Below are 63,701 nucleotides of genomic sequence, written 5' to 3' on the forward strand. Positions count from 1 at the left end.
AGATTTGTTTATTTTGTCCTAAAAGTTCCAAAGTCAATTTACTATTTAATGACTAATCTCACAAGTGTTTCATTATGCCTAACATCTTGTGAAAAACGCTGTAATGGGGTTGAGGTCATTTCTCATTCGTCAGTCTTTCAACATCTGAAGACCTAACATTCTTACCTCTTTACAACATTCTCTAAGAAAGAAACTGCTTACATGCTTATTTATAACTAGTTCCAAGACTCAAGAACAGATGAAGGACATGGAGAAAATCTATCAGCAATTTTGCTTTCATTCATGCACAGTGTTCCGGTCAATCGTTCCAGCCCAGCTAATGTTAAAGAAGGCTATAACGGTGCCCTTCCTCCCGGTCTAGACAAACAATAACCAGCACCAATACAAAATTAATACAGAGAATACAAATTTGTAAATCTGCACCCACATCTTCTCTCTGTCCTGAACTATTCTTTTTTCTATTGGCAATATTGGCTTTTTTTCTTTGTACTGCTGTATCAAGAATTAATTCATGTTGTGTGCAACGTATTTCTCTGAATATTATTGAAGCAAAGCCTTGATGTTAATAAGGCTTAATATTGCGTCAAGGTCCTTTTGTGAAGGGCTTGCTGTTAAAGTAACTTTCCTTGTGTTAGAACAATTTTGTAAAAGTAATGGTATTTAACTCATTCTGCATTCAAGTCTGCGGTTTTACATATTTAACTAAGATATCACAGTTCACATATCCAGTTCAAAATAAATCCTTTTTGCTCAAAATAAATCCTATGGGATTATATGAATGTGTCCATATGACATACATCCACAGGTGGTCTATCAAAACCTCTTGGATACAACAAGCAGAACAGAGATGACCAAAGTTAAGTATCGATATAAGATGTATTACCATATAAATGTACCGGTAGTAAAAAGCTTACAGTTAACTTGTAGGTGGTAATCCAAGTTTTGAACCTCCTAAATATGGACACAAACACACGTGTCAAGGCCACTTTTTTGACTGACAGATGCACACCCTCATTGACACATGCACTGACATACATTCACTGACTGATACAACATAAAATGATTATTTATATAAATAAAGTGCTTGTGCCGTTTAAATTATCAATTCACATAGCAGAAATAAACCTCAATAGGTAAATGGATATGTATGTATGTTCACAAGGTGAAGTACACATGCTCAAGATTAAGCCTTTTTTACCGGCAAGCTGTGGGTGCTATGGTGACAACCTACAAGTGGCAAATCCTGTTTTAGTCCCTATATTTTCCCAAAAGACTTAATCACTATCCCTGTCCCTCATCACCTATTCCTCCATGTTAAAACCTAAAGAGCGCCTCTCCCCATGGCAAGCCAATGTACCCAGAGAGCCGTGAGGACTGTAGCGGGACCCGGTCACCATTCTCTGGAACTCTTGCTCGGGCGTGCCTATTTGCGTTGTCCGGTCAACTTCCACCTCTGTTTTCCCCCACTTCTCAACCAGCCAAGACAGGGATATTTGGAGGGTAGGTATAAGAGACTAAGAGGAACAATTGCTCTCTGAGAGCCAGGGGGAGCGCTCCCTATTCAGTCTGCAGAAGCTCCCAATATTTGACTGGCGAAAGTCATATTCGCTAATCGCTATGGAATTCCTTTTGGCTTAAACTTTGCTAGCAGCAAGTCAAAGCTTTAACCCGGTTTTAATTTGTCAATGCTTTATGGATTCAAGTGATATTTTGTCAACATGGGCACTCAGATCAGCGCTAACCAGGGATATATCATGTATTGGGGTTCCTGTCGGTTTTATTATGCTTTTTGTGTTGTGCTCTCTGTTTCCGGGAGATAATTAGTTTAAGTGAGGGACAACTCAATTATCCCCCAGACACGGAGGCACCAGGGCAGATTCACTTACTGCTGAATAGAAACCCATGCTTGGGAGGTCCGCGTAAAAAGACTGTGTTTGTGACAATAAAAAACAATTGTACTCCTCCCAGAATCATGTGTCGTCTGATTACTGGGGGAAAGAGCTATATTCACTAGCTAGTGTTTCTTCCAGCTATGAGAGGAATTTAGCGGAGATATCCCGTCAGGATATAGGAGCTCTGCTATACTACACAATGTGTGTTGTGTTGCTTCACCAGCAAATGGCTATTCTGCGAGTGATTGGACAATATTGGTGGTCAGCAAGGAAAGTTAATGACAAGGTTCCGATCCAGTCAGTAACTAGTAGATGCTATTAGCTACTGTTGTACTGTTGTTAATAGTGACAGCTTACAACAGCTATTTATTGACAAGATTATAAAATTAGTCCATTGTGTATTTCATTTAAATATACATGGCAACCCTAATAGAATGTCAATATTCACTTGCATAGTTGAAAAAAGTTGTGGGTTGTGGTCCAGGCACTCAAGGGTTCATTCTGCAGCAGATTTTTTTTTTTAAAGTGCAACATTGCGCTCTCCAAGAGATCTTTCTCAAGCGCTTGGAGATCAAAACGTTGTACTTTTTCCAATAAAATCTGCTGCAGAATTAACCCTTGCATGCTTGGACCATAACTTTTTTAAACTATTACTGTGAGGGGTAGCCAGCCCCAGGTCTGGTACCCCAGGATTTCAGTAAGAGTATGGTATTCCCTTTCTTTTTTATACACTTGCATGACATAAGAACTGTCATTCACTGCAGTTTCCTATTTATAATTTATATTTCTATATCAGTATCCCTATGGTATAAACTTCAATGTAAGAAATTTAAGAAATAAAAGTTTTATCAGATAAGTCCACATATAATTACCTGCATTAGTATGATTGATGTACTGTGTATATTTTAAGTTATTTTGCTGACTTAACAGCACATGCCAATCAACTAGATTCTAATAGATAAATTAATTTCCCACAAAGCTGGCAGAAGAGTTATATTAAGGTATGAACATTTACACCGGAGGAAATCGAGTTGCAGGTCTTTCAATCAGCTTTCATTTATTGGTACTACTCTACTCAACATTTTGAAGATGTGACATTTTAAAAAGGAAAATCAACCCCTGTTTTAATAAGAGATAATTGAAGCATACAGAAAAAATAAAGGCTGAAAAATAAAATGCAACCTAAACAAAAAACAAAGCAAAAAACTAAAAAAAGTATTGTGAGATTCCCCAAAACAGAAAAACAATCTACTGTAAATATGTTGAAGGGTATTTGAAGTTGTTAAAAGTTAATTCAAATAAAGAAAAATTGTGTAGTCACTAATAAATCAGTAACTTAAAGGGAAACTCCAGTGCCAGGAAAACGATCCGTTTTACTGGCACTGGAGGTCCCCTCTCCCTCCCACCCCCCAATCCCCAGTTACTGAAGGGGCTGGCAGAGTGTTGCCACGGGTTACCATGGCAACGCTCTGCGCGGCACGCAGGCACAGCTCGCAAGAATTACAGACACAGGAGAGGCTGGAAAGTTAACATGGTGCTGACTGACCCTCTTTTACATTGTACAGCGGCTGGCACCCTCCACCATACCACCGGACCACCAGGGATGCAATCTCCCCCCCCCTCCTTTACCAGGTAAGAAGCAGGGAGAGGAGAATAAAATAAAGTGTGTTCAAATAAATGTAAATACCCCAAAAATGCTCCCCTTACACAATTATACACACTAAAACCACAACACAAACACACACTGAATTCACCATACACACACTACATCCACTACACAAACACACAATGAATTCACCATACACACAATACATCCACAACACAAACACACACTGCATTCACCATAAACACACTACATCCACTACACAAACACACACTCCATTCATCATACTCACACTACATCCACTACATAAACACGCTGCATTCACCATACACACAATACATCCACTACATAAACACGCTGCATTCACCATACACACAATACATCCACTAGACAAACACACACTCTGCATTCACTACACAAACACACACTGTATCTAAAACACAAAAACACTACATCCATTATACAAATGTGCAATATGTATCCACTATACACAACACATCCACTGCACACACACAGGGCATCCTGGTGGGCAGACTCAGAATGGCTCCTGTGGGCGGACTCGGGGGCAGGCCCAGGGGGCCCAGACCTGGAACTGTGTCAGTTCTGATGGCAGCCCTGCCCCACACACCCTGTCACTCCCCCCACACATGCACCCTGTCACCCCCCCATGCACCCTGTCATCCCCATACACACACTTACAGAATCTCCATACACTATCACCATCCACAAGCGCTTTAAGTGCCAACACACTGTCACCCCTTCACTTTCATTAACTCCTCTCTCTCCCACCCTCGCTTTGCCACATTTACATTATCATATTAATCCCCCAATCCTGCTAGACCCACCTTCTCACTTTTTGCCCACTGGTTGTTATTGTTGCCAGTGGGGAAATAGCTCAGATTTGTGAAATGCAGGCATTGATTTGAAGCATCTAGGCCCGGATTTTAACTATCTGGGCCAAGATTTCAGCCGTACGCTAGCGTTTGGTCTTACTTAAATCCAGACGAAATTCGGACTCGTTCTGAACAAACTCCAGGTTTTGCAATCCGTATTGAACTTGGATTTTAGTGAATTTCACTGTGAGTCTCGTGAGTTCCACAAGAAGCATTTCAACCTAGAGTGCCTTTATCTTTACAGTTTCTAATGGTGCTGTTTTTTTACTTTAGTTTCTTGATAAACGGGATTTTTTATTTAACCAATCAAGCTCTTTATGGGAGGTTTATAGGTGCTCACAATTAGCTGTTTTTTCATAGCTCCCAGGGTAATAACTGGGCTAATAGCCATTTACAAGCTTTCCTAAAAATATTAGACAGAATTAAATTCAACAGTGGACATTATTATTAAATTATACCAGGAGCAGACACAGATTAGAATGGTGATATTGCATATTAGACTCTCTCTATTTTATGGAGGTACCAGGGCTCTAGGGAAAAGAAGTTTGTACCTATATTTTAAGCAACAACGCAGACACTTCCCACAGTTTTTAATAACTCACACACAGAAGAAACAATATAAACACACTATCATAAAAGATATGATAGCAGACAGATGTGCACAGTTTATAAAAATTGCAAGCATAATTGTCGACTAATTATGCAATCACAATATTTCATGTTTGTTTAATTTATAATTAAATAATGTGCTATTAAATAATGATATATATGATTGTATATGTGTTTATATATATATATATATATATATATATATATATATAAAATAAACAATGCACAAGATCCTTTTAAAAACTAATAAAATCTGTCAACATTGAAGTTGCTGTTTAGTAGATAGGAGAGTGCGCTGGATCTTGTGTATTGTTTATTGTATAATATGGCCCCCAGCAGCACCCCATTTAAGCATGTTCAGGTGAGTGCAACCACCCCCCCCCCATGTTCCATATATATATATATATATATATATATATATATATACATATATGTGTGTGTGTGTTTTTATGTGTGTGGTGTACTGTGTGTTTCTGTCTATCAATTTAATATTTAATATGTACATTTAACTTAATGTATCAAGGCATGCAGACTTGTTTGTTCCCAGTATCTTAGTAAAGTATAATAATAATACTTGTTCTCAGTTTTCTGGATTTTATTATGTAATTTTAACTACATTGCATTTTTTGCTGCTCTCTCCTGAATTACTGTTATTATATATTATCTTTTTTATATGACTTTTGTGTTTCTGTGTTTGTCTTTATCTGTATTTTTTTTGCAAAGTATGTTATACTGTGTGCCAGCAACAGATGAAGATGGATGTATGATCTCTCTGCCATAAGCTTTTCATGAGCAGTCATTTTGCATAACTTAAATCACTTTAAAATCACACTAAGAGCCAGATGGCTTGTAAACTCCCTTGCATTCTCTGGTGAATTGACACCCCATGTTCTGTAATTGGTTAATTAGTGGCACTTAGGACCCATAGCTTTGCATTTACATTGTTGCCTTCTTAGTGAGCATCAGGGCCCCATCCCTGATCATTCACTGTTTTCTATCTCATCAAATGTGACCAAGAATGGATGGAAATATTTAGCATCCTTGTCTATAGGTACAAAAAATGTACCTATTTTGTTGTTCCTTTGGTGTGGGAGACAATTCAGTGATCTAGTGTCCCATTGATATTCATTTTTTACAGGCTGTTGAAAAGGGTTTATCAATTGATAGTCGAGGTTGGTGCTGCCACTTGGTATTTAAATTACCTTGACTTCTGATCACTCCAGTTCATATCCTGTGTACCCACGCTTTGTTATGCCAGCAGTAACAAAATTGTACTGTCAACTGTTGGTGTCATGTTCCTGAGCAGGTCAGAGAGGAGTCTTATGCCAGGGTTATTGTTTGAAACTTTGTCATTTTTAGACATAACAATTTACTTGAAAGAAAGAATTAAGGCAATAAGCCACAAAAAGGATACTTTGAAAGCTAAAACAGAATAAAGGCGCTATGCCCCAAACAGGATATCTTGAACGTAAATTAATAAAGTATTTTATATACAAGTAGGTTTGATGTTATTCCTGTAGATGAGTAGTTTGTGGAGTGTCACACTGCAGCCAGGTTCAGGATGATACAGGGTTGAAATGGTTAAAGCTGGTAAGTACTTTCAGTATAATATAGTACAGGTTGCTTAAATGATTATGCAGAGTTGCAGCAGTTTGAGACAGGTAAGTATATTCCAATATAATGTAATACAGGTTGCTTACAGGATCTTGCAGAGTTACAGTAGTTGAAGATAAGAGTTTCAGGAGGATTCCGGCGACTGGACACATGGAGTCTCAATAGAGGATCAGGAGGTTTTCAGGAGCCAGGATCAGGAGTTCTATGTCAGAACACTGACTTCAATGTGAAGAGTTGGGTGTGGCCTTTTATAGCAGACTTGGAAGATCATATGAGGCAGGTGAGAGTAACTGAGGATTGACTAGTGGTTAGGGAGGCCACTAGAGGCGAGAAAATGTTTTTCTACATAGTTGGGCGTTAAAATCTGTTTAACATTTTTTGCCCCTCTAAAGATGAACTTTGGGTTATTACCAATACAATTATGGATATCATGATCTTGTTTTAAAATATTCCAATTTTTATTTATAATTCTTTTTAATGTCCCAATATTACAAATCCCATTGATTTTTAACTATTGTAGTAATATTGGGACATTAAAAAGAATTATAAATACAAATTGGAATATTTAAAACAAGATCATGATATTGGTAATAACCCAAAGTTCATCTTTAGAGGGGCAAAACATTTAAACAGATTTTAACGTCCAACTATGTAGAAAAACAAAAAGAGAGTAACGACTTTTTTTTTATTTTTATTTTTTTACATTCTTTATTTTTGATGTGCGAGCGATAACATGCATACTTGTAATGCCACAACAGCAGTTACAGGTTATTTGAATACAAGCATAGTTAAACAGTTGTGTGGCATTTAAGGAGAGAGCACAATTTTTTAGAGTTTTATAATTCAAGCTAAGTAAGTATGTCCAATGTGGTGGGTCGCGTTAAGGACCGCAAGCTTGAGACAATAAATGTATGTTGCTTCTTGGATATGTAAGAGTTGGCTTTACAAGGAGGTCAGGTTCGCTTAATTATACAAGAATTAAAACATGCTAGTGTAATTTGCGCGTGTACGTTAGAAAATTAACAAACAAGTAACAAACAGGTGAATTGTGCGACTAGCATGTGTGTTGTTGTAATAGTTGCTGCCTAGTAGTTGCTGTACATGCTAGTGATCAAGCTATAGGGAGAAACTGTAGAGGCAGGCTAACACATTTTGCCCAATAATCCGCTTTGGTGCAGATAAATTAGCAAAAAGCGTGCGTCATGGAAAGATAGGTGGAGGAGAGACAAAGGAGAATACATGGCTTATGCATAGATTATAGGAACAAGATTAGACTATTAGACTATTCCACTCTTGCTAGACTGGTTACATCTCCCCTGTTTGTGTGTGGTTAAATGGTTACACGTTATTCTAGCTGTAAGCTAAGGTGTGGGTGGCTTGGAGACTGAAGCGGAAAAAAAAAAGCATATAAGAAGCGGTAACAAAAAAGATTGCGTTTCAAAGCTTAAAATAACCACCCCATGGTGGCCCCATGCCAGCCAGGCGAGAGTCCGTGATGGCATGCTAGGCGTTCCGTCTGTATGCAGTGTAGGTTACTTTAATAAGGCGATATGCTTGGTGACTGCAGCAATACTCAGAGTCCCGTATGGTGTCACTATAATGGTGCAAGGTTCCCTTCTTGGGTCAGTTGCCGTCCAGCCTAGTGCCTGTTGTGGGCGGGAGGAGAGTCCCTGTATGGTGGCTATAGATGGGCAGACCTGTTATGGCCCCCTTGCGGGAAGCTGAGCGCTGCGGCAGGTAAGTCCCAGGCCTTGTATCATTGTACCTCCTCGGGGTCTGTATCCACCGGCACTTTGGGTTTTGGTTCTGCTCCTCCTTGGCTTGTGGGGACTCGGCTCTTATTTGCCGGTTCTCTCTCCTTCGTGGTCGGTAGTCCGGCTGTGTGGTATCAGGAGAGGAGAGTGCGTCCGGCATCTCTCGCGCCTTAGTTGCCATGCGGTCGCCGCCATTTTGGGAGCGGGCTCTCGCCGGCGCCGCGGCACTCCGATGGGTCATAGGATGGGGACCGGGATCACCCCCACCGGCCCAGAGGGGGGAGAACAGGGCCAGACCCACCTAGCTTTGCGGTTTTGCCTTACCGCTGGTGGGCAGGATAGCTGGGCAGCGGCCGTCCACCCCGCTCACTGCCCGAGCGGTCTTCATCGCTTACAGCTAAGATCGCCTCCCCGAGGGACTAGAACCTCGCGGCAAGCCTCTCCCCGGGACCAGGGTTGCCTCTTGCACTGGGGTGCTGTTATTGGTCGGTTAGTGAGTATTTAGCCGGTGTTTAGGGCCGAAAACTGGAGGAGTTTTCCGGAGCTACTCCACTGTGCGTCCGCTCAGCATGGCGGTCCGGCCCCGCCCCCGAGTAACGACTTTTTAACAAACTGGACGAAAACAGTGAAGGGTTTCCATCATTGTGGTAATTGCTATGCTTGCAAAAATACCAATGTAAGCACTAAAAAGAAGGATGACTTTGTATCTAACATAACAAAAAAAAAAGGTTTAACATTACTAGTTTTATTACATGTGACTCTAGTAATGTTGTATACTTGCTACAATGTACATGTGGATTGCAAAATATAGGGAAAACGTCTAGACCCCTGAAAACTAGAATATATGAACATGTTAGAAACATAAAGAATGGTTTTATAAATCACAGTGTGTCCAATCACTTTTTAGTTAAGCATAATTCTAATCCTAGAGATTTAGAATTTATAGCAATCCAACAAGTTCAAACCCACTGGAGAGGGGGGAATACAGCACTTAATTTGAGTAAAAAAGAATCTAGTTGGATTTTTGATTTGCAAACATTATGCCCCAAAGGGATGAACATTGATTTTGAGATAGGTCCTATATTATAATATGTCTTTTTATTAAAATTGTATAGTGTGTCTTACCCTAATATTATGTTTTTTATAAAATGAATACATCTGTTACCTTTTATTGACCAATATAGTATTTTAATATTTAAATCTTTTTAGTCCAGATAAAATATTAATTCTTTATCTTTCATTGTGTTATTTATTATTTTTTTACTGCCCTTATGTTTCCCTTTTCCAATATGGCTCCCACATGGACTTAATTCTATCATTGAGTTGCTCGGACTTGCCCCTCCTTTTTTGATGAGTTATAGACATGAAAAAACACGCCCCCGTTCGGCCGCCGAAAATGGCGCCCATATGACGAAACCGGAAATGACGATTTTCTGCAGTGACGAAAAACCGGAAATGACGTATCGGAATTAGATGGTATGCGCGACCATGTTGAAAAGGTCGAGATGAATACACAGCAATGAGGGACAACAACGGACATATTGGAGGAGGCGGAAATAAGCCGGAAACACTCCATATAAGGAGTATAAGGAGGGATTAGTGTTACACACCTGTAATTGTTTGTTAAATTGTTTGCCATATATAAATGCCCACTGATGCAGTTGTAACTATACATGCACCTGAGGAAGACCCATTGCATTGGGTCGAAAAGTATTTTACTTTCATTTTATCTGGTTAACTGGTTCTGGTTATCTGGTTACTCCACAGAGGACTGCAAACACCTCCTGAGGGGACCGAGTACAGATACCTGCACATCTGATTGATATACCCTGCCTTCATAGTTTAGAGCAAACTCAGAAATGCTCTAAAGATTGTGAGTTTTTCTAAGTCTCTCACTTACATTACTTATACCTAGTGTTAAAACGTATTACCCTATGTTGGTTTTCTGTATTTACAGAGCCTAGAGATTATCTACAAAATCTGGGTATTATACAAAAATTGCGCAATCACCTTTCCTTCCATTTTCTTGTGCCTTTAACAGTCAGACAATGGACATCCTAAAAGGCAGGTCTACATATTGTTTCTAGGACTGCCATTGTTGAACATCATCGGGGGTGGGGTTTGACCTCTTTAAAGTGGATGCTGTTTCCTAAATATGTGCATTTACAGTTTAAAAGTACATCACTTCTTATTGAATAATAGATTGTGTATATGAGGTAAAGTGGGTAGATCCCCAAAAGTCAGGTGTCAGAGTCAAATTCCAGCACCCCACTATCTTTAAACTTTACCAGCTGCCACTGATTATGTGATCGGCCATGTAACTTCACTTAAAAAAAAAGCAAAACAATCAAAGTGATAGATCTATTTTAATATTTGCATGTCAGTACTGAAAATAAAAGTACATTGTTGCACAACTATTTATTTCACATATATGTACACAAGTACTCACAAAAAAACTATATCTTACATACACATCTTTCAATAATATATATAATATTCACATAGATCATATGTTTGAAATGATGAAAACAAAAACTATAGTGTGAATCACTAAATTAAAACTGTGCCCCTCTCTCCCACCTCGCCCATTTATCTACCATCATAGGGAAATATGAGTGAGTGAGATGGGAGACACCACATTGAATGCAGAAAAAAAATCCCTGCACTTTGAATTTTTTCTTCTCTTCATGTATAACCGTTTAAAATGAGTAACAAGATAAGATGCAGAAAGTGCTCGAGAAAATAGACACACGTTGAAAAAAAGGATGACCTTATGGGAATATGTATGTCCCTAAATGTACTCCATTTAATAACCAAAAAAAATAAAAAATAACCTTAATTTAGTAAAAGAATGACACTTTTGTAAATAGTCTATCAAATGCTAAATATAGCAAATGTAAGAGTAACATTTTTCTGCAAATGGACTATAATCTCACCTTCAACTGTGTCTCTGGCTGGAAAATAAAGCCTGCCTCCCAACTTTCCTGCTTTCGGCGTGATAGTCCCTATTTTGAGGTGCTATCCTGCTGTCCCACTTTAGTTCCCTGGTGTTCGGCATCTGAGGACACCAGGAAACTGTCTTGCACGGTGCAGCGGGTACTATGCAGGGAGCACTTTAGCAGTACTCCCTGCATGGTCCTGATAGCTAGGGGCCAGCCAAGCTGCCTGTCATATAGTGTCCCCCCCCTCCTTTTTTTTTTGGCACGACATGTCCACTTTATGGTCAAGCCACCCCTTTTCCAGATAGCCCTGTCCATTGTGGGCATCACCAGTGACATGGCTCACGTTTGCTGGCAACGCTCCCTCAGGACTCTGCCTACTCGTCCTGACTTGACCGAGGTCCCATGTTGGGAAGTTTGATACAGTGATGAGCCAACCACATTCCTACAGCGTGTTCTCTCATCAAAACTGAAAAGGATCTATTTAAAAATTCCCAGTGCATCCAACAGTAAAAAAAAATTTTGAACAATTGTCACACTAGAAAGGAGTCACTGGCCATAAAGTTTGAAATGGGCTGCTGATGTTTTCAAACCACATGTTTTAGTCTTTGAAAGTCCTTGTGTCTTCATAAAGTGGGACAATAGGAAGTGCCATATGCAAATGCAGCTCTGCTGTTAGACAGCAGGACTATAGCTACCATATTAAATCCTTAGAGTGGTCTCCAAGAGGGTTAGTCTCACAGAGGTCTTTGGTAGGGAACCTGAACATCTGAAGAGTCTAATCAGGTTAGGAATTCATATCACCAACAGAAAAGCTGGTTTTGTTATTGCAAAAGTACTAGTCTTTGTCAGTGTTGGACTTGTGAATTGACAAGTGCATAATATGCTCCTTGTTTTGACAGAAGTTGGAAGTGTGTTCCTTGTTCAATTACTCTTCCATTCTGTATCACTGCAATGATGTCTGCATTCTGTACTGTCGAGAGTCGATGCGCAATAACTACACAAGTTCTACCCTGTCTAGCATCATCCAGTGCTTGTTGCACAATCTGTGAAGGAAACACAGGGGGGAAAAAAAACCAGTTAAGCCATTAACAATATATACAAAAGTCATATCCTCATGGGAGAAAACGTAAACAGAGCTGGCTGCAAAGACTTATGGGAAGAGAGAAAAAAATATATACCAATATTGTATTTTAAGAAAATTGTTGAGACTGCCTGTGATTACATATTATAATCTCCTTGTCTGACATTTAAAAATGAAAGAATTTCTATTTTTTCCTCTTTATTTTCATAGTCACTCTTTTATTTTCAGAAAGTCAACATATACTACAGAGCTTCACTTTGCTAGAATATACATTAAAGGAGTATTTTTTCTAGGAGTATTTTTTTATAAAGGAGTATTTTTTGTATATTTTCCTGATCACATAGATAATACAGGACCTTGCTCTGAATAACTTTATCTACTAATTTAATTGCGCTGTGATTAGTGTCTTAAAATATTTACTTACGTGACTTTTTCATTATTGGTTCCTTTGCACAATTATTACATATACTCAAGATTTGAATTTGCTATGATCATCTTATTAATCATAATACTTCAGAAGTTTTGCTGTTTTCTATTCTACGGCTCAGTATCAGGCTACATCAAATTTATTCTATAAACTAAAGAGATAGGTCTACATACCTTTTCACTTTCGGTGTCTAGGGCGGAAGTAGCTTCATCTAAAAGGAGTACTTTTGGCTTTCGAATTAGCGCACGTGCAATTGCAATACGTTGCTTCTGTCCTCCTGAAAGCTGAGCACCTTTATCACCAACACGTGTGTTGTATCCCTAAGTAAACAAAATACAACTTTAAAATATTAAAAATAATTCACATTCATTTGTTGATTTTTTTTATTTTTATTTACAGCAATATATCGGTATGGTATTTAAATATTACAGTATGCTTGATCAAAATGTACATTACTTTTTTTTTCTATATAGGTAATCTAGTTTTTTTTTTTAATTCAATTACACCTCCATCACAATTTATGTTTATCCATGAGTTCTTATTTTTATCTATAGAAATGACAATTGATGAATGTTTGAACCACATACATTTCAGAGCCGCAGATCACTAGTCATAAAAACTACCACAACAAGAGGACATAAATTTAGTCTTAAATTAAAGGGACAAAGGTTTAAAAATAATATCAGGAAGTATTACTTTATTGAGAGGGTTAGTGGATGCATGGAATAGCCTTCCAGCTGAAGTGGTAGATGTTAACACAGTGAGTGTAATCATGTGTGGGATAGGCATAAGGTTATACTAGCTGTAAGATAAGGCCAGGGACTAATGAAAGTATTTAGAAAATTGGGCAGACTAGATGGGACGAATGGTTCTTATCTGCCGCCACATTCTATGTTTCTATGTTTCTACTCAATGTTATAAGAAAAAAAATGTTAGTAAATTAATCTACAAGACAATGCTCATCTATAGTTTGAAAACCTGTGTTCTCCTGGATGTAGTTGATAGAGATCAGTTGACTAATTAAGATCCTGCCTTTCTAATGTGGTCATACATAAACATACCTGACTGACCATCACTGCAATCAATAGTATTATATGTTGTGTAAATATATACAACAGACGCAGAGGCGTAAATTGCCCTGGGGCCCCCCCATACATCTACCCCTCACCACACATGTCCCCACACATGCAGACACACACATAGACACACACATGACACACACACTGTCATGTAGACACACACATACACACAGATGCACATACACACACTTACAGACACACACACATACACACAGAGACCCATACATACATAAAGACAGAAACACACACACACACACACACATACAAACAGACACACATGCATACACACAGACATGTAGAAACACATCCACAGACACACATAGACAAATACACACAAACATACAGACAGACACCCACAGACACACACACATACAAACAGACACACATACACTAACACACATGCAAAATGTTTGTCACCCTCCTGTTTCTAACCTTTTAGATGCAGGAGGGTGACTTCCCTGGGGTCCAGCGTGGCTTCCGGTGGTTTCTGGGAGGGGGCAGTCACTTTCTCCCAGCCTCTGATGTCATCTCAGGGGGCCCGGTCGCGCTGTTAAAGCGCCACAGCACTGACCTAGATATTCATTGCCATCGGGTGGGCCTAACAGCATGGGCCCCTTAACGTGCGGCCCCAACGGATCTACAGCGTGGCCGCGGCCGCAACAAATGGCATGGTGGCCGACCCCCCTGGAGTGACAGGCCCGGTTACCTCTGCAACCGCGGTAGTTCCGCCACTGGACAGATGAAACATAGTATCTACACTTGATCCAGGAGGCAACAAACACATATATTGTGCTATATATAACAATTTAAAGGTATAATAAACTCAATTTGTTTTTTCTTGTGCTCAGTGAAGCAAACCTTGATTTTCTACACTACCCAAACTTTCTGAGTATTTAATTTCTACAATGCCAATCTTTCAGAGTTCTGCACAGCATTTTTCCACAGAAAGATCACCAATCTTCATTCCTTCTCTGGTTCAGCGAGCACCTTAGCATGATCTTGTGCAATCCCTGTAACTATGGAAAATCAGTCCCATAATTACTCTAGACCTCATCCTTGTCAGCAAGAGAAGGAGAAGAGATAGGGACTCCGTGGAGCTTTTCTAAAAAATGTCATATATAACATTTAAAATAATAGGTATGATTACTATGGCATTTTGATTCATGTATTATTAAAAATAAAAATGCATCCATTCTTTTAAGATAGATTAAGAATCTGTGAGCAAACTTAAATTAATATTAGGATATCATTTACTTATGTAGACATTCAATTAATAAAAAAAATACAAATATATTTACATCAGGTAAATTTTCAATGAAAGTATGGATGTTTGCAGCTCTTGCGGCTTCTTCAATTTCCTCCTGGGTCGCGTCTTTTCCAAGGATACCATATTGAATATTTTCTGCGATACTACAGTCAAAGAGCATGGGCTCCTGTGACACAATTCCCATCTGAGACCTCAGCCACTTCAAATTTAAAGATTTAGTATCAAAGCCATCTGCAATCTAAAACCAAAAATTAAAAATTAAATATTATTTTATTACATTGAAATATATTAATTAAACATTTGTGCATGGGTAAAATATTTATAGTTATAATTTGCTTAAATTGTGTATGATTAGTGCAGAAAAGGTTGATGGATTATACAAATGAAGAGAGATAAAAAACTAAGACGTATGTTATCCCAACAGGTCATTAAAATTCTTGTGTAGCATACAAAGGTGGCTCTTCCCATAGTAGTTATATATATACATATATATATTAATCTCAGCAAATCCCATTCCTTATCTGATTTAAACCTCAACAAATGAACTATTTAAACATTTCCTTCTCAACTCATCTATAGATGCACACTATTGTGAAGAACGAAATTCCATTTTCATATCTTACCACTTGTCCATCTATTGGGTCGTAAAATCTCTCAAGTAACTGAACAGAAGTGCTTTTTCCACAACCACTGCTTCCAACCAAAGCGAGCGTCTGCCCTTTAGAAACTTTAACATTCAGACCCTGAAGCACCATAACTTTCGGTCTTGTTGGATATATAAATTTGACATCCTTGAATTCGATGTTTCCTTCAAATGAACTCTGTGATAAAAGAGAACATATTAATGCAAGCCTGTGAATTCCCTTTGTAACATTTAAAGTGTTACATGAATTTTAATAGCCATGGCTATTCATAGTGTTAATTGTGTCAGTTCATTTTTGTGCACATATAAGAGCAGAAACGTCAAAACACGTTACACATGGAAGCCAAAAAAGTAAAAAAAAAAAAAGTGTGTGTCCCTATCATTAACCATTTAATATTACCTAAAATAATAACCCTCCTTGAAGGGTTATTCCATGCATCATAACCACTACAGTCAGTTGTAATGGATATGATGATGCCAAGAGTACGCTAGTCCAGTTCTCCAGTAATGGGGCAAACTATTTAGCAATGGTTTGCCCAATTGCAGGGGTCTCCGCCAGGGTCTGAGACTCCCAGGTAGTCCAGTGACACTGGCAAATGAGCCAGCTGACTGCTCTCAGCCAATGACTTTCATTTGCAATAAATGACTCCCCTACGATGCTGCTGGAGGTGGAGTTATGCCACCGATAGCAAGGGTGTTAATCTCTGAAGGTGCAGCATTTCAAAGCAAAACGCTGCACATACAGATTCACAGTACCATGACCACTTCAAATCACTGCCATGGTGCTTGAGTAACCCTTTAGAAATACTACTAATGGTCATTGTAATGACCTATTAGCTCAATTGATAATTGACAGCTGGAGATCCCATTGTGCTACTTAGTTAGCCCAGCCTAGAACCCAAAAAATAGATAAATACATAAGACCAAGTATAGACCAATAGAAAAATAATTAGACAAAGAAAGGAAGTGCAATACATAAAGGAAGGAAAATACATTGTTGGCTAAAAAAAATCCCAACCCTCATATTGCATCAAGCCCTTCAAGGGGAACCTGAATAACCCTTGAAAGAATAGATATATCTTAAGTAGGGTTGACCAAGCAAAATGTAATAATAATAATAATATTTCTTTACCAGGCTATCCCCTTCCTCGCTGTAGCTGTCAATAAGTGGTTTTCTGTCTAACAGCTTCATGATGCGTTGGGAGCTCACTCTTGCTTTTCCAAAATCCGGTGCCAGAGAAGAAGACTGTCCAACATTCATAGCCGCAAAAATAATTGTCGAGAATACTCTGGAATTAGCAAATACAATAAAATGATAAATAAGACAGAATTTGTGCACACTCACACACTACAAACTATAGATATTTAAATTCAGAGAAGAAAAAGGACAGTAATACCATGATTTTATACAACTATTTTAGGCCTCAACAACCAAATTAAATGTCGATAAGTCTTATCTAATTCTACTGCTTACATTGGAGATGAACTCTCAAAACAATATTCCTACAGGTAAATTAGATAGATTCTTTAAATTTATAGCCCTCGTTATGAATCATTAAGAGGGTATATGTGGTGGGAAGAAGTACTACTCTAAGAAGCCGGGTCACAAAATACATATATACAAACAATAGAGAAGGTAAGTCACAAATAAAAGTGCTGATAAACGGGAACTCTTTTTAGTAAGCATCCCTCCAGTTACTCCATGCTTACTTAGGTGCATGATAAAATTCTCACAAAATAGAGGTACCTCACTCAAAAGAACTGAATGAAAAAAAGTGATATCTGGAGAACAGTGATGAGAATTGTAGCAAACACATCTCTGCACCAGGCATTAAGAAATGGGGGGGGGGGAAGGGGGAGGAGAACGAAAACAACAAAACAAAAAATCAGAAATGAAACTATAAACAACGCGTTTCGTGTCACTACTGGAAACTTTCTCAACATGTTTAGGTTAATGTTACCCTATTCTGCCTTGTTAATATGATAAAATGACCACTGGCAGATTATTAATTACTTGCAGAATTATTCACGAAAATGAGAATTCAAAATAAATTCAAAATGTAAGGTCTAAATGGCTAAATTGGAAAACTTCTCTTCAGTTCAGCTGCTCTGGCCTTATACTTGAAATTCACATTGAATTCTTTTCTTAGTGAATAACCCGGTTAACGTTGTTGAATAACTGTTGGCAACTGAACAAATTTTAAGTGAGTTGATATGATACTTATAATTCGTAGTATAATTTTTTATAGATATTATGGAGTCAAAACTAGTTTTATTTTTTTAAGCCAAAAATTATGCAATTATCTTTTTTTCTAGTTTTGGTGAAATTATTTATCCTTTAAAAAAAAAAAAAAAAAATTATCCTTTTATTTTCATTAACAGTTTCAATTATTAAAATTATTTAACATTATTTTGTCGCTATTGGAAAAAAAATAATTTTGGAAATCTATGCATTTCATGGAAAATGTAAACCTATCTTTAGATCTCTCTGGAATATTTACTAGTGCTTTGAAAAGAATTACCAGTTGGATAGAAGGAACAAGACAAATAGACAAGTAGTATAGCTGATTCAATATAGTACTTACATGAACACATTCTCAAACTGCATGTAGCAATGAGCAATCAACCAAGCACCGAACCGGAAGACAGCCGCATTGACAAAGTAGTTCATTGACTGAGAAACTGCGTATGTTAGTCCGTAAATGACAGCTTTGTTAATGGAATCTCTAATGTAGAAAAAAAAGACAAAGATTACAAAATAAAGTCAGAAGTAACACAATGAACTAGTTTCCAGTGTCTATAAACTTGTGTCCATAATATGACATTAAATATGTCCATATATAATATAAAATGATGACATCATAAAATTATGAGTTGTGAAACTATTTGACACATTAGACAAAAGAATAGCATAAACTAAATAAATCAGAGTGATTAAAAATGGACAAGAGGTAATTTAATATCAGGCTATCAGGCTGTTGGGCAAAGAATATCATTAAGATTATGTAATATTGATGGCAAACTGCCACCCTTGAAATACGGTACAGTAATGGGGATTTAGAGCTGTGCTTTATAAGAACATAATTAATAGTGCTTGGTTTAAACACACAGAGGAATAGGTTCCTGTGTTTATGGACTATATAAATCCATACATAGATAGTCAAGTGTTGAAATGCAACTCTCAAATCAAAAACATGAAAATAAAAGTTTATCAATAAGAAGATCCAACAAGAGGCCAGAGTATAGCCGCTTTGAAGAAATGTAAAAAAATAAAAATAAACGTAGAATACGTTTGTGTTTTATGAGAAGTAATACAAATTAAACTAGTATTTTCAATGAAAGCTGGAGTTGTGAGAAATTTGAACAATTGGTACTATCTTCCCAATTACCTAATGAACTTTTTCCAAACGTTTGTTACCGTAATCATAAAACTTGTGCACAAATCTCATTGCTTTTGCAAGCACTATCCCTTAGACATATTTCCACTTTGCACAAAGCAACGTTTCTATCTAATGCACTCTGGGTATGTACTTCACTCAGCCAATGAGAGATCAATGCGAGCTGGTTGCCGACATCACTCTGCCCCATAGCAAATCACTGACCTCTTATGCATGGCTTGAAATAGCATACAGATAATGAAAACACAGTTATTGGCTGTGGGGACAGAGTCAAAAAAGCAGCTCAGCTCACTAATCTATTATCGACTGAGTTACATTGTGTCTTCTGGTCAGGAAAATGTTTTGTCTAAAGGGGAGACGTGGCAAAGAGTCTGGAGTTATGCTACAGAAAGCTGCAAACCATTTTTCTTTTTAGAAGCAGAAATAAAGACTCTTGAAAAAATGAGAAAATCACAGCATGAATTTGAGGCCAAAACCAAGCAAAACCTGTCAAATGTATTTACGTAATCTTGGAGCACAAAGTGTTCCTTTAATTAATACTTAATAATCTTACTGCCAATTCATGGTAATGCTATTTTAATATTTTTTATGCTAGAAAAGTCCTCTTTTATGGAGGGGAAAAAAACATGTATATTTCACTTTCCCGCTATATGAACACTCAGTTATTTTTTTAAATTAGTTATTATGAATATGCATGCATTTATTATGCTTTTTTATTGGGAGTATAGTTAAAAACAGCTTGAAAAAGCTTCATATCTTTTTTTTTTGCAGCCTCTGCAAACCCTCACCTTTTTCCCCAAGACAGACTGAAAGCCTGTGCTGCCAAATACTCCAATCAGAGGCTTCTCGCTGAGAAGGTTCTGTGTTGGAGTGCCTAGTGTGCATTTGCACACGCACATATTCACAGATCTCCAATGCTTGTCAATGAGCTGTAATACAGTAGGGGGGGAAGGCAGGCACATGCTAGCACAGCACGCCTGCCACTTATGTTAGCTAATTGAAGGTAGACATACAAAGAAAAACGTGCGATACACCTGATGTACCTAATAAAATATAAATAAATACAACATAGTGTGATATCGTAAGATATATAATAATCACACATTTGCCACGGTTCTCGCTATGCCATCCAGACGGCCAGGCAAGGCCACCCCACAGGTGCCAGAAAGGGGATTTTAACCTATATCCTTCTGCATCTTAAGTCTGTGTTCCTGCCTCTGAGCCACCTCAGTACTTATGGATCTAGCCTTGTTTATCCGATATTGCCTGCAGCACTAGGGGGCTGGACGTCACCAGTGGCTCCTACCTGTCAATCTAAGTCCACCTGAGGCAGATGAATCATTGTCCCGGGTAGGGCAGTGTCAGTTCGTTGCTTCAGGTTTCCTGTTGCCTAAGACCGACTTGGCGTGTGACCCCTGCTTGCGGAATCTACGTTATTACCTGTTTGACGCCTGCCCTGACCTTTTTGATACCTTGCCTGACTACGCTTCTGGATTTGCCTTTGTCTGTTTCCTCGTATCTGGTTACTGTTCCTTCTTACCTGGTTACCGTGGGCTGTGTTTATCTGCAAGGGTGAGCATACATCTCTGCACTTCCGACGCCAAACAAGGTAAGACCGTGACAACAGTATAAAAGTTGCACTCGCAAATGTATGTAAATTCACATGTTTCTCAAGGTGCCTCCCCCGAAGTTGTTTGGGGGGCTATACCCTCCTGGAGGTCACACTTTAAATCAGGCACCAGACAGGGATCCGGACTTAGGCATTAACAGCAGATTTAATGGCAAAGTTATATTAAAAATCTTTATAAAAAGCTTCAGGTCCTACGTGTTTCGTTCCTAACAAAGGAGCTTCCTCAGAGACCGCAAAGAATAAAAAATAGTTCTACAAAATATCCAGTATACAACCGAACATATCTAGCCTACCTCCCATAACAAGCTGTGTGGAGGTAACGGAAAAAGCCATTTTCTGATTGACAGCCAGGAAGGTGTTTCTGCACTTTTAGAAACTGTCACAAATGACAGGCTCCCTACACATAGAACACTTCAGCAAACGGAAGTGATTTATGTGTGTGGAGTGTTCCTTTAAGTTTTAAGATTGTTATATGAGCCATAATTTTTTTTTTAAGAAATATAAATGTGACCTGTTATGTATAGCTGCTTCACTCCCATAGAACTTTGACATTCATAACTAAAATCACTATTCATACCTTTGCAAAAAATGTAAAGTTTGACACACAATTAGAAAAGAAAAATAACAACTTACTTGTAGGGTCCTTCCAGACTTGAATTGTATTTTTCATAAAAGGTTGGCTCTCTTGTGAGTGAGACAACTGTTCTTATATTTTCAACAGCCTCAGTTGAAATCTACAACACAAGAAAGAGTTTTGTTAATTAATGCTATTTGCAAAGTCACCACCAACTAATACTTTCATCCACAGAAAGTAATAGGAAAAGAAAAAAAGGTTTGATAACTAAATGCTGTATTTAACCCTTACTAATTTAAGTGTAAGTTGCCTAGCGGTCACAACTCTGTAAAGGGATACTACGGGCATTAAAACAACTTTAGCTTAATGTTGCAGTTTAGGTGCATAGATGATGCCCATGCAATCTCACTGCTCAAGTCTCTACAATTTAGGAGTTAAATCAGCTTGGTTTCTGTTTATGCAGCCCTAGCCACACATCATATGGCTGTGACACACACAGCCTGCATAAAAAAAGTTTCATTTTCAATCAGATGTTAACTGACTTTAGAATTTGATATCTTCTACTCTGTAAATTGAACTTTAATCACACACAGAAGATTCCTGCAGGGTCTATAGGCATATTAAAAGAGCAGGAGATAATATATTCTAAATTAGAATGTGCAATAAAGTAAGTTTAAACATTAGATCCCTCTATACAGGAAGAGTTTAGGCTGCAAAAACAGCGTGAATTAACTCCCAAATGGCAGAGAATGTTGGTGCCTATAGAGTCCCTTTAAGTGCAACAAAAAAGATGAAAAGTGCAGAATAAAATGCATATAAATCGCTCTTCCTAGCAGGTCTAGACAACTTGCTTAATTAACTTATCCAATTAAATTAATGTTTATATAGTTAGTCATTTGAGGAATTTGTTGAGAACATTCTGTTCTACATCAGTTAGGAAGGAGCCTGCTGTCCAGCCTGCAAAGTCCAGCTAGGGCTCAGTCTCATTTCTCTGACAGCCTTGTAAACAGCACCTGTGCAGAGGTACTGTAACCCTTTTAGAGACCAGTTCTGCTAGTAAACATTTCCTGTATAATATAGATGCTAGTCATGGTAAGGTCAATATGAAACCTAATGGCTATACTTCATGAGAAGTCTGCCTGTGTAATACAGCCCCAAGGACTGAGAAGAGGACGAACCCAGAGCAAACGACCGACTAATTAAATCCTACACCTGTGTATACAACATATGGCTAGAATATATTTGGCGATTCTGTACACACTTTGTAAATATTTGGGGGAAATAGTAAACCGGGTTTCTTAAACATCTATTTCAATGTACTCATTAATCTATCTTGAGGTTCTAATAGTTTTTTCTTTTTTGCTTTTTGACAAATTTAACACACTTACTCTTCCAGCTTCCTCTAAGGCTTTTTGATCCTTTGATGCGTGACCAGCCATAGATTTCATCCTAATAAAATTTGCACCAATGAGAAAAGGTATGCAGGCCAAAATAAGAAGTGTTAATTGCCAACCATAAACGAATGCAATTATGATGGCGGCCAGCAGAGTGCAAATTGTCATCGTGATCAATCCCATGCGGCTGCCGGTAGCCTAGAGACAAAAATTAAAGGTTTATTATACAAGAAATAGAATCTTAACATCTTGAAACTTAAACGTCTCTGCTTCTCTTGCTCTTTCTTTAGACGTAGGAAGGGATATTTAATGTATCTGAATATCTCTGTCTTCGTCGGTCTTAACAGAACGCAAACCTCACTAGTTTAACACTCAATAAGACAAGTGGGACTTTAGGATGTCTAAAGAATATGTAAGAACAATATTCACAAATCATATCCATTGTAGGAGGTTGTAACTAAAACAAATGTGTTGGAGTTTTGTTTAATATTTTGCATTTTGGTAGCTTTACTTCTTTCTTTTCAGTCACATTCCAACAATGTCACTAGCTGTAGACTGTGAAGGTCTGTGTTTAATAAGAACGGTTAAATCCAATGACATGGCAACGATGGTTCCCCATAATTGTCCTGTACGGGTCACTAGATAATTCAGATTGAAAAAAGATTGTAATTCAACAAAAGATAATCATTACATCTTTTAATACATACCCCTTTGACCTGAGAGGCATCTGTGGCAAGCCTTGTGAGTAAGACACCAACTGCATTTGAATGATCATCAAAGAACCCAATTTCCTATTAAAATATAGATATTGAAGAATTTGCATATATGAAACCGTTACCACCATTGTTGCATATTCATATCTTGAATTCTACCCTTGTATCAGTCTTACATTTGAGATCTAGAACAATTCCACGTATCACATAATTAGTTTATCCCTATATGTAAGCTAACATGAAATATTTAATTCTGCGTGAGTGATGTCATGTGTGGATGATTCATGGGGGAGAAGACAATGTAATAATAGTCACCAAGTTGAGACAGATTTGCTAAAATAAAATGTATTTTTTTTTTTTTAAATTACAACCAGTTATAAGCTACTACTAATTAAAGGACCACTATAGGCACCCAGACAACTTCAGCTCAATGAAGTGGTCTGAGTGCCAGGTGCCCCTAGTTTTAACCCTGCAGCTGCAAAAACTATGTTTAAATTGCAGGGTTAATCCAGCCTCTAGTGGCTGTCTCCCTGACAGCCACTAGAGCCGCTTCTGTGATTTTCAGTGAGAAAATCGCACTGAAATGACGCTGGTCGTCTCAGGAGCTGACAAGGGTAGGGGGAGGAGAGGTCACTGCGCCGAAGGAGTCTGTCACTGGATTAAGGTAAGTGGTTGAAGGGGTTTTAACCCCTTCAGCCCAGCTGGAGAGGGGCACCAAGGGAGGGGGGCCTATTAATCCTATGGTGCCAAGAAAATGGGGTTATTTTCCTGGCATTATAGGATCCCTTTAAACACATGAGAAGTAAACTTTTCTTAAATTTATATTTCTATGAGAACAAAACAAGGCTTCGTTAAGATAGCAATAAAAAGTTTAAGTCTTTATTGTTTAAAAGTTTGTGTTCCCAACAAAAAAATCTTCAATCAGAATATGTAAATGCAAAAGTAAGTTTAGAAACAGTATAACTAGTTAATAGATGTTAAATGCTTTATCATTAAATGGTTTGTACCTGTCGTAGAAGTGCCTTAAATGATAGATTTCTCAATCTCATGGTCAGATTTTCTCCAGAAATACCAAAAGTAAAGCCCTAATAAGGTAAAAATAGTTAAATATTACAATTCTTTCCAACCTTAATACAGATTTGATTTATAGAAACATATATATATATATATATATATATATATATATATATTGCATGATCTGGCACTTATTTTAAATAACATATTACATACTGTGATGTCACACTGTGTACTGCAGACTGATCATATCACAAACTGTAATGAGTCACTATAAATCGTAGCATTCATATCTCAGTGCAATACTGAGACTCTGAGGTCAATGAGGGTCACACTCATCGCTCCCTGACCTGACTGACGGACTCAGGTCTCTCTTATCCACATGCTAGGTGAGGAGTTTGGAGAGAGAGAAACTCAGACATAGTGTATTTGGTTTCTACAGATATTCATAAACTGCTGAACCTCCAGTCTTATGGTTTATGACCTCCAATACTCCTATATGGCATTATGTTTCTATAATAAACATTTTACTATATGTAGATAGATAGATAGATAGATAGATAGATAGATAGAGATATTACGAATGCCATCGCTTTGAAGTGCCATTTGATTGAGTTTGGTAGATATAAACTGAACGTTTAATGCTTAGAATGCTGTATTTAAAACAATGAAACAAATTAACACATACCATTACGATGTGCACAATAAGACTTATAACTCCCAGGGCAAGAAACATCAGAGATAGTAATATGGTTTGTTGACTCTTTTTATTCAAGTCTTGTTCACTAAAAGCCTTAAAAAGGAAAAAAAAAACAAACAGTTTTTATAATGTTTGTTCTTATCAGAAGAAAGAAAGAAAGTGAAAGGACATTACACAGGTGTCAATAATGAGAATGTGAACGCCGTTATTTCATATTAATTAATATTAGAGTACAGAGGGGCTCTTTCTGTTATAGGTAAGCTTTCTACAGAATAATAAAGTGAATTACAGACATACTGTACTTGGAAGTGGACGTGATGGCAAAGTTCACCCAAAGCAACGCTGTCACAAAAACTAATATATTAATATAATGTTTATGTTATACTATCTGTTTTGTTTAATTCATGCATATTGAAATTTTTGAAGACATCCCTTGCCTACCTTACCCTCTCCCCATTTCTGAGTGCCAATGTTACACACCTTCATTTCATACATGCACCTATTCACTAATGGAAAACCACTTATACAAAATAGTTCATGTTAATAGTGCATGTAAATAGTTCATGTAAATAGTTCATGTTAATACACCTTTTGATAGTTATCAATGTCTCTTTGTTCAGTAATGGAATTTTTGAAAGTGTAATGTTCCCTTTGATAACCAAGTATTATTTTATAATCCGAATGCATCAGTAAAAAAAAAAAAATAGAATCTTACCCCAATAACTTTTCCAAAGATCACTGCGAATGTTGGATATATTCCCCCAGATATTGCAGAGGCTATAATGCCAAAGACGATGTAAGGTAACTCGGGAGAATTCAAGGCCAAAATTCGACCCAAAGAAACATTAGGGAGATCTTCTTCCACCTGGACCGATTAAAAAGGAACACTAAATTAAAACCAGTGCAGAAACTTTATTTCTATTTTTCCTCAGTGCAGAAACTTCCATTGCTTCATAGTGCTACAAAAAAAAAATTACAAGAAACAAGCACAAAAACAAAATCTCCCTATGCACAAAAACCAGAATCTTTAAAAGTGCTGTTGCAGTTACTCTGACAAATATGACACGTATAAACAAACAGCACCTGAAACATTATCCCTTTGACCTATTAATGATATTCTACAATCAAGTAACATGGGATAAAAACATCAAGCTAGACCGATGGATTTTACTGCTTGACTCGGTAAACAACTAGGCATCCCACTATCACAGTTGGCTGTTTTACTAGAATAAGGAATTATCATTATCTACAATCTATTCAATGCAAGCCACGTCACTGTCATATGGTTTTAGTGCAATTCCAGAAGAGTTCTTTTTATTTTCACTCTGTTTGTGTTTCATGATAAATCTAAGCTTATTGGCTTTAGACTATGACATAAATTGGGCTTATTGTCACCTGCCTAAACTATTTATGATGCCTCGTAGCCAAGCATAATTTGCCCTTAGAATTAAATGACAAATCTCCTCAATAAATTATTTTGTCTGACTGTTCCTACAGAATGATTGTTATTTATCAGTGCACCAGTTATTTATAACAAATGACATTTGGTTGACTTATATTGATGCTGTGAGGATTGGATTCTTGGAATTGTATGTTATATCTGTTAGTGCCATTGATTTTTTTTTTTGTATTGTTTCAAACAGTTGCAGTAGCTTTAGCAGTTATGTTTAAAATGTTATACTTCTGTGAACTATGCTACTCAATCAATTGGAACTTTATCAATGTACATTATATTTTTAGACATTATTGTAATGTTCTGCATTTTAGTATTGTCTTTGTGTTGTTTTATTAAATTTTGGAGATGATAAATATGAATTATTTGCCTTGTTATATATTTTTTTTCTTGTTTAATAAATATCAACAGTGCTTTCAGAGTTATAATTTGAAATTTATTTGAATGTAATTGTGTATGCTTTTATATATGTAAATACAGCACTGATAATTACCTCTTTTGGTTTTCCATCGCTGGGTTTTGATTTAGATTTCCGTTTTGAAGAAGTTCTGCTTTTTCTTTTGCTTGATCTACGTAAGCTTTCTCTTCGTACTATCTCATTTCCAGGAGAATCTGGTGAGATGACTTCCTGTAGATTATCATTGTTATCATCTTCATCATCATACTCAAACTCTTGTCCATCTGTATCCTCCTCCGATTCCTCCTCTTCCACTTCTTCTGCTTTTTTTTCCCCGTGATTCTAAGAAATAAATGTTTTTTTAATAAAGTGGTTTATGAAGTATATGTTTAAAGAGGAATTTTGTTTCAACTTGATCATAGTTATTGACTATCATGAAATGTACATGCAATTTTCTTTGTGTTGTTAATGTAATTGCATAAGATTATACTGAACAATTATTATTTATTGTAAGCTTGTTTGATCAGGGCCCTCTTCACCTCTTGTGTCTGTTGATATTACTTTGTATTTCAATTATCTTGTTGTTATATATCCAGGTGTCTAGATGAAAGTTTTTAGAAGAGAACACACATCTATCTAGCCTAAGTGCACTATTGCAGCAAATTATGTTTCGTAACTATACTAATAGAGACAAAATAAGGAAGATATGCATTATGGAAATACATAGAGATTATAGAAAACAAAACTGAAATCCAGTTATAAAGGGCATAGCTAATAACATGTATTGAGTAGGAGTGAAGATGATGGCATTCAGTTCCATTATAGATGTATGTACAGAAATGTGGATGCCTCATTTATTTATTTATTTTATTTATTTCAGACTTTAAAAACACATATCTGTTAAATATAGGGGATAATAATACAGGGCTGTCTCATAAGGGGTCCAGGTGGGTTCATAGGAATAAGGTGACACGTTTAGGGGAACAACACTTCGGGTATTAAGAGGGCAGCAGATTCAGCTAGACTAAGAAATAAGACCATCTATGTATGTGAGTATTGCAACAAATAAATAGAAATTCAATAGCTTGTACAAGTGTAATGGCACAAGTGAGCAAAAACATTTTGAGATCTGAGTGAGGTCTAACCAATGGGCAAGCTACTAATTTCTATAATCTTTTGCCCGTTCATCTGCTAAATAGGTGTGTCTGTGAGTAATTAGTTTTGTGCGTGTGTGTGTTTAATTATGAATTTTTATATGCGCCATGTGAGTTTGTTATGTGTGAGAAGCAAAATATCTAGGGCCATCCCAGTAAGTAAATATATCATTAAAGCTTCTGGGAAATAATCATTCACCTTTGACTGTAAGCTGAGTTTTTCTTTTATTTTCACGAATGTGAATTGGGCAGACTAGATGGGCCGAATGGTTCTTATCTGCCGTCACATTCTATGTTTCTATGTCCTGGGATATAAACATTATTTCTCAAATTAATGTTACTTATTTTATTGAAGAAAACAGAATGAAAGGCTGAATTCTTCGATAATGGAGCAGGTAAAGGATTTGGTGAAGACTAATTACCTGCAACATCACAAGGGAATAGTAAACTCCTTGTTTATTCATGAGATCTTCATGTGATCCTTGTTCTACCACAACACCATTGTGGAAACCAGCAATGACATCTGCTGTTCTGATGGTCGACAGCCGATGAGCTATTACAATTGTGGTGCGGCCAGCTCTTGCCTGGGAAGAAAAATAATGTTAAAATTAGACCATGTTCAAAAAGTGGCAAATGGATGTCCCTATAATAGTTTTCAGAACTAGGCAACATTAAATATCTTGTTATTGGAGTCTTAAACTGTCTGTAGTGGCCGTGTTAGATAATATTACTTAATGAGAAATACATGTACCTTATCAAGAGCAGACTGAACAACAGATTCACTTTGTGTATCCAGAGCAGATGTTGCTTCATCTAGTAGAAGGATTTTTGGGTTCCGTACAAGGGCACGTGCAATGGCTATTCTCTGTTTTTGGCCTCCACTAAGTTGGGCTCCTCTTTCACCTACCATTGTGTCAAACGTCTGAAGGAAAAAAAAAAAAAGAAAACTCATATAATAATTAAACAGGGCAAAAGTCAATACTATTGAGTAATTATCTAATAAATATATTTATGACTACACAGGAGTCCTTACAACTATTGTTAAGCAGACTAATACATTCATGTCTGGAATTTCCTCTGCAACCTCTTCTCACAATGAATGATGTGCTACAAATTTAATACAATTAAATTGGCAAGAGAAACATTAATTGTGCCCAGTAGTATAATTATGGACAGCTGCCTTACATTACTCTATAACGAATACTACTAAAACATGCTTGTCTTTAAAGATCATACATTGGCTTCTCAGAAAGAATTTGATAGACTTTAAAGGACATAGGATATATATATTTTAAAGTTTATCCATGATTTTCCATAACTGGTGATATCAAAAGAGGTCAATGTTTGTGGATGTAGTGCACTTAGTACTGGCCCCTGTAACAGTAATAACTAAGTATGTACTATATATTACATACTTTAGTTATTACTGTTAAAGGGGCCAGTACTAAGTGCACTACATCCACAAACATTGACCTCTTTTGATATCAGAAGTTATGGAAAATCATGGGCAAAAAAAACCCCAAAAAATGATTTAGTGTAATATGTGAAAGCTAACAGGTGTTATTAACAAACTAGGAAAAAGCACCAAGAATAATTTATAGTATTGATGTCTGCAGTAGAACAAGTATGGTCGTCAGCCATGAAGGTATTTGTTCAGAGCTTTAAGTGGTTTTTAAAAGTATTTCCTATAATTCTGTCAACATCTATATTAAAGGTGTATTTTAAAAAGAAGTAATTTGATATTGACCTGGTGGTCATTTATGGTACTACTTATCAACCCACATTAAATTAGCTATCACTCATTCAGTAAAGTTTATTTTGCATCATTACTAATACTTTATGATTCTAGATCTACTGAAAGAGTCTTACATCTGGAAGTTTTGATATAAAGTCATAGGCGTTTGCTTCTTTCGTTGCTTGTATAATTTCTTCGTCTGTAACACATTCTCTTCCATAGCGAATATTTTCTTTGATAGTTGTTCCAAACAGGATGGGCTCCTGACTCACCACACCTATATTTTCTCGTAACCATTTCACGTTGAGCGTTCTGATGTCATGTCCATCCACAGTGACCTAAAAATAATAAACAAGCTTAAGTGTTTTGTTATCCTTGTAATCACTCCAAACCATCTCAAATGTAGAAAATGTTAAATGCAGAAAGCATTTACATGACAGTGAACTTAAAGGGACACTATAGTCACCTGAACAACTTTAGCTTAATGAAGCAGTTTTTGTGTATAGAACATGCCCCTGCAGCCTCACTGCTCAATCCTCTGCCATTTAGGAGTTAAATCCCTTTGTTTATGAACCCTAGTCACACCTCCCTGCATGTGACTTGCACAGCCTTCCATAAACACTTCCTATAAACAGAGCCCTATTTAGGCTTTCTTTATTGCAAGTTCTGTTTAATTAAGATTTTCTTATCCCCTGCTATGTTAATAGCTTGCTAGACCCTGCAAGAGCCTCCTGTATGTGATTAAAGTTCAGTTTAGAGATTGAGATACAATTATTTAAGGTAAATTACATCTGTTTGAAAGTGAAACCAGTTTTATTTTTCATGCAGGCTCTGTCAATCATAGCCAGGGGAGGTGTGGCTAGGGCTGCATAAACAGAAACAAAGTGATTTAACTCCTAAATGGCAGTGATTTGAGCAGTGAAATTGCAGGGGAATGATCTATACACTAAAACTGCTTTATTTAGCTAAAGTAATTTAGGTGACTATAGTGTTCCTTTAAGGCACGGACATACTATACTTGAGCTGAGATAGTGTTAGGACCACTTGATGGATGCCAGCGAAATTTAGTAAAAAATTATTTAATCAATTATTAATTCCAGGAATATCTAAACCCTGTAAATGATATAGAGACAGAGACCTTGTGACAATACAGACATAAAATGCAGTATCTGGTGGCAAATATTTTATTGAGAAAGACTGGAGATGTAATTTTAAATGTAAACCAAACACTAATATCAAACAGAGTATAAAACCATGATAATTCAATGGAAAACAAATTTAAAAAAATAAAATGAAAAATATTTTAAGACTCTTCCATGGGCTGTAGAGAAATATACACTATGTTATTTCCAGTTTGCTTGTGTTAGATACAAATGCATAACACATTTTTTAGAAGAATGACAATTACTGTAACATGCTTGTACAAGAAATGCTTCAGTTTCTTTTTTGTTCCCATTAAGTTACAGAACATTGCAGCGTTCTTCTGAAACAAATAGAAGATCTTTGCGGAAAAAGTAGACAAAATCCTTTTTAACCACATCTCTACCAACAGACACTGCAAAGCATGTCTCTTTGTTAGCTCGATTTCTAACAAAGTGGATAAAAATAATTTTTGTAGGTTTCTTAAAATTTAGTGCATACCTCCCCAACTTGTGGATCATAGAATCTCTGCAGTAACTGAATTGTAGTGCTCTTTCCGCATCCACTGGATCCAACAAGAGCAATAGTCTTTCCAGCTTCCACTTTAAGATTAAGTCCTTTCAGAATCTAAAATTGAAGAGTTCCATATTATTATAATCATTCTTCAGTTCTTCGTAAGATTTTATTTATTTTTTTTAACATCAAACATATCAGTGTTTGCCCTTACTTGTGATTCTGGTCTGCTAGGGTAGGTAAAATGTATATTTTTAAATTCAATCTGTCCAATTAGCCGGTCCGGTTTGTGGCCATCTTCAGAGCTACTGTCAATTGGACGATACTGAAAGGAAAGAGAATCATGTATGAAAAAAAAAAAAGAAATATACAGTTTCAAAGAAGGTATTATGAAAAAGAGTGTTTTAGTTTTTTTTTTATTATTTATTCAACTTTCAACAAAATATAATGTGTTTAAGCAAATATTTAATAGAAACTATAGGCACCAACACAACGTTATCTTAATGGAGCGTTTTGATGTATGGATCATGCCCCTGCAGTCATTTTGGAGTAAAATCACACAGCCTTCCTGTGAAGAGAAATTAAATCCTTAAACTTCCTTTATCGCACAGTCTGTGTTGTTTAAAATGCATTATCTTTTGCTCTGTTAATAGATTGCTAGACCTTACAGGAGCCTCCTGTGTGGGAGTAAAGTTCCATTTACAGAGCAGATGCTAAAAAGTTCTAAAGTAAGTTAACATCTGATTGGAAATTAATTTATTTATTTCAGTTACAGCCAGGGGAGGTATGGCTTAGGCTGCAAAAACAGAAACAAACGTGATTTAACGCCTAAATGGCAGAGAGACTGTAAGGGCATCTATACACTAAAACTGGTTCATTAAACTAAAATTGTTTTGATGCCTATAGTATCCCTTTATACTAGTTTTTTCCTATGCAGATGTTGCATAATAGCTTGCAATTATTCGAATTCCCATTTGCCAATGGGAAGTTCATTCCTCAGTAAAACAAAGTGTACCTGGTTTATGATTTTGTATACTTCGTAGGCAGCGCCCCTAGCATTTGAAATGCTCTCAACATTTGGAGCAGCTTGTCCGAGGGAAAAAGTTCCAATAAGAACAGAGAAAAATACCTGTAACATTAGAAATAGCAGAAACAATTAATCACACACTATACAGACTGTGTGTCTTATATGTAAAAGCCAACAAGCACAGACATTTTAGCTATGATTCTCTAAATTTTGTCAGAGTTATTCTATAACAAAAATGGAGTCTAATGCAAAGGCATTCCTAGGGTATAATGACTGGCATAATAATGAAAATGAAAACTAAATGGGCAGAACTTTGAGTGTCAGGGAGAGCCCAGTGTTTGGACTTTTTGCACTTCATAAATATTTGTACAGAATTATTTTCATCTTAAAATGGACAATAGTATTAAATGCATTAAATATAGCCCCAAAACAAGAATACTTACAATTAAAACTGTGCCAATTGAGTAGTTCTCCGGCTCTTCTATGGTCAGTTTTGTTCCATACCAAAAAGCCAGTGCATACGCTCCAAATATGAAAAACTGTGTGAGTCCCATCGAAGTATTTGTTGTTATTGACTTTCTTATACCAACTTTTTTAGCATCTACTAGGTTAGTATTGTATCTGCAAGAGGACACATTATTATTAATGGTTAACGAGTGAATGGAACACCATACTTTATTCACCAAGCAATTCTACTCCTCACCATTACTCATTGGAAAAAATATAACTCTGCTTACAATGATGAGAAACAATAGTTATCAACCAAAACGTCCTACTACTATTATTATTATTATTATTATTATGTTCAATGCATTGTATGTATGAATGTATGATTTTAGACATGTGTAAATGTATCTGTAATAAGGTAACAAACAGTATCCCTTGTAAGCACATGTATATGAGTAGCCAGCACAGTAAATAAATTGTAAAAAAAAAAAAAAGGAGTTTTACCTGGACAATGCTTTTTCTTGTCCATTGAAAGCCACAACAGTTCTTATGGCTGTAAGGATTTCTTCAGCCACAGCACCAGCTTTTGCGTAAGCCGCTAATTCTTTTATTGTATAAGAGGTAAGTAACTGTAAAATAATAAACATATTTGGTCAGGGATTTACATATAAAAATAAAGTGTAATTAAACAATATTAATAATTATTTTTAATTGCTGATCTAAAATGTTTAACATTAAGCCCCATCAGCTCAATTCGAAATGCGTTGGACCTATTTTAATGTATTTACTTTTTTATATATTTGTTTGTTTTATACTGATTTGCACACAATAAATCACTTTCAAACATTGTGAACAACGTTTTCATCGAATTGCCAACATTGGACCATACAAATGGTGGAAAGGAGGCAAATAAGGTGACAGCCCCCAAGCCTTAACCAGGGGTTGCACCCCAGGGCGCAAAAACTTGAACATAGAATTAGTTTTATTATGATATACTTTGCTATGTGCCGAGTATTTGTGCTTGACTTTCACCCAGTTAGACGTTTTGTGAATGTGAACATGGTGCTTTACTAGACATGCATGTAAAACAAGCATGCATGTTTAACCAGTTCACTACCACATGTTTAATTGTTTAAATGTTTAAAGTTTTGTTTAAAAAAAAACAAAAAACAAGCAGAAAAAAAAATCACAAAATGCAAGATTTTTGTTAAAGGCAACTCAAACTAGGTCGTTCTCATGAAGTTTGTCCCAGCACAAAATTAACATACTGTGTTTTTTCCTAGTTTGAATGACAAATAATATTAGTACACTTCAAATTTTGAACCAAAACCCTCAGGGAATATCATTCTATTATGTTTAAGGGAAATGTATGGCTTATCATAAATAATCTTGGCTTACCTTAGTCCACACCATTGCAGATATTCCGAGAAGAGGACTTACTGATAAGATCACCAGTGTAAGTTTCCAGCCTTTCACAAACCCTATTATAATTCCAGCTAAAAAAGTTGCTAAGAATTGCACAAATATGCAAATCTTGTCGCCAAGCCCCTCGTGTATAGTATTAATATCCCTAAAGAAAAAGAGATATTATTTATAAAACTTTATATTCATACTGTACATATATGAACATTGCGTGAAACCATTAAGAAATGAGTAGTTAGGATGGAATCCCCAACTGAAAGTGTATTGTTGTGGCAATCTATTTAGTTTGGTTAACTCTTGTTTGCTAAATCCTAGGGGTTGAGAATAATGGGGCAGTATTTTTGCTATATTAACAACCAAGATACAATAGAAAACAGCTGAAATAATGTTGTTTATTTGCAGGGGTTGCATGTCTATATTACATAGGTACATATCTGCAAAGAGACTTGCGTCCATCAAGTTCAGCCTTCCTCACATATGTTTTTGCTGTTGATCCAAAAGAAGGCAAAAAAACAAATTCCTACTTGACCTCAAAATGAGGGTCAGATATCGCCTTGGATCACGCAGCTATTACCCCACTAATTAGAAATGATATCTCTGTATGTAATGTTTTTGGAAGTATTTATCCAATTGATGTTTAAACATCTGTATGGACTCTGATAAAACCGCCTCTTCAGGCAGAGAATTCCGTATCCTTATAGTTCTTACTGTATAAAAACCTTTTCTTTGCCTTAGATGAAATCTCCTTTCTTCCAGCCTAAATGTGTGACCTTGTGTCCTATGTATAGCCCTGTTTATGAATAGATTTTCAGATAATGGTTTGTACTGGCTCAGAATATATTTGCATAATGTTATAGAATCAAGAAAAAGTGTCTTGCCACCTATCTGTACCTCTTCCACAGTAACAATCCCTCTCTAAATCCCAAAGATGTCTATCTCCGTTTTCTACATTGATGTACGTTTGGTAGTCTGCTTGACCAATCAGGAAGTGACTCATGTATTAGTACTAGACAACTTGTTTAAAATGGCGGGGATGTTTTTAAATTTGTATTCCAGGCAAGTCACTTCACTGATTTCTTCACTCTTAGCCTTTTTGTATTGCTTTCATATTTGTTTTCCCGTTGTTATCACAGCTGTGGAATAGTAGCCCAGCCAGTGTTTACAAATGGATTACTCTGCATATATTTTAAGCTTTTGGGTAGCACTGCATGCATATCTCAGTAGTAGTATACATTCTTACTCTGTCAGTCTGTTGTTTAATGTTCCAATCTGGTTAGCGTCGAACCATGACATCTCCTGGTGAAGCACAGCCTTGAAAAACTTTTGTCGGATTCTATGAGACTGTCTTGTGGCCGATAACAAGAATGTCCAGATTTGACCAACGGACAAGACAAACACAGCAGCACCAATGCCAATGTAATAATATGAATACCTGATGAAGCATAAATAATTTTATTAGGAAACTATTTAAATTAAAATGTAAAAGCAACAAACTCTTTAAACGAATTAAAAAAACAAAAAAACAGTGTAATTGTCAGATAGAACATGATTATGGCAAGAGGGCTGACTCACTATTATACCTTTTGCTTTGATTTTGTTTGCTTTATGCATTTTCTATGGTATGGTTTTTCCAAAGTAAGTTATGTGTTAGCATTTTATTACTTAGCATTATCATATCGATGCTGTATATTTCAGCTTATAGATGGTGATCTTTTTACTGACCATCAGTACCTCTACTGGTATATGGGTTTATAACTCTGGTTTATGGTTGCCAACGGTATTATGTAATGACATGAGTCATATGCATGAATGCCCATTTGCCCAGATGTGTAAGAAGTCCCTTATCAATAATGTTTGCCTAATTAACAAGCTTTTCCTCAATCAATTTTTGTGTTTTGAGTTTTCATTTCTGAGATGTTCAAACTAAAAAATGGACTTCCTGTGGCAGAAGGCAAAGACACTCCCAATTCTTCGTTAATGATAACGCCTCTATAACAGATCACTTATATTATCACTTTATCATCCTAAATGATAAATAAAATACCATTACATTATAGAAGCAAAAAAGCATAAGAAGTAAAAAAAGAACATAAGTATAAAACATGGGTGTCTTGCTGCAAGATAACACCCCAGAATTCATTTTTTTTATATAGAATATTAATGTATGTTGCTACACACAAAATAGAAAATAAATTTCTTTGCTAGTGTGTGAATTAAAAAATATGCATGAATTATTTTGTTTTAATACTACTTTACAGATTATGTGTTTACTAATGCAAAGACCAGATTTTTATTTTGTAGTCTGCTCCTCTAGTTCTAAGTCACCAATCACAGTTAGGGATTTCTTAATTTGTATTGCTTACATTAAGGGACACTGAGGGCACACAGACCACTTCATCTCAATGAAGTGGTATGGATACAGTCTCTGTGATTTTGGCACTGCAGTCTAAAACATTGTCTTTAAGCAGATATGGTAAAGTTTTGGACGGCAGGGCTAAACACACTTCTAGTGACTGTCTTCTTGACAGCCACTAAAGACACTTTCACACTCATAACTGTGTTTGACTCGAAAGTGGTCAGATACTGATCATTGGATTTAATGCTTCCCTATGAGATGCACCATGATAGGACAGCATAGAGGCATGCACTTCACATCCACAATGCTTCTCTATGAGAAGCACTGGATTGGACAAGACGCCAAGCAAGTGCAGCCTGCAGGATGACGTTGTGGAGGCGGAGAATACGGCAGCACCGAGTAAGTCTAGATGCTGGAAAAAAGTTAAGTAAAAAAAATATTTTTCCTTTCAGTTTAATTTAAGGGGACCATACATGTAACTAATGAGGAAAATACTATAGTGTCAGGAATATGTTTGCATTTCTAATGTTTTAGTTATCCTTTAATAAAATAAGGATCGTTGTTGGTCCTTAAAAAATAGTTTGAGAATCACTACACCATTCTTTTACAAGTGTAAAGGAGTGGACCTCGTTGGAGGAAACACCAATAGAGTAAATATTATCTATAGTTATTTGTTTTCCTCATGGTATGGGGTTACAAGACACTGCTTTTTAAGTATACAAATCAAATTCAACAACTCTGCCATATATACAGTAACTTAAATTATAACAATCTCACTACTATCCTGTTTTCACTAGACATACACCCCAGCTCCTGAGCATTGCCACTGTCCTGCATGAGATTCACAAAATAAATCCCCTGTGTATGTGTAGATGTGTCACTTTTAAGCTCCAGAAACTTTTACAGCATGTTTTAATTAGCCACATGCAGCACTGGGCTGACAGTCTCCTGCAAATGAACCCATTCCTCAGGGAACCTACACACCTTTACAACAAGGTAAACACTGTTTGTGTAAAACTAATTAGAAATTCTAGCTTTTTTTTCTCTATTTTCCTGGGATGTTTGGGAGTTTTCAGAATGTCCATATAGTATAACCAAAATGATTAAGGTCACTTATTAGGAAACTGTAAAAAAAAAACCAAAAAAAACAACATTGATACTCTTTCTTACTTTGTCATCTCTGCCTCAATGTCAATGTCTCCTGCTTTAGAACAGTCAGTAGAAGTAGCCATAGTCATATTAAGCTGAGAAACTGAATAAGAAAGAAAAATATATATATTTAAAATCTTATATACTTAACAGGAACACTCCACAAACCAAATAAAAATAATAATAATCATATTCGTAGATATACACCAATGAAAACACGCATGTACATCTCTTGTCTGCTGCCTTTCCAAGTCCTCCCTTTCTTCTCCAGCCCAGACTTTCTCTGGTTGGCCAATCACAGACTTCCCAATGCAGATCAATGAGAAGTTGATAAGAGGTGCTCTAGACAATTGCCTGCATCTTCAGTATAATTTAACTTATCTAAACAACCAGGAAGTTACAGGTCAGTCTGATTGATAGCAAGGGGGTGTAACACGGTCAATTTATAAAAGTGGCAATATTCTATTTGAACCTGCACTTTTTGTAAAATCAATAAAAGAGGACACACTCTTCTCTCATAAAGAATTTCAGCAAGCAGACGTGCTTTAGGGGTCTAGAGTTCCCCTTTAAGTATAGAGACACTCCTAATGTCAAATATATTTTCTGAAATTGTGGAGTTTTAAACATCAAGCAATCACTGGGAAAGAAATATATGTTTTCTGAAGATAGCTCCCCCTTTTGAACTTTGCTCCAGAATTCGATTTACACTAAACCCCCTTTACGCACTGGATGTAATATTTACGAATCTCGCCATGGAATGAATAGACCACCCAACTGGATAGAGAACCACATTTGCCCAAATGACATTGCTTCAGCTTTGTCTCAACTCAAATTGCTAAACCTTTAGTGTTTAACAGGAAATTCTAAGGTTGCTTGCATGATCCTTACCATTTGCAGGAATGCCACTTTTAACAAAGGCATCTGTCATCTCTCCAAACACTATAATCATGATGGGGAGTCCAGTTCCAGAGGCCAATGCACATAAAAGGCCAAGAACCATTAAGAGAATATCCCACTTGTCAGCAAAGCAGAACTATGAAGATAAATGAAAAAACTGATGGTTATCAAAATGTACAGTTAAAATACATATAAAAATAAATATTAAATGAGAAACATAATATTCACATCAAGATTGTCAAACATTTTTTCTATGTTGTTAGTCCTTACTTATTAGAGTTCCACTCATTGCTTAATTGGGTAACTGCCCTATGATAAATAACTTAACTACTTATGGCTTCTAGAAATAGCTTTCTGAAGGGGTAGCAGAGAGGACAAGAAAGTAGGATAAGTGGGCTTTGAAGGGGTGGATACCAGCTCATTAAATCCAACTACTTATATTCAAACTAGAAGAGGCAGAAGTGTCAGTAAAAATGGCTTCTTATTGGCTTATTATCAATTTTGGTGACAGAGTTACCTGGCGCACGAATAAAAATCTGGCATACGTGGGTAATGTCACCAGTTTGCTTGTAAATCCACCGTTTCAAAATATATATGATTCATGAAGAATCATGTCTATACCCAGAAAACTATTCTTTACAAATATTAAATAAAGGCATACTCTCTGAAAACCTTTTAACTTATATTTTCTATCAATATTTAATTTATCATGAATACCTACCAGCTCAAAATACCCAACCACGGCTGTGTTTCCTTTATCCTTCGTGACCTTTCTGAAATAAAATAAATCAACATTTCTATCAATTATACTTTGATTTCTTTCATTTTATAATTTGACCTGACATTTTAAGTACCTTTTACCTGCACTCTTTAGCTGCAGTTCTACAATGAAATAAAATGTATGATGTCATCCTTCAGAGTTTAAGTAAGCCAAATGTAAGCTGTTACATCATATCCTGCTAGCATCACAATTTTCATCAAGACGCAATACCCTAACCCGATGAACCAAATTTTTTAAAATGTGAGATGAAATGTGAAAGAAACAAGTGATATTAATATGGATATTGACTGCTAGAGCCATGGTATGAACAATAGGGGAAAAAATTATTGTAGAGGAAAAATAGACAATTTTTTGATATTGATCCAATTACATTTGTTTTATGGAAACTAGTAAAAAGATTTATTGGGATGCATGCTGTTTGATCCATCCCTGACTTTGTACTTTTTCTGGTTTTACTGACTCATCCTGACCCCACTATAATTATTCTATATAGAACGACTTATCTGTGGTACGAAGGATAGCCTGTGATATTTATAATCAATATGGCAGCACTGTAATAAGTGTCAAAGAAAAAAAATACTTGTGCACGTTCCCAAATCCCTATGCACATTTAAAGAACTGGAGGTCTTTTAGTATCACTCCAATGGCCATTCGAGGGTAAGCTCACCTGCCATGTCAAGGCAAAACCCTTTTTCTTATTTTTTTTTATTTTTTTATGTGCTCTGGCTGGGGTTTGCTATAGTCATTGCTGCTGCCCAGGAGTAGTGGGAGTTTGAGCATAGGGCTTAATTTTGTATGACTGTCAGAATTATGAAGATTGATTTAACCCCTCAAGGACCAAACTTATGGAATAAAAGGGAATCATGACATGTCACACATGCCATGTGTCCTTAAGGGGTTAAACACAATTCACAAGGTGCAATCACCACTTGCACTGAACTAGAATTTCTACATTCTTAACCAACACATGGCAATTTCTTTTTTTATGTTCTGTGAATTGTGGAGATTTGGCAATAGAACATCAAATTATAGTGATTTAACAATGTCATCAAATAGCCTAAGTGGAAAACAATCTCCAACAAAACATTTTTTTTTTTTAACTTGGCAGTTAAATTTTTTTACTAATTTACTAATTTTCCAAGCAGATATGTTTATGTTCCTTCTGTCTTAAAACAACTGTTGTAGCCTGTAGGCGTGCTGTACTATGTATGTACTGTTGGAGCTTTTTGTACTTAGCAGCCCAGCTTATTATGGAGAAAACATATTTGTATTGTACATTGAGAATTAGAGAATGGCAGCTATATGCAAAAATAGTGGAGGATGTTACCTCAACAGAAAAAAATTGAAATATCTTTATGACGTTCAAATGAACGCTAATCAGCTAAATATTTCTTATCTGTTTGCATGATTTCCTCTTATTGTTACTATTGCAAAGAACAATAGTATGTCATGGTGTGCTTTGGTGTGCTTTGGTGTACAATAGTTTCTCGCTCCAAAGATTAAAGTCAGCTCTCTCCCTGTTGCTCAAAATCTGTGTTTTTGCATCTTTGTTATGTCTTGCTATTTCCCTCATCTCAGAATTCAGATTCACTATTTTATATCACCTGGGTCGGCAACCTTCGGCACTCCATATGTAGTGTACTACATCTCCCTTGATGCTTTGCCGGCTGTAAGGGCATTATGGGAGATGTAGTCCAAAACATCTGAAGTGCCGAATCTTGCCTACCCCTGCCCTAGGATATTATTCAGAGTAATGGGCAGAAATGTAACATTTACTGCAAATTACACACCTCCCAAGTATCTCGGTTGTGCAGGGACAGTCCTGATTTTGCATCCCAATCCCACTATCCCTCTTTTCTAGCTTAATAGTGCTGTGTATCTGAGTGTTTAACTTAACTCCTTAGCAATAATACTCACAGCGATGTGTCTTACAATAAAACATTTTAGAAACCTATCTGTGCAAATAAGATACATTGCTTTAATTTACATTTTAGTTGCTATTATTGATCATAGTAAGACACCTAAACTTTCTCAGAACAACTCTGCCCCTGTTCACACACCTCTAAAAATAAGGTGTCCCTCTTTGTCCATTTGAAATATTGTGACGTATGAAACTAGGGAATTTCTAGAAAATATCCAAAAAAGACTAGACAAACCTCAAACCAGGTTATTTTACCATCAGATTATTGCATGTCATTTGTCACTTTATCAAAATTTCAATCAATAAAGACCTGGGAGTTTACTTCTGTTAATCATAAGTGTATTTCCCCCACTGCAATCTAGCAGTGTAAATAGACCTTTCATGGCTACAGACAGGAGGGGTGTTTATTTCATGGGAATCGCAAATCAAAAATTAAATGAAGTAAATACATTATTAAATAGGTCAGATATTTTATTAAAATAATATACTTTTTAAAGAGAGACATCTGCTTGGTGATGAGTGAATGATCAGCTTTGTGATGAGTGAAGATTTTGATGGTTCCGTACTAGTGAAAGCTCAGAACTAATTCACTATTCTGCCTGACCATCAGAAATCTTCATAGCGCATGCTGGACTTGCATGGGCCAGCAAATAAAACTATATAGTCACATGGCAACTCTATTGTTTTTATCTTAAAGTGGGCATTTGTTTCCCTTTCCTTTTTGGGTTGGGGGCTTGAGGAATGGAGGAATGGATAGATGCATTACTCACCACCATTTTCTTTTCCAAATCATTTTATTATTTTAAATACAACAGAAGAAGAAGAATGTATGTTTATTTGTTTATTTTTCTCCTACCTCTGTTCATTAAAAATTATGAGAGCAGGACACAGATCTTGATACAACGGGTGCATATTGTCTCAATAATAGACACAGGAAGGAAAAAAGAATATGTTTGATATTTAAAGTATTCTAGACTCAACGGCAGAATAAATCATATATATTTTATTATTAGCATAATATTTAATTACTGTACTCTCTTCCTTATGATATATAGTTAATTTAACATGTTATGTGTCTAATCTTAGACTGATGCTTATTCTGTCGAATTTGTACACTGTATTTCTGCCTTTTTTATAGGGACACTCCAGGCACCCAGACCACTTCTGCCCATTGGAGTGGTCTGGGTGCCAACTCCCACTACCCTTAACCCTGCAACTGTAATTATTGCAGTTTTCATAAACTGCAATAATTACCTTGCAGGGTTAAGTCCTCCCCTAGTGGCTGTCTACGCGCATGCACATTAGGTATCCCCCGCCGGCGGGTGGGATCAGTCTCCCCCGCCGGCTGACGTAATGAAGGGGAGGAGCGGCGGTGGAGGAAGAAGCAGCGACGTAGGACATGTCGCTGCCTCTGGTAAGTGACTGAAGGGGTTTTCACCCCTTTAGCAACCGGGGATGAGAGGTGGGAGGGAGAGAGGACCTGCAGTGCCAGGAAAACAGATTGTTTTCCTGGCACTGGAGAGTCCCTCTAAATAAGGATTTTTTTTTTTTTTTTTTATTAAAATTAAATCTAAATCGAAATTACTCAACCTCATTTTGCGGACATTTAAATTTAGTACAAGTAAAAAATAATTCCACAGTGTATTACGGTCATCTGCTCTTTCTTTCGTTTGTGGAAATGTACACAACATATCTGAAGACGCCATATGCATGAGATGAAAAAAATAAATGCTAACTTGCTTTGTTTGCATGCCAGAAAAAAGCCACAATGTCCTTGTATACATGCCAGCAGAATGATACAGTAGACTTTTTCACACATGGACAATGCCATCATGATACTGCCATGCAAATCAATAAGTATTACTAATGAATATTACTTTTTTTTCTAAGGACAAATGTTTCAAAACATAATGCATATATCCAAAGCTTCTATTGTTTGATAACCAAATATGCATTTAGAATAAAATACTTCTACATTTTGCTGATCCAATACAGTAACATTTTGAAGTACAGTAAAATAAACAAACTTGCAAATAATTGTTTATACGTGAGAAATTTTACATGTATATGTTCTTGCCAAAAATTGAAAAAGAGAGAAGGAAGATTGGATGAGATACAGTATCTCACAAAAGTGAGTACACCCCTGACATTTTTTTTATTATATCTTTTCATGTGACAACACTGAAGAAATGACACTCTGCTACAATGTAAAGTAGTAAGTATACAGCCTGTATAACAGTGTAAATTTGCACTCCCCTCAAAATAACTCAACAATAACTTAGTTGCCATTAATGTCTAAACCATTGGCAACAAAAGTGAGTACACCCATAAGAGGAAATGTCCAAATTGGACCCAATTAGCCATTTTCCCTCCCCGATGCCATGTGACTCGTTAGTGTTACAAGGTCTCAGGTGTGAATGGGGAGCAGGTGTGTTAAATGTGGTGTTATTGCTCTCACACTCTCTCATACTGGTCACTGGAAGTTTAACAAGGTACCTCATGGCAAAAAACTATCTGAGGATCTGAAAAAAAGAATTGTTGCTCTACATAAAGATGGTCTAGGCTATAAGAAGATTGCCAAGACCCTGAAACTGAGCTGCAGCACACTGGGCAAGACCATCAACAGCGGTTTCACGGGACAGGTTCCACTCAGAACAGGCCTCGCCATGGTCGACCAAAGAAGTTAAGTGCACGTGCTCAGCGTGACATAATTTGCATATAAAGAATAGCATGTTCAAATAAACTTTAGCTCGAGCAAAAAAAAAAAAAGATAAAGCAATTGTTTTTTTTCCTTTGTTACTCAATTACTCAATTGTATAAGACTTTTCTTAACAAGTCTGTTTCAGGGCTTCACTGTTTGTCTAACATGCTCACTGCATTCTTCACAAATTGTTTTAATATATTAGCCAAATTACAAAAATAAACAAAAACATAAAATTAACACAAACAAAACAGAAATTTGAGTAGTGATTGCGAGAAGCAAAAGCCTAGTTTTGTTAACCTTGAAAAAAATGGATACTCTACCTAATATATGTTACAATATAAAAATACCCACTATCCACATCTAAAAAAAAAAAAGATCGTGATTTATGGTGGTATTGTCCAATTAATATTTAAATACAGAGGGCTATTTAGAAGTTATCTTCTAGTAAGTAAGGATGTGATGCGATATAAACTGTGTTTTTGTATAGACAGGACAAAGCATCTTGAGAACCAAAGCTTTCATTAGGTTTGAAACTAGCCTAGAGCAATCTTGAATCGAAATGTCTTCAATTAAAAATGTTCTCAAGTAAATTATAGATTTCTCTATGAGTGTATCTCAGGTAGTGCCAAACAGACAAAACCATATTTTATAACAACGCACTACAACAATCGGAACAGCCTATTTAATTGTAAAGTTAAATTTCATGTCTCACAATAAAATCCGATAACCAACGCTAAATTTGGTTACAGGTTAACAAATCAGAGGTTTAGAAGGATTAGCTCTCTGCTGTCTCTGAGAACAAATCTAGCTGACGAACTATAAAATCAATCATTTCCAAAAACGCTAATCTTTAATGATCTTTGTAATGGATTTTGCTTAATGTGTCCATAAAATATTAGATCATATCAATTCTCTGTTATGTAATCAAATAACACGTTAAAGCTGCTTAACATCTTAATACAGAAGTCTGGCTTCATTTTTATATTCTGTATATTGTATTTATTGTATACATATATGCACAACCAATTCACATTAAATATCATACTCTAAGATTTCATCCGCTATGGCACGGGAGGTATTGGCAATATGTTACATGCTTACTCATTCTGAAGTGTGCCATTTTTGTCATCGTGTTCAAAAGCTGGATTATTGTGTCCATTTTGCTGTACCTCTGAAACAAGAAAGTGTTATAAAGTTATTAATTATAATTATAGAATATTTCACTTTGCATTTTATTTTCTTAATTATATTTTACTCCAAGCAAATATGCCTTACCTTGTTATAACATGCCTAAAAGCACCACTGTTTTTTGGGGGGATTAAATAATGTACATTCAGAAATTAATTTTTAGAGATTAGTTATACTGAATGACAAATGATATCGATGTCAAAATATTTCAATAAACGTAATGATTAGTTTGTTCAAATAAGCCATTTCATTATTATTATTTTTTTTATATTTATCATGTACAGCAGTGTATGTGAAAAAAAAAAAAAAGAATTCAAATGGAATAAAAGTAGCATATGTAATACAAACTGTCTATGCTAAAGAACACTTTAGTTAGTGTTGTATGATAATACCATCATGGTATAACTTGGCTCATTGTTAGCAGCTGTGTGGTGGTAAACTCGGCTAGAGAAAGACCCAAACTGAGACCAGTGTTAGTGTTTATGTTGATGTAAGTTCCGTTAAGGTGTAGAGTCATGAGGCAGCATTGAAAATGTTCCTCCAATAATGTACACCTTTTGAATGCATAGCTAACTAAGTAGAACTATTTGTTTGCTAACGTGAAATTCAGATAACGATTTTTAAAACCTATTCTTAATTGTTAAAAGCTTAAATTGTTACCCTCCAAATGATAGGACTCTGATGAAACAATGAACATAGAAACAGAACAGTTTCGCAATCCTGCCACTGTTTAATGAGGACAGGTGAGTCATGTGATAGTTCGCTATGTATGTTTAGGTTTTTGGGTCTTGCGTGACCGGGCATACTTCCCTGCAAGTCTCACTGTGTATATTAACGTCATCTTTTGCAATATGAAAACGCCAATACAAATCCTATTTATGAAGAAAAGAACACTAAAGTACATCAGTGAAATAAAGTGCATTTAGACTAAAAAAAACAAACAAAAAAAAAGCAACTACATTTTAAAATAAAAATCAATGCACAAAGATTATATATCCAATCCTCTGATTCCCATTCGTTGTCCTTTTTTAAATGTTTATATAATTTATATATTAAATAAGAACAAAAAATTAATAAGTATATATTTATTATGAAATATGTTGACCATAACAGTTATGGTGAGCCAGAAATTGGAAAAAAAATAATGATTTAAAAAAGGGATGTGAATACAATTGGAAAAAAAAAAAGATAGAATTCATTAAGAAATTAAAATATGTACGTACTTGAACAAAAAATAATTGAAACATGGAGATGAGGACACAAACACAAAATATATTTTAAAGTGAGTATAGATAAGAATCAGAATATATTGTACTCCAGCACAACAAATCTTCATTAGCAAATACAGAGTGAATGTAATTGGATACATGAGAAAAGGAAGACAGCACTTAAGATTGTTATCATTAGTACAGTTCCCATTTGAAGGGATTAGGTTTTCATGCCCCCAGCATGACTAGAATAAGTGATGTTTCTTTTTCTTTTACTATACAATGCTCTAAAATGTACCTTGTGAATTCCTAAAGATGGAACTGTCATTCCCAGTAACAATATTGTACAATTGTTCTAAATTATAAATTTCATAAACATAGTATTTTCAATCATCAAACATCATTGGATATAATATTAATATGAATATTATCATCATTGAATATAATATTGAAATCAAATGTATACTTGTCTATTTAGATCATGTGTCTGGTTTTATAATGTACACAATGCTGGGCAGTTCTAGACTGTAGAACACAAACACATTGCTGGACATTCAACAGACAGGTATCTGACATTACATATAACAGCTTTGAATGTAGGAGATGTAGTTCTAAAAGTGTAAGGGGTTTATTTATGACTTTCTATCTCAGAAGCCTTCACCCTGTTGTAATTATTTTTTTTTTTTTTAAAGAATATTAAATCAGTATGTAAAGACATGCTTATAATCTTCTGATTTGGGAACATTCAAGGGATATTCATTTTATTAGAAGACTGGTAAAAAAAAAAAAACAGACACACAAGATAGATGGATTAGCTAAATTATCTAGATATATGCAATAGATTTGGTTAGAGTAGATGAGATAGATAGATAGATAGCTAGATAATATAAAACAGATATAATTAATAGGATAAATGACAAACAGATAGATAGAGAAGGGCAGGTGTTAAACATCAAGCAAGTTTGATTACATATTTTAAAACACACTACCTTCTATGTATTTCAATTTTTTGGGGTCGTCAAACTCTTCCATCGTGTTATGTTATGGTCTCCAGTCTCCTGTTTTAAAAGAAGTGAAACACAATAAGAATTCGATACATTTTAGCAAGCCAAATGCAGGCTAATAAAAGGTTTTCACAGTATTAATAACCATGAACAATGCAACCCGATGAATTCTAAGAACCGGACTATGAACAGGAAACACGCACATTCCCCCATACTGTTTTTATATCTCTGCTCGGCATAACTTTGTACACCTATTTCCTTTGCATATTTCTGATTGATCTATTTTTATTATATAATGTTACTGTATTTAACCACCAAACCTCAGAATGTAATTTTAGCAAGGGTTAAAACAAGCAACCAGAGCACATTTAATCTGCTTTATTTAATTCATTTACACATATGAAAAAATATTGTTTTAATCAGTTAACCATTATACCGGCAGGAGGGTATTCAAAGCATCGTTCAGGACTAGTTTATTTTTATCGCTTCCAAAAGTTTATGGAATGTTTTATTCATTTTTCAGGAATATCTCTCTAGTTATCTTTTATTTAGGATCACTTTATTAGTACATATATTCTAACTGGCATTCCTTGGAGCACAAATGGCTATATCCAGATTAATTATTCTTAAAGTGAACTTGCTAGCGACAAATTGTGTTGATGTTGTGTTCACATCCAGGTAAGTGAAATTGCCAGGAATTTTATAGATTAATAGACATGCGTACCTAAAATCGCTCCCCGCAGACTTCCTCCACACACAGCATGGCACCCTGGGCTGGATGGTATGGCTGCGCACGCAGTTTTCCTGCCCCTAAATTACGTGATCTATATCCCACAATTCCTAGCATGCAACTGTGACTCCATTATTTGAGAACAGAATGCTAACAGCATAGCATTAAAGCCAAGAAAGGTCAAAGTACAAAATAACTTTTTATCTATACATTTGTTAGCATTTTTATCTTAACGTGACATTTTATACTCTTATGAGGTATCAAGTCGTATTGGGCATGACAGTTAAATTTTGAAGCTCACCATGTTCTCAAGTGATTCTTGATGAACAGTAAAAAATGTTTTAAAAGTTACAAATGTCTTTATTTCCCTAAAGATATATGCACGAATCATAAGTTGCTAATAAAAGTAGCAAAGTTGAAAACATACCATCTTTTGCCGAAAATAAGACCAGGTTTTTTATAAATTTTCCCCCCGAAAAATGCACTAGGACTTATTTTTGGGGCATGTCTTAGTTTGGGGAAAAATGGTAGCAAGCATGTGCTAGCTAGAAAGCAGGTGTACGTTCGGGGGAATTCCACTGAATATAGACCAGTTCACTAGGGCATGGAATCCCACGAATCTATGTTCGGGGAAACTTTGTCGAACATAGATTAGCTTACTCGCCAATGGAATCCTGCAAATCTATGTTCTGCTAAACTTCCCTGAACATAGATTAGCGAACTAGGGACTAGGGCTTATTTTTCAGGGTAGGGCTTATATTATGAGCATCCCCCGAAAATAAGCTAGGGCTTATTATCGGGGGATGTCTTATTTTCTAAGAAACATGGTATATATAATTTGATTTGTAGAATAAAACCCAAACTGTACTAATCAGTAAATTATGGTAAATTCTAAATTGAAAGCTGCTTTTCTAGGAACTCTTAGTGTTTGCAAATGAATTGTCAATTCCCAACAATACACTCTTTAGTAAATTACCCCTAAATATTTTAATAAAACTTTAATAGATTTATTGTACCAATTAAACACAGCTAGCAAACTGTAACATAAGAATAATTTGAGATGCTGTTTGGAATTTAATATGGTTTACTCATACATTTCCTACTTTTGTTTTCTCCTAGCTATGTAAAATTACTTGTACCATATATTTTTGGCTAATTTATAAATCAAAATGAATATTAAGTAGATGATAAGAAGGAATCTGTTATTTAACGTCTGTTGAACAAAAATAATAAACAGGTTAATATCCTGCATATATTTAGTCCCAGAGCAAACGTCTAGTCTAACTTTATGTTTTGACTATACACCAGTATTGCATTAAATATCTTGTCTAACCCATACCCCCCCCTCCCCCCCCATCTCCACCACCTTTGATTAGAGATGTTTATAAAATATGGAGAATGGTTTCCTATGAGTATTGTAGCTTCTGTTCTGCAACTCAATTGTCAACTCCCCACAACTTGCTGTTTAAGGAATTAAATTCTATATTGTTAGAGATGACATGTGTTGGACAGCATGTGTGCGCACAGCAGGATCAGGACTGCAAGTTTTAGGCAGGGGTGGGGGTAGGAAATCAGCACAATGACCGGGGATCGTGGTGTTCCAATAAATAAATACTTTTTTTTTTTACATTAATAAAATAAATATAGGCATTTAGCATTTGTTAGAACACAAGGGAATGAGGATATGACATGTCAATCCCAGCCACAAACCCACACATGCAAGATCCAGTTCTGGTAATAAAAAATATAGCATATTTAATAGGGACATTACACCAGGTATATTGAAGGAGCATTTACATGGCATCTTTTAAAATTAGGACATTATGTAGAGAAACCTCTAGTGGCCATTTGTGTTATTGCAGAAAAATTATTGGAACTTAACAGCAATGGCAATGAGTTTTTCTAGTCCCCTTTCCAATTCACCACACCCCATTACACAACCAAGAATTAATGTAGCCTTTGGGTCCATATAAATCGGCACTAGCACTATATTAGACAGCATTGTACGAATTATCTCAAGGAGAATGATACTACTTTCTTTTTCTTATTCTCTTCCGCAAACACAAACACACAAAATGTTTGAGTGAAACACAAAGATACTCACCTAGAAATTGACTTTATTATGCAGATACATACGCATAATGGAGAATAGATATTCGTACTAATTAGCTGGGAAATGTAGTAGATTTTTCATTTGTTATTTTACTAGCTGTATGTAAAAAAGCATGTTTTCAATATACTATCAACCTAACACCTTTAGAATAAACCTGTTTTTTTTTCTTGTTTTTTTATAAAAGCAGACACTTTACGTACATTTTCTCCCCTAAATCTGCACGTTGTGTTTTTAAAAGGTATTTCCAACATAAATGTAATTCTTCCTTAATTTTTACTCCAAATAAACTTAAAGTACCTTAATGTTCATTTAAAGTTTAATCATGATTTCTTTATATTGAGTCAACAGAGCATTTTAGCACTCACAAAGCTGACCCACTGGAATCCTTAGTGAGATTAGTAATCCTATGTCAGTGAGCAAATAATAATTAATTAATTAATTCATTAATAAGTATGTGCTACATTTGTTCCTTCAGTTGTCAATGATATTGGAATATGTAGACAAACTATTTGTCTCTTGGTAAGTTAGAATGGAGACTACTTGAAAATCTTCTGGTAAATTGAATAGAATACATTATTTGTATATGTGATCGTAACAGTTGCTAACATAAAATGTTGCTAACTCTAACTAGACAAAGGCTGTGCTGGAACATTCCACGTAACACAGCAAGATAGTACGCGTTAGTGAGAGTCATTTTTTTTTTTCAAGAGTGATCATAATAATCGCGTGTATGTAAATACTCAGCTGCCAATTCCACACCCAAAGGGAAATGACATTTTTACATGGAATCTCGTTGGGATTCTCTCTATATTTGTTGCAGTTATAATTAGAAAGCGCAACTTGTGTTATCAAGAAAATGATACTATAATAAAGTTTAAGTATGTTCCCTAAACAATTCTAAGTCCATTGCACGTTCAGTGCGACTCATTAGGGGAGATGTCCCAAATAGCCGCACTATTGGCAAATAATGCATGATGTATTGAGGCAACATTCTATGACTAGCAATATCATTTTTTGCTTTTAGTCCACACTATACATTCATTGCTAAATTATTTTTTCATAATATTTTTTCAGTGACAGAGTCACTTTAGACTCTGCCTATTGTGAAAGACTATATTAGCTTATGTACCGCTAAAAAACTCATGGGAATTTAAAAAAAAAAAATGAAAAAAAATATAAGTGGAATAGAGAGACAAAACATTTTTTAACGCAAAACCTGAAAATTTACTGCCCATCTTTAATTAACAAATAATGTAGTTAGAATTTAAAACGTGTAATTTTTATTGATATTTCATTTTAAATTGATTTTCAAGGTTTATTCAAAGTTTTTAGTAAGTATGGTTTATCACAGTAAATCTACATTAAACAGTTGATTAAACATGTTGATTACGGGGACAATTAGCATACTGTAAGATTGTTATAGACAAAATTGATCTGGAATTGGTGAAGGTGACTTTCAAAGTTTATCTTCTGAGATTGTTTACCGTCAAATTCATTCAAGTTGTGTCAACAAAATGAAAAGATATGGTATGTTATCCTGTGCTTTTAACATTGTTGTGCGCATTGTTGTTTACTCAATTGCTGTGTGTATGTTTTACTATCAATTCATATTTTTGATGAGTGTGATTGTCTTGCGTTCTTAAGTTCAGCTTCTAACGTTGTTCAACTTAAATTAAAGTAAATTTATTATTTTGACATCAACGATCATTGTCATTTTGTTTTTGTCTCCGTAGTTGTTTCTTGTATATTTCCAATCAGAATTTTGGACTGAGCACTCTAAAGTACCTCATCATCGCTGCCTCATGAATAGTTTACAAACATGGCTATTAATCTCAATAAACAGATTCAGATCCACTTGAAGACATAAACTGTATACCAATCTAGATATTAACAAATCTCCAAGACAATCATTAAATTGGGTTAGGGTCTGTCAAAACGGAGGTAATCTGACTAATTTACGTCTCTCACAGTTTAAATGGAGTTGAGTGTATCTCATACACCCCTTTCCATCAGATATGTATGGGAGATAAAGTTAAATAATTATTAGGAATTCCCTTTAACACATATAATTATGGAATTAGTGCCTTCTAGCGGATTGTATTAAGCCTGTCCTGTAATATTCGTATAAGACTGCATTTGTTTTATTGTATCCATGTATATGTGTAATAGAAGTGTCATTTTGTATGTGAGTTCGGTAGTCTCATAGGAATGAGACTACCGAACCATCAGACCACCCCAGTGAGAAGTGTGCGCCTCGTTAAGCGTTCACACTTCTCACAAACCGCAGCTTAATGTGTAACTGTTAATGCCTGGGTGGCCGCTGTTTGGTATACGAACCAAATTACCTCCCGTTCGGCAGAAACAGAGTACCGAACAAGGGGACTCTAATGCATGTAATATTATACAGTTTGGTATACGAACCAAACTACCTCCCGTTCGGCAGAAACAGAGTACCGAACAAGGGGACTCTAATGCATGTAATATTAAGTATGGATGGCAAGGATTGCTATATGTTTTTACTGCCGAACGGAGACCGACCGCAGGGCCCAAACACATGGAACCCTTTTCGGATACTACCTCGTGTGCGGTCGGTCAAACTTCACCCTCCACCTAACTCCCGAACCCCTGGTCCGATCTGGGTGAATTTTGGATATATTCTTCATCCAGATCAGGGCTACCTGGCGGTACCCTAAGAATTATGCTATTTACTGGTTTAGGGGTACATCCAGGTTTTGGGGAATTGTATGGTACAAGTAATAGGATTATGAGTCACATTGAGGGGAGGAGATGTGTGGGAGTTAACTATTACTGTATTGATTGATGTCCTAATGTTTGTAAATCCCTCCCTTGCATGGGAGAAACTCTTAAAAGGAGACTGTGGGAATAAACATTCAGTTCTGCTCCTGATGCTGTGTGTCGTCCAGTTATTGGGAGTGCTGTTGGGATATTGTTGGATTATTTTGCCTGCTGGAATTACTACTCTATGGATCTATAACAATTGTTCCTGAGCCTCACTGGGATCTTAAGTGGAGAATAGCTGTGGAATATCAGCTCTCCGCTACATGCCTAAACTAATAGTAGCTTCACCACAGCTACTTACTGACAACTTCACTCACAAATCTGCGAGGGGCGTTGTCAGATTCAGTCACAGATCCTCTTATGGGTGTGACCTTCATAGTAAGCTGTGGAAAGGCATGTGAGGGGAAGATTTGTAAATTATGTAATTAATATTTTATGTTCACATTTTTTTTTTTTTTTTGTGTATTGTTGACAGACCTTGCCAGTTGCTACTTTTTAATGGCTCGTTCTGAGCCTCGTGTGTTCTGTTTTTCTAGGTATGAATGTATATATAATATATTCTGTATACTTTTATGAAGTGCATATTGAGTTTACAAACCCTGTAATTTACTGGCTTGACATCATTCCTGAGAATTATAGAGCTTCAAATACCCCTTGCACATGGTTTTAAGGGATATGATTTGCTAATTCTCTCTACCGAATTCTACGTGCCTGCAGCACAAAACTGTCAGTCTGACAAAGTTAATGGAGGACGGAAAGTTCAGTTTTTGACAGCACTAGGCTAAAAAAAAAAAATTTGAAAAAAAAGCCACAAAAAACACCAAACCACTCAAATTCTGTTTAGCACTATAACTTAATGAGCAGCTACCATGCAGTTCTCAGAGGCTGTACCAGTTGTTCTGGAAGAATTGTTGAAGTCATATGAAAACTTACATATGTGAAGTGTCAGTTTATGTGTGTTGTACTAGTTGATTGCCAAAGTAATTGAGATATGCCAATATTATACCAGTAAAGTGTCAATGTGTCGGTATATGCTTGTATATGTTTTTTTTTCCTACTGTGTATTTACAATCATTTTGTGTTACTACTAGACAAGGGACAACGTATACTCACTAATTCTTTATATTCCCCAATATTTCAGCAATAAATAAAAAAAAAAACGTAAATTAAAATATATTTTCTTGTTGGCAAAAAACAAAGAAAAATGTACGTAAATTAGTGGTTTTGACCCTATTTCAGGTGTTCTCTAATCATATATTTTTACATATAATATTCAATGACTCCAACATTTTTATTTTCCCCTTTTTATTTAAGTCATCAGCAGTGAAGGGGTTAAAGCAAGTCTTTGTGTTCATTTACATTGCCTTGTCATACTTGAACCTCTTTCATTAGTATAAAAGTTTGTATCGATTTGATTTATGCAGAATTGTTAAAACTGAACTAAATGATCAGTTCTTGACAATTCATTGACAATTCTAATGTTAAACTATTCCAGTCTAACTCGTTTAGTTAATTTTAATGTACTGTAATGCAAAACAGCAAGGGGTGTCAAATTAACAGAAACTAATTGATATTCTGATTAGGCCTACTGAAGGTTTGGTTCTGCAGAAGTCATCAGTGGTTGCAGTTGATTCTTTCAAATGGAAGGGGAGAGGTTGGTTATATTAGCAACGATTTTGCAATTTGATTTTCAATTTACTTCTTAGTGAATAAACCCTTACAATAATTACTGTAACTTTAAAACGGTTTAGAACTTTGCTGTTATTTGTCAGAAAACTAATCTTTTACACAGTCTTTTCCAATGAAAAGACACTTGCAAAATCTCCACAAAAATGAAAAAAAAAAAAAAATCAACTAACAAATTGCTTAACAAGAACAAATTTTGAGACTCACTTCACAGTTATCTCCTAAATTGTGAATTTCTTGGAAACCAGAGGAAGTTCATAGTGAGTTTAAAATTTCAAGTAAATTTGATGCAAAAATAGCCAAACTGAAAACCTTTAGTTTGACTCATGGTGCCTGAAACTTTGACATTTTAGTTATTTAATTCCCTTTTAATTCCCATCAATTTTAGTGAGCAACCCTGCGCCATGCATGTTACATTATTATTATTTTATTATTTATATAGCACCAGCAAATTCTGTAGCGCTGTAAAATTATCAGCTGCTTTAATGCTAAAAGCACATAATATATGGGGTTGTGTATTATGTGCAATGCTGAAGCAAAATTGTTAGCCCGTTTAGGATACATGATGAAAAATGTACATCATGCTGGCATTTTATGTCTGAAGTTGTGTCCTTAAATTGGTTAAAGTTGAGCAACGAGCAGAGACATGCCTTGTTATCCACAGTGATTGCTCCACCTTTAGAACTTTGCCACACAATTGCTTTTAATTCCTATGCTATTATCTTCCCTCCGCTTACATAATCTTGAGGATTGTTCAGGGGAAGGATGTTTAAATTCGAGAGCTATCACTATGATTAAAAGTTACATTTAAAAACAGGTGCTGATACAAAAAACAAACCAAAAAAAAAACCACAACATATAGTTCTTTTACTATACTAGTTGAAATACATATGTTAATAATATTTTTTGCTACAAGCATCCATTATTAAAAAGAAGATCTGGCAGGCCTATGAGAACTAGATCTCTAATTCTACTAAACATAAATGGAAACAACCCCTCTACCAGAATGGTGTCTACTTTCAATCAAACTTGTGTCTTATCTGCACTTATGTCGCTTTAACCCCTGTATCACAACTCATCTTTGAATTCTATGTGTCGTCTTTGCTCAGACATGCTTTAGACTTGAGAAGGGGAGGTTCTCCTGAAAGCTTGTCATTAAAAAATTCTGTTATTCCAATAAAAAAAAAGTATTACAAGATACAAATTGTATCTGTTTTTTTACATCTGCATCACTGGACTAATACGGCTACAATCTCTATGACAGAGATATTATATAAAATAATGTTATATTTTATTTATATATATATATATATATTGCAATTATTCTTTTAATGAAATGATGTTGTCATGTCACCCCAACTCCATTTAGCAAATACACTCTCATTCATAAAAATATTACGTCATGCAAATTGTTCTTTTTATCACCACTAATTCTATCTGTATAGTAAGAATCAATCTATAACACAGGGTGTTTGGGTATAGCCTGCGGATACAACGTACCACTACAATTCCTGAAATTTTCCATTATGGTTTCATTAAAATATTTAGATGTGAATGCAAGGTCTCCTATTTGCATAATTTATTAAGTCACCCGAGGTAGCAATTTGTCAGAAACCATAAAATCGAGACGAATACTGCGTTCTCACAGTGTTTTCGCATCCTTTTTCCTTGGGCGGGGGGGGATTACGCAATATTTTACATTTTATCATACTGTTGCCACAACATGACTGAAAGCCTTTCTAATATGTAATCTTAGTTTTGCAAGAAGTTAATAAATTATTGTGAGAGCCTTCACTCAAGTCAGCCGTGGTCTCTGCTGGGTCATGTTAGTACACGTACATTCCATCAAATTATCATGGAGAAATTATTACGGATTTCATGTCATGTGTTCTTTGCTAAATTACATTTTGTTTTGAACAGGGTGGTAGGATGAAACTGGGTTGGCACAAGCTTCTAACAGCAGAGCAGTGAACATGGACATATAGTGTGGTAAGGTTTTATGGCCGTGCCTAGTCCAACTGCGGCATGAAATATCTATTTTTGTATTTGAAGCTTGCTAAACCGATTCTATTTATTTTACTTCTGCCTTACAAGACCTGAGTTCTGTTGAAAAAAAAAACTCCCAAGATCCTCAGCCAGCCTAGTTCTTAATTTGTAAATGGCCAAACAGGAATTTATGGTTTATGGGGAGTGGTTTGAGATAAGGCCATAATCTAGTTTAATGCTAGAATATTAAATGAGACTTTAAGGCATACAAGTTAGACGTTAGTTACTTTAGAGAAAAATTTAGAAACATACACATTTTCCTTACATAATGACTACAGTTCTTAGACATCGTAAGCATATATATTTCAGATTTTTAAACAGTTAACTAAAAAACTAACTTATGACTTTTAATTTCCCCATTGATGTAGAATAACTGCCACCTATATTGATTATATTTCAAACCCCTTTTTAACAGCTCATCATGGGATCCATTTGTAGATTAACATATAGCTTTAGATTGTTGCATAAACTATTTTGTCCATAATTTATTTATTGAAAAGTTAAACTCTAGAAATGAACATTTAAGTGAAATAACTTGTTTGTACTGTGCAGTGAACAAAACCGGTTTTGGCTAAACCAGAACACATGACAGCACAGCACTACATTAAAATAGCTTGTTAGAAACTGCCTGTGTAAAAGCAATGTCATTAACGAAAGATGTTGGCAGAAATATTTAACCCTTTAAGCACCCTGAATTGTTAATAAAGCATCCACAAATTCTCTCTATCAAATGGTCGAATAATACACTTTATGTTTTATTATTCAACATTTATTTAGTTTTTTTGCATACATTACTTTAACGTGAAATTCGTTTAATCCGATTCATAAAGGGGATTGCTAAAACACCTGCGGCCTGCTGTAGAGCATGACAATACAAAAAAATATCAATTCACGCAATTCTGAAAGTGTTTAAAAGTTCCAAAGCCGAGACAACTGTATTATCTGCACGTTTAAACAATCACATTGCCAAACTAAAGCACCACCGGTAGAATTGTATAAAAAGTAAAGTTTAAAAAGCAAGAAAATACAGTTTCCACTATCTTAGACTGTACTTTGTGAAATTCTATTTGGCTCTAATTTACTGCAATTTGCTAGAGCTTAATTTTTTTACAGAAGAACGCATTTTAAAAATGATGCTCAAACAGGATTCGTACACTCAGGAATATAGTATACAAAAATGTCCAATACTAGTATATATTTAAAAAAAAAAAAAAAGTTGTACAACGATTAAAGAAATGACCATTTAATTCACTTGTATTTGTGTGTATGTGTATATATACTATTTGGTTTTCTTACTCATGTTTTTAGTTTTTTACTTGTATGTCGAGTGGATCATACTTGATCTTAGAAACAGCACTATAATCTATATTGTCTCCTAGTTGAAAGATAGGTGTATATATAATATGTATACAAATATTTTTGTAGCAACCTTAGTTATTTAATCAAACGCGCATTATACAGAAATGCATGTATGTTTCCCCACTTACTGAATATCATCCACTGAATTTTATTTAAAGCTCAGTGTGTTGTTTAATCCAAGAAAAATCCAAATCGCTTTACCCAAGTTTACTGGTCAGGACAAATTCCCCACATAGGTTATCATTTTCTAATTTGGATGTTTTTGGTATAACATTTGAAAATTCCATTGTGAATTCTGTATGGCTCTACCATATCCCTTACACTTAATGCATGACCAAAAAAAAAAAAATGGGTATAAAAATATAAAACAAAATTTTAAATGAAAATCACATATAGAAATTCAAACTTTTAAGTAAAAGATTTGGAATATATAAACTACCTTTCTAACTACTAACTTCTTTATGATAATGGCACAGAATATGTATGGCAAATCATTTTTTAATATTTTTATATTTTACCTGTTAAGTATAAAGGTTGGGTTGTTCGTTCAAGAGCTGGATGTGTTTCTTTCTTTTTACACAAGAATGTCTTCACACAGTGCGTAGCCTGCTTATATAGCAGTAGAAAGAATAAGTTGACTGACTTGTTTGTAGACAATCAGATTCTCAAGCAGGTGAAAAGTCACCTAGTGCTTTATTGGTATCATCCTATGCCTCCACCTTTTCCCACTTGCTAAACTGGTTATATGTTCTAACAGAGAATGTTATCAAAAGAACACCGGAGTTTACATACTAAAAAAAATGCTCTGTCATTGTGGAAAGGAGAAGCAGACACTTATATTGGGGTTTAAATAACAATATATCCATGCATCATCAGGGTAATAAAGTTATACTACTTTTAACCATTTAGAAAACAGACATTGCACATACAATATTACAAAGACTATCACTTGTAAATGTCTTTCAATTCATTTTCCTCTCAAAAGGAGTAATTAATAAATGGTTTGTAAATTACTCTAAGCAACTTGCAATTTAAGTTTTTTTTTTTAAATACATAAAAATAAAAAAAATAGAAAAATCACAAGAAAATCACAATAGATATGTTTCAACTATTGCATGTTTTACTCTGTTAAAAAGGAAGATGTCAAATGAAAACAGTCGAACCATTTCCTAAGACCACATTGCCATTTCAGCATTGCTTCTCCAACGCTTGCCATTTAAAATGCAACATTTCAATTGTAACGTTCGAGCGCATACTGTTGGAAGCTTTTTTTTTTGTGCAAACATTCGTCAGTGAAAAAGGAAAATTAATTGCTATACTTGTCCAACTTGTTGCAAAATCAATAAACTCTAACAAATGTATAACTTTATGAAATATTTGACTTTTATTCTTTTAACTACGACTCGTATCTAAAATTTGCCATAATCAAACATAGTGTATTACCTTTTATAAACGTGCAACAAATAGTCCAGATTAATGTCTCGCCTTAGAAATATCTATTTGTAACTTGGGAAACTCTCTAAGACTAGTTACTCTCGAAGACTAAGTTAAATAATTTTGTGTAACCTGTCTCTAAAATAGGTAATGGTTTTAAATACTAAATAAACAATACATCACACATTTGTTATTTAGCTCATTATTTTATACCTATGATTAATTACAGGGTTGGACAGGGAGAAAAAAAAGCCCCAGGCATTTCACTTAAAAGCCACTGGCCCACCAGGCACTTGCTCAGTGCACACAGCTTTAAAGGGACACTATAGTCACCTGAACAACTACAGCTTAATGTAGTTGTTCAGGTGAGATCTATAGCTCCCTGCAGGCAATCTAATGTAAACACTGTATTTTCAGAGAAAATACAGTGTTTACATTGATTGATAGGAATACCTCCAGTGGCCGTCACTCAGACGGCTACCAGAGGGACTTCCTATCACGAAGGGCCCTAAAAAGGCCCTGTACACGTCAGACGTTTGAAAATACGTCTGACGTGTTCAGGAGAGAGAAGGCACTGTGTGCGCACCTTCTCTCTCCAGCCTGTCAGCGGAGGAGGGGGGCGGGCAAAGACCGCGAGCTGAGCTGTCACTCAGCTCGCGGCCGCGCACACCGCGCGCATGCGCGGTAGTGCGCTCAGGACTTCAGAGGGCGGCATGAATGCCGCCCTCTGAAGTATGTGCGCATGTGTGAAGCTTCCAAATGGAAGCGTCTGATTGCTCCCTGCTCGCGCCCGCCTATTTCGTCATTTTGACGAAATAGGGGGCGCGGCTTCACGAGGCTCCCGGCGCTGGAACCAGGTGAGTAAAATTGCCTCTCTGGAGAGTCCCTTTAACTTCTAATATAAATCGATAACAAATTGTTTTGTATATACTTTGAAATATATATGGAAACTTTTTAATTTACATACTGTTACTTTTTCAGTAATTTTTCAGAATTATTTCTGAGTAGTAGGATATTCCCATCTTATTTAGTATAATTAATAATTATAATTAAAATTTAGCAGTAATTAATAAAATGAAGCATCCTGTAAACCTATTAATTATTATTATTAATGGCTGGTACCTGCCGTGTGGATGCAGCAATTGGTCACTTCTGTACAAAACTGGATGGATCGGGTAGAGGAGATACATGAAATAGAGTAGGATATTGAGGCACTCAGGGGTCAGTCAGAGAAACATCTTAAAGTATGCAATTCTTGGCTGTTCTGCCTAGGCACAGGCTAGAGAGAGCCAAGTGAGCACTTACATTTACAGAGTACATTATAAGTCTAGGATTTCAGTTTATTTTTAGTAGTGAGAGGTCATTAACACGATGAGTAAAATTAAAAATGCTCAAAGTGGAACGATTGTATGTCTGGTAAACTTAATGTCAGCATTCTTCCCTATTCTCTCGGAATTCCTCCATGTTTGATTTCAGCCAGATCAGCATTACTCATATGACTTTCGACGATCTCTCTCCACTATTGCGTCTGACGTCACACGCTTCCCTTCAAAAGGTAGCCGCACTGCATCCAAATTACTCATTCAATGTTTCCTGTTTTTGATACTCTCGTATACTTTTTACCTTGTTGCCTATTTACCGACCGAGCTTCTAATTGATTTTCTGTGTACCAAACCTCTTGGCTTAATCCTGACTACGCTCTACTCTCGACTCCCTGACTTGGAACAAGACTTCACTTCTGATTCCTGCCTTTCTCCACATACCTCAAGGAACCATAATACACTCTATCCTGGAAGGACTCATATGCTCATCACTCAATACAAGATAAATTCTCCTCTTATTGGGATTAACAATAGGTTCTTTACTGAAGTTATTTGGGAAGGATAAGGAATTACTAAATTTGCTTCTGGGATACCATTTGCATATTCTAATTGAAAGTCTCATAAGCCAATTACTCACTCTTCAATTGTCTTATTCAATATTATTTGAAGTCTAAAGGACTTTAACCACTGTGCAACCAGGATCTACCTAATTACCAGATTCTGTTGTCTTTTTTTAAAAGGACTGTATTGTTTCATACAACAGGAATCAACCCACCTGCTCTGTCAAACATTATATTGAAGTCTATGGACTGTATTGCTAATTAAAGGGATCCTTTAGTGCCAGGAAAACAAAGCCAGTTTCCTGGCACCATAGGGTTAATAGGTCCCCCCATCCTGTGGGGCTGAAGGGGTTAAAACCCTTTCAGCTACTTACCTGAATCCAGCACCGATGTCCCTCGTTGCTGGGTCAGGCTCTGCCCACACTCCTTCCCTGCCGGGGAGACCTAATGCGCATGCAAAGCAAAGCTATTCAATGCTTTCCTATTGGGAAAATCTGACGCTGGAGGTCCGTGAGGATGTCCCACGTCAGATAACGGACCAAAAGTCTGTTAGGATTCCCGAAGCGCCTCTGGAACTGCAATGTTTAACATTGCAGCACTAAGTGCAAAAGGGTCACAACACTCAGACTACTTCAATTAACTGAAGTGGTCTGGGTGCCTACAGTGTCCCTTTAAGCATTTCCTTATTTTTGATATGCTATAGTCTTGTGCTGCAATTCTTAAACAAGAGTACAAACATGCATGCATTATTATTTCAAAACCTTATTGCTGCAGAAGTCTGCCAATGTTAAATTTCTTTATTTAAATAAATAATATTTTCTTAAAGTGACAGCTTCAAATTTATTTGTTCACCTGCAGTTGAGTGCCAAATACATTTTCCCTGAGAAGTATTACACATAATAAACACAGTTGGAATGTCTTTTAATGCGTGTTTGTAGTCCGAATTGCTTGGCTGGATGTCTGTGGTGTGCCTTTCCCTTGACCATTCCTTTCTCCTTTGCTTCCTTTTTTTGTCAATCATAAGTGTAGTAGAATTATAAGTTTAAACATTTGTGACTGAAAAGCTTAAATGCAAGGTAGTAACATACACACTGAGTAGTCATGGTTATCGGACACAGGATGCATGGTAAGTAATACAGCATATCACATAAGATTGTAATGCCTTATTTTAAATTAAAAGGAAGAAAACAAGAGTATGTACATAATGCTAAGCATATGAACTTTGGTTAAAGACTTAGCAAAAGAGAATGCGCAGTAAAATATAAGCCAAAGTATTGGGCAGATGATTGCAATAAAAAGGAAGACATGTTAGTCAAACAGTAAAATCATAAATGCTGTGCTACCACTGGGTGATAAGTAATAGGAGAAAATATAGCATAATAAAGATTAGTGATCCGGAGTCATCCGACCCCACAGGCAGGCCAGTATGGAGGAGCAGTCCAAATATCAATAGGTGAACATTTGTTCCCCCTCCACATTTTCTCACATAAATACAATTATAATGAGTATGCACTTTTGCCGATGGCATGTAGATCCACAAAGCCATATGTCCACCCATCTTTGTCCCAAGGCCTTAATGGGAGCCCGTCCATTGATCTCTTCATCTGGATCATGGGCCCAGGGGTTCTCCGGGGTCCGGTCACCCCTCTGGGTGTATGGATGGCGGTGGGAGATACCTCCAAGTGGGCACCTGGCTCAGAAGAAGAGCAGGAGTTTAGAACAGCAGTGCTGCTCATATGTGCAGCAAAAGGTGCAGGTGGGTGTGGGCTCTTCACCATGTAGGCCTCCGAATTAGGGGCAGGCATCGAGGTTGCTGAAATTGGGTGTTTGTACTTCAGGAGGTGGGAGCTCCTGCGATCGGTCGCTAAGTCGGCGCCAAAATTTCAGGCAGATCATATCAAATCTGTGGTGGAAGGAGTCCAGCCACTC

The 63,701-nt window shown here is 35.9% G+C and overlaps 1 protein-coding gene across 1 annotated transcript; it reads right to left on the reverse strand.

Moving 5' to 3' along the window:
- Nucleotides 1-11,827: 11,827 nt before the first annotated feature.
- Nucleotides 11,828-59,099, reverse strand: LOC134575414 (ATP-dependent translocase ABCB1-like). The gene is made up of 29 exons (XM_063434719.1): nucleotides 58,975-59,099; nucleotides 47,709-47,777; nucleotides 45,425-45,494; nucleotides 39,639-39,690; nucleotides 38,909-39,053; nucleotides 38,042-38,123; nucleotides 35,756-35,947; nucleotides 34,492-34,663; nucleotides 33,598-33,722; nucleotides 33,090-33,267; nucleotides 32,635-32,748; nucleotides 31,834-31,944; nucleotides 31,608-31,733; nucleotides 30,101-30,304; nucleotides 28,983-29,153; nucleotides 28,654-28,815; nucleotides 27,174-27,419; nucleotides 25,943-26,092; nucleotides 25,216-25,320; nucleotides 24,521-24,598; nucleotides 23,508-23,591; nucleotides 22,795-22,998; nucleotides 21,466-21,566; nucleotides 18,390-18,530; nucleotides 16,937-17,093; nucleotides 15,785-15,982; nucleotides 15,193-15,399; nucleotides 12,989-13,135; nucleotides 11,828-12,350 (listed from the first exon to the last, which is right to left on the reverse strand). Exons 2-29 carry the CDS (start codon nucleotides 47,749-47,751, stop codon nucleotides 12,153-12,155), a joined length of 3,963 nt encoding a protein of 1,320 aa, XP_063290789.1. The 5' UTR covers nucleotides 47,752-47,777; nucleotides 58,975-59,099; the 3' UTR covers nucleotides 11,828-12,152.
- Nucleotides 59,100-63,701: the final 4,602 nt, after the last annotated feature.

Source organism: Pelobates fuscus, chromosome 10, assembly GCF_036172605.1.
Source record: "Pelobates fuscus isolate aPelFus1 chromosome 10, aPelFus1.pri, whole genome shotgun sequence".
NCBI lineage: Eukaryota > Metazoa > Chordata > Amphibia > Anura > Pelobatidae > Pelobates > Pelobates fuscus.

What these genes read in the sequence shown, in the direction of transcription:
- LOC134575414 (XM_063434719.1), bottom strand. Translation starts at nt 47,751, where the DNA reads ATGGAAGAGTTTGACGACCCCAAAAAATTGAAATACATAGAAG. An exon ending in AAAATTGAAATACATAGAAG is followed by an intron (nt 45,495 to 47,708) that starts GTAGTGTGTTTT and finishes TTCTTGTTTCAG; the next exon opens with AGGTACAGCAAAATGGACAC. An exon ending in TTATTGTGCACATCGTAATG is followed by an intron (nt 24,599 to 25,215) that starts GTATGTGTTAAT and finishes TTACCTTATTAG; the next exon opens with GGCTTTACTTTTGGTATTTC.